This window comes from Coptis chinensis, chromosome 6, assembly GCF_015680905.1.
Source record: "Coptis chinensis isolate HL-2020 chromosome 6, ASM1568090v1, whole genome shotgun sequence".
Lineage (NCBI taxonomy): Eukaryota > Viridiplantae > Streptophyta > Magnoliopsida > Ranunculales > Ranunculaceae > Coptis > Coptis chinensis.
Genome location: NC_141461.1, coordinates 14,046,006 through 14,104,813, shown reverse-complemented (window position 1 = coordinate 14,104,813; position 58,808 = coordinate 14,046,006). Strand labels below are relative to the sequence as shown.

The 58,808-nt window shown below is 39.6% G+C and overlaps 4 protein-coding genes and 1 non-coding gene across 5 annotated transcripts; 3 read left to right on the top strand and 2 right to left on the bottom strand.

Annotated features, from left to right (window-relative positions):
* Positions 1 to 745: 745 nt before the first annotated feature.
* LOC147491608 (uncharacterized) lies at positions 746 to 1,144 on the top strand. The gene has a single exon (XM_086567285.1). It carries the CDS (start codon positions 746 to 748, stop codon positions 1,142 to 1,144), a length of 399 nt encoding a protein of 132 aa, XP_086423411.1.
* A 7,742-nt stretch (positions 1,145 to 8,886) lies between these two features.
* On the top strand, positions 8,887 to 10,181 carry LOC147491607 (uncharacterized). The gene has a single exon (XM_086566424.1). The coding sequence runs from the start codon at positions 9,046 to 9,048 to the stop codon at positions 9,970 to 9,972; it is 927 nt and encodes a 308-aa protein (XP_086422550.1). The 5' UTR covers positions 8,887 to 9,045; the 3' UTR covers positions 9,973 to 10,181.
* A 3,738-nt stretch (positions 10,182 to 13,919) lies between these two features.
* LOC147491606 (F-box/kelch-repeat protein At5g42350-like) lies at positions 13,920 to 16,733 on the bottom strand. Its single transcript, XM_086566062.1, has 2 exons — positions 16,342 to 16,733; positions 13,920 to 16,024 (listed from the first exon to the last, which is right to left on the bottom strand). The coding sequence occupies exon 2, from the start codon at positions 15,963 to 15,965 to the stop codon at positions 14,178 to 14,180; it is 1,788 nt and encodes a 595-aa protein (XP_086422188.1). The 5' UTR covers positions 15,966 to 16,024; positions 16,342 to 16,733; the 3' UTR covers positions 13,920 to 14,177.
* Positions 16,734 to 17,954: 1,221 nt separating this feature from the next.
* Positions 17,955 to 18,109, top strand: LOC147491605 (U4 spliceosomal RNA). Its single transcript, XR_015200587.1, has one exon. It is a non-coding gene; the product is annotated as a U4 spliceosomal RNA (small nuclear RNA).
* A 14,545-nt stretch (positions 18,110 to 32,654) lies between these two features.
* On the bottom strand, positions 32,655 to 33,734 carry LOC147491604 (uncharacterized). The gene has a single exon (XM_086567284.1). It carries the CDS (start codon positions 33,732 to 33,734, stop codon positions 32,655 to 32,657), a length of 1,080 nt encoding a protein of 359 aa, XP_086423410.1.
* Between the last annotated feature and the right edge of the window lie 25,074 nt (positions 33,735 to 58,808).

Below are 58,808 nucleotides of genomic sequence, written 5' to 3'. Positions count from 1 at the left end.
TTGCAGGCAATGATTAAGAGTGTAATTGGAATGTGATTAAATCACAGATGTACGTAGTAGAGAAAAACGTGCCACTGTCTCGATCTCCTCTCCTCATTCCCTCAAGCTTTAATGGAGATGAAAACCTAAGGCCAATCACAACAACATATACCTCTGGTTATATCAGTTTCTTATGAGATTTGAGTGCTGTAGCTAGGTTAAAATAATGGATCAAACAGCTAATAAAGACATCCAATTCCTAAGGCCAATAGAAATTGTCAAAGAATCTATCAATGTCCTAAAATCATATCCCAAAACATTCATCCTCCTAACATTAGCCCTCATTCTCCCCCTATCTCTTGCTATCCTTGTCCACTATATTTACTTCGAGCCACTCCTTAACCTCATACCAATTACAAGCCAACCTCACCAATGGCTCGAATTCATCATCATCCAGTTTTTCTACATTGCCATTCTCTTCATCTTCTCCCTCCTCTCCACCGCCGCGGTCGTCTTCACTTTTGCATCTATCTACACTTCCAAACCTGTCTCTTTCATCTCTACCCTCTCCACCATTCCTCGCATTTTCAAACGCCTCTTCATCACTTTCCTATTTGCCTCCCTCCTCATGATCGTATACAATGCTGTGTTCCTATTTTGTTTGATTGCTTTCATTTCGTCTCTCGATGCAAATGACTCGACGGTCTTATACATATCATTTTTCGACCTTTTCTTTCTCTTTGAAATCCATGTATATGTCACAGCAATGTGGCATCTTGCTAGTGTTGTTTCGGTTCTTGAACCAGTTTATGGATGGGCTGCAATGAAGAGAAGTAAGGAATTATTGGAAGGGAATATAAGACTAGCTACTGCACTTGTGATTGTCTACTTAGTGATATGTGCAGCGATTGGGGGTGTTTTCAGGTCACTGGTCATTCCTGGTGAGATAGATTATGGGCTTGTGTTTAGGAGTTTGATGGGTGGATTCTTGGTTGTTGTTTTAGTGATTCTTAACTTCATTGGCTTGTCCGCGCAGTGTATTATTTACTACGTCTGTAAAAGCTATCACCGTGAAGAAATTGACAAGGGTGCTCTGCATGACCAGCTTGACTGTTATCTTGGAGCCTATGTCCCTCTTCAGAGCAGCGTCGAGATGGGAATGTGAATAAGTGAACTCATCAATTCCTATTTTTTGGTTAGTTAGACATTTGCAGCTGGTGGCAATTTTCTTACATCTGTTTGTTGGTTACTTTAGTAGTTAGTATTTTGTTGAAATCCTTCAGGGTGTAATATTTTGTTGCTTCGATTTCAAGTCGAGCATGCGTATGAGATCGCCTTTAAATTGGTGGATGTGAGCTCTATACTGAATCTGCACCTAGTATATTGCTTAACAGATTAGTGCCATGGTAGATATGACGTTTAGTCGTTTACTAACTAACACATTTTGGTTGCCTTGCCTCTTTGGATGATGTCCAACGTTCAAGCTAGGTTCAAGAGTTAGCTTAGTTTCTATGGAATTTTTTTGCAAATGCGTCTGATTTGTCATTGATATCGGTGTCACATACGAAGACTTGGTGGGAAGAAGATGTTGATATGGAGCTATCCTCTGCATGGGCGCATGGCGTACTTGAAAATTTCAATAGAATGTTATTGTAAATATAAAGTGGAAAATGTACACCAAAGTACTGAGATAAACTGATGGATGTAATGTTTCGCCACCAAAAATTTTGTTGAATTTAGTGAATTACGCCCAAATTGATGGAATTCTTTTTCTGTAGCAAAATCTTTTAGCCATAATTGACATTTATAATCTGCGAAGTATTGGAGTTATCCCTCACATGAGGAGAGAAGAGAAAATCGGTTCGGCTTTGTGGGAAAAACATAAGCCGCCCCTCCACAACCTATTAAAGCGCCCCTCAAAGCGCTGGACATCGACTCGGGCAAGAGAGCCATACGCCTTCCACGCCAAATTTGAAGGCGCCACATTGCTCAAGCGGACATCGACATCGTCAAAGTAAGTATTCGAAGCCAGCATCATGCCTAATTTTGGCAGGATTCTATTTTTGCTGAACCACAAGTTTGGCATTATAGGTTGGGGTTTTTGGCAAAACCTAACACATGTGAGACAATACAGAAGTAAGAGAAAACCCAATCTTGAAAGCTATCAAGATTGAGAGATAACCTTTACAGAGATACAAGCCTGTAAAGAGAGAGGAGTGATCTAGTAAGGTGAGAGACTGCAAGGAGTGATTGTAATCTTCATTCCCACTTTATAAAAGGATTAGCTTTTGTGGAAGTAGACACCATTGGCCGAACCACGGTATATCTTTGTGTTGTTGTTTGCTTTTACTGCTTTACATTATTATCTGTTGTTAATAGTTGTTTAGTGAGTTAGGCATGTTAGTTTGGTTATAGGGAATATTGATATTGTTGTCTAGAGTTGAATTGTGTTCAAATACAAGTTATCTGTGTAGTGGGGAATCGATTGGTATCGGTGATTAACCCCTACAAGTGGTATCGGAGCCAAGTTAGATTAGCCTAGGATGTTATCCAAATCTTGGTCGGAAGGTGTTTGACAAAACTCCTGAGAGAAGATTTGAGTTTAAATAACTTGTAGAGATGGACAATTCCGTGAACACTCGCATGACGAGTCTGAATAGGAAGAACTACACCATTTGGAAAGCCAAGATAGAAGACTTGCTTTACTGCAAGGACTTGGCAGAACCCATTGAGAATGGAGGAGAAAAACCGGAATCGGTTGTTGTGGCTGAGTGGAGCAAGCTTGACAGAAAAGCAATTAGGTGCATTCGACAGTGGATTGACGACAGTGTCTTTCACCATGTATCCCAAGAGACTACAACTTTTGGCTTGTGGAAGAAACTCGTAGACCTCTATGAGAGGAAGTCGGGCGGAAACAAAGTGCTGGTAGTTAAGAAGTTTGCCAACACGAAGTACTAAGAAGGTTCTTCAATGTCTGAGCATCTTAACGAAGTACAGAATACCATTAATCAGATGCATTTGATGAAGATTAATTTGGGAGATGAAGTTAAGGCTTTGTTTCTATTAGGCTCTCTACCCAAAAGTTGGGATATGTTAACATCCTCTCTACACGGAGCAGCCAAGGATGGAATCGTTTCCATGGAGATGGCTACCGCATCTTTGTTGAATGAGGAGACTAGAAGGAGTTCAAAACGCAGCTCCTCTCACTCAGAGATCCTTGTCACAGAGAAACGGAGGAGAGGTAGAAGTAGAAAACCATCTCGTTCTAGAGGTGATGACAGAAGTAAATCTAGGGGTGAAGTTAGAACTCCTAAGGTAGAAAGACAATGTTACTATTGTGCCACCAAGGGTCACTTCAGATATGAGTGCATAACACTGAAGAGGGATGAGAAGAATAACTGTGTACATGAAGATATGGTGCAGAGGAACGGAAACACAGGCAGAGATACTAGCGCACTAGTCGACAACCTAGTGGAAATTATGTAAGATTGGGTGTGTGCTGTCTTAGTACCTCAGGCCATGATATAGAGTGGGTGATAGATACAGGAGCATCCTATCACGTCACATCACACAGGGGATTCTTCACTACCTATAGCTGTGGTGAATATGGTGAAGTGAAGATGGGTAACAATAGAGTCTCAAAGATTATAAGCATTGATGATGTTCATGTAGAAACCAATGTCGGCTACACCTTGACACTCAAGGATGTAAGACATGTCCCTGACATTTGGCTAAGCCTAATTTCAGCTAGGAAATTAGATGACGATGACTTTGTAAACTCGTTTGGTAACAGGGTATGGAAACTAAGTAGATGTTCTATTGTAGCAGCCAGAGGGAAGAAAACTTGTTCTCTTTACAAAACACAAGCTAGTTTGTGTAAAAGCAGAAGTGAATGCGGCAGAAGAAAAAGCTTCCTCCGAACTATGGCACAAGAGACTGTCTCATATGGGCGTAAAAGGGATAGAAGTTCTTGCTAAGCAAAAGGCCTTGCCAGACATCAAAGGTACACATTTAAATACATGTACTCACTGTTTAGTAGGAAAGCAACACAGGGTGTCTTTCCAAAGATTCTGTCTCACAGAAAGGACAATGTCCTTGAACTAGTACACACAGACTTATGTGGTCCTATAAAAGTGAAGTCCCACGGGGGAGCTTTATACTTCGTGACCTTCATTGATGATGCGTCAAGAAAGGTATGGGCATATAGTCTGAAGACCAAGGATGAAGTACTTGGCGTGTTTGAGAAATTCCATAGCATGGTGGAAAGAGAGACAGGGAAGTTGTTGAAGTGTATTTGCTCAGATGATCTATGATCCGATTAACAAGAAGGTAATCCGAAGTCGAGATATTGTGTTCTTGGAAAACCAAACCATAGCAGACTTTGAGGAGGGTGAGAAGCTATAGGCTTTCACTAATGATCTTGTTGATTCATAACCAGAAGTTCCTATTATAGAATGTGCAGAAGGCATTGAGAATGTAGAGAACCATGAGTTTGAAGCTCATGATGAGAATCCTATTGCTCATGATGGGATAGAACCTATTGGTATAAAATATGCAGATGAAGTGTATGAACCACAACCAGAGCAAGCAGAAGTGCATCCTCCTGAGGCACTAGCAGATGGGGCAAGGAGGTCAGACAAAAAGAGACTAGTTTCAACTAGGTATCCACCACATACGTATGTTTTACTATCTGATGGTGGAGAACCTATGTACTATCAAGAGATACTTGAAGGTACAAACAAAGAGAAGTGGTTGAAGGCCATGTATGACGAGATGGATTCTTTGCATAAGAATCACATTTATGAGTTAGTTAAGAAGTCGGAAGGACGAAAAATTCTCAAAAATAAGTGGATCTACAAGGTCAAGCATGAGGAGAACAATCCACACCCAAGACACAAAACTCGCCTTGTTGTGAAGGGATTTGGTCAAAGAAAAGGGATTAACTTTGATGAGATTTTCTCTCCTGTAGTGAAAATGACTTCTATCCGGGTGGTATTGGGTATGACCACAAGTATGAACCTGGAGGTTGAGCAGCTAAATGTTAAGACAACTTTTCTTCATGAAGACCTTGAAGAAGATGTCTACATGGACCAGCCAGAGGGGTTTGAGGTCAAAGGCAAGGAGCACCTAGTGTGCAAGCTGATAAAGAGCTTGTATGGGTTGAAGCAAGCATCGAGACAGTGGTACATAACATTTGATTCATTTATGGCGAAGCAAGGATACAAGAAGTCTGCTTCTGATCATTGTGTATTTGTTAAGAAATTTTCAGACGGGGATTTCATAGTGCTCTTGTTGTATGTGGATGATATGTTGATAGTTGGCCCAAACATCAACAAGATATACAAGTTGAAGAAAGACTTGAGTAAGTCCTTTGAGATGAAAGATTTAGGTCAAGCAAAGCAGATACTTGGGATCACGGATTACTCGTGATAGAAAGAGTGGGAAATTGTGGCTTTCTCAAAAAAGCTATATTAAGAAACATGGATAAAGCGAAGCTAGTCAGTTGTTCGCTTGGTGGCTAGTTCCATATGACCAAAGAGATGCGTCCATAGGGTGAGCATGAGCAGAGTCAGATGGAAAAGATTCCTTTGCATCCGCAGTGGGCAGCTTGATGTATGCAATGATGTGTACAAGACCGGATATTGCTTTCGCCGTGGGCGTTGTAAGCCGCTTTATGTCAAATCCGGGGAAGGAGCATTGGGAAGGTGTTAAATAGATATTGAGATATCTCAAGGGCACTTCTAAATCATGTTTGTGCTTTGGTGGAAGTAAGCCCTTACTTGAAGGCTACACTGATGCAGACATGGCAGGTGATGTTGACTCGATGAAGCCCACCTCCAGTTATTTGGTTACTTTTGCAGGGGGAGCAGTTTCTTGGCAATCTATGTTGCAAAAGTGTGTTGCTCTCTCCACTACAGAAGCCGAGTATATTGCAGCCACTGAGTGTTACAAAGAGATGTTATAGATGAAGAGGTTCTTCGACGAACTAGGGCTAAAGCAGAAACAGTTTGTAGTTCTATGTGACAGTCAGAGCACCATCCATTTGAGCAAGAATCCGAGTTTTCATTCTAGATCCAAGCACATACATGTGCGTTATCATTGGATTAGAGAAGTACTCGAAGACAAGCATTTGTGTATCGAGAAGATTCATACCAACAAGAACGGGTCGGATATGATGACCAAAGTCTTACCGAAAAGTAAGTTTCATATTTGCTGTGTTACCATCGAATGGTAACAAACTCCTCCTGTTGATTTGAAAATTGCATGGAGGTATCCCCCCTCACTGTTTGGGAGTGGGAGATTGTTGGAGTTATCCCTCACATGAGGACAGGAGAGAAATCAATTCAGCTTGTGTGGAAAAGACAGAGCACACCCGCGCCCTCCACAACCCATTACGGCGGCCCCGAGCTCAAGCTGCGGACATCGTCCAAAGGCAAAGAGCCCGCGCTGTTGTAGCATTAATTCGAAGCCAGCGCCCATGCCTAATTTTGGCAGGATTCTATTTTTGCGGAACCGCGAGTTTTGCATTATAGGTTGGGGTTTTTGGCAAAACCTAATACATGTAAGACAACACAGAAGTAAGAGAAAACCCAATCTTGAAAGTTATTAAGATTGAGAGATAACCTTTACAGAGATACAAACCTGTAAAGAGAGAAGAGTGATCTAGTAAGGTGAGAGACTGCAAGGAGTGATTGTAATCTTCCTTCCCATTTTATAAAAGGATTAGCTCTTGTGAAAGTAGACACCATTGGCAAAACCACGGTATATCTTTGTGTTGTAGTTTCTTTTTACTGTTTTACATTATTATCTGTTGTTAATTGTTGTTTAGCGAGTTGGGCATGTTAGTTTGGTTGTAGGGAATATTGAGATTGTTGTTTGGAATTGAATTATGTTCAAATACAAATTATCTGTGTAGTGGAGAATCGATTAATATCGGTGATTAACCCCAACACGAAGTTGCTAAAACACATTTGCACGTGCATTTCGTAGCCTGCTAGGGAATACATAGATGCGTGTTGTATTCTTGTTGTTGCTTAGACTGCAGAGGGCAGCTTGAGAAAGATTGGCTACTAAAGAGTTCTTGTATGCAGAACACGAAGTAGGTGTTGCCAACAGATTGATTATAATTTCAACCCATTGGTCGTTGTCTCTAGCATGGACCAAAATATCGACGATATATCCGATATATCACCGATATATATCGGTATTTTGGTACACCGATATCGATATTTCCGACATATATCCACCGAATATAGTATCCTTTTTTCCGATATATATCGGAATTTCCGATATAAAAGTTTATATCGCCGATATAATCGATATATCTGATATTTACGATATATATCGTTTGACTTTTTGACCATTTTTTAATATAAATCCGATATTTCCAATATATTTCCGATTTATCCGATATTTCCTATATTTTAAATAGTTTGGACTGATCACAAAAAAATGGATATATCCGATATATCCAATATATATCGGTTTTTGGGTACACCAATATATTCATCGATATCGATATTTTGAACCTTGGTCTCTAGTTCGCTTACAGATTATACCGATCATAAAAACTAAAAGTTAGCTTACAATTTTGATGCATTAAATTCTGCTTTTTGTAGTGTGTTCCACAGTTCCACCCACTGAAATGACACAATGCACTATATGACGTGAAAAGGTTTGAGAGTGTAAAACTGACTACTACATGATATACTAGGCAAATTAGGATTGTGATGTGAAGCATCTATGTCTTTTTCATGACAACTTTTCATTTCTTGCGAAAGAAGCGAACACCAAATTTGGTGTTTGGAATATAGGTTGAACTCTCTTTCCTTTCCTCTGTGTTTTGTATTGCTTACTTCCTCATTGGTCGTCCCTTTCTTAGGAAATAGAAACAGACGCAGACCATGATTCCTGATGAAGCCTTTTGCGATAGACCGAGAACAGAAACAAGGGATTGTTTGGTTTCCATTGTCAACTGTTCCAATTGAAAATAATGACTATGGATTTGAACCACAGCGTACAATTCCCTAGAACTCGTATATGCCTTTGGCCACACATCAAGTCACAATCTCTTGGAACTTGAGTAATAAGTCTCACAAATGAAATGAAGAACGCTGCTAATATAAGTATTACTAGTGTGAGCACTTCCCAATATTTCTTATAGTTTGATTACATTCATAATTACTGTTGCATTTTTATTCATTAAACCACCTTCTGATCAAGTATAACATACCATTTACATTGTCATTAACAATTTACCTTGACCTTAAATCAAGAACAAAAGTATAGACTCTACAGCCTATGGGACTCCTTATCTAGACATCTAATCCTACTTGAAAAACGATTAGAGGATATTGCTTGGAATTCGTGGTGTGAATAGCACATGTACACATTGAGCAGTTGTGGGAAAATGCTGCACCTTACCATTAGCAATTTGATTTTGACTTCATCAGATAAATGCCATATATAATTATCTTTACTACTTATAGATTATGAAAGGCATAAGCAGAAGTGAATGTTGTAGTGGAACATACAAATATGGGATATTTAGAAAGCGCTAAGTAGTTGTACTTCTGTATTCTTATATTTAATCAAATCTAAATTTTGGAATTCTTAGACTCTAAGCTTATAAGAAAATGAAATATTCCTTGTTGTACATGTAGAAAAAATGAACAGAGTAGGTTTATCTGAGAGAATGAAATTTGTTTTCTGCACATTTCTCAAAATTGAAAGAGATAAGATATCTTCACCTCTTGATATCGAGTTGCTGACATGACACCCCACAGAAACAACATTTTTTGTCTTGAAATTGAAATATATATATCAAATATATAATATTGGAATCACATGGACAAAAGTTGCTGTTTCTAGTGAGGTGGCATGTATGCAACTCGCATACATTGAGTTGCTTAAATACCATTACAGCAACTTGCGTTAGCTTGAGTTGCTTATAGCCTATTGGCATTCATTTGAAGGTATAAATTTTGAGACATATATGCAAGCTATACCTCTTTATTTCAGTGTTTGTTTATCTTTCGAGGTTTCAGTTTGAGTACCTTTAGAGTCATGGATCGAACTGCTGAAGAGCCCAGAGATATCCTCAGAGAATCAATCAATATCCTAAAACAATCACCCAAAATCTTCATTCTCATTACATTAACCTTCATAGTCCCCTTATCTATTGCCATCCTTGTTCACTCTCTTTACTTTGAGTCTCTCCTGAACCTTGTACCAATCAGACACCAGCCACACCAATGGGCAAAATTTTATATCATCCAGTTCTTCTACATCGTCATCCTCTTCATCTTCTCCCTCCTCTCCACTGCCGCAGTAGTCTTCACTTTTGCGTCTAGCTACACCTCCAAACCTGTCTCCTTCACCTCCACCTTAACCGCCATTCCTCGTGTCTTCAAACGCCTCTTCATAACTTTCCTCTACGCCTCCCTCCTGATGATCATATACAATGCGGTCTTCCTCGGTTGTTTGATTGGTTTCATCATGTCCATCAACGCAGATGACTCAACGTTCTTATACATATCCTTTGTCGACCTCTTCTTTCTTTTTAATGTTCATATCCATGTCACTGCAATATGGCACCTTGCTAGTGTTGTTTCTGTTCTTGAATCAGTTTATGGGTTGGCTGCCATGAAGAGAAGTAAGAAATTGTTGGTCGGAAACACAGAACCGGCTACTGCGCTTGTGTTTCTTTACATGATTATATGTGCGGTGATTGTAAGCATCTTCAGGTCAGTTGTCATGCACGGGTCGACTCATAGATTTCTTTTTAGGATTTTGGCGGGCGGATTCTTGATTGTTGTTTTAGTGGTTTTCAACTTCATTGGCTTGTTGACGCAGTGTATCGTTTACTACATCTGTAAAAGCTATCACCGTGAAAAGATCGACAAGGGTGCTCTGCATGAGCACCTTGGCAGTTATCTCGGAGAGTATGTCCTCCTTCAAAGCAGCATCGAAATGGGGAATGTGAACATCTGAATTCATCCCTAATGAACACTCTCTTATAGATTTTATATTAGTGTAAGTGGTTGCTGTACCGCTTTATTGTATTAGATTCTAGTATGTGTGATGTACTTCTTGTAGTATCAGACTATCAGGTATGACTGTATGAGTATGTGATTCGATAAGCGTGCTCTGTTTTCACAAGGTTTTCAGCTTTGGATCATCAATGTTTTGGAGTGGTAACAATGCAAATGCAATTGCTTTTACGGTCGTTTAAATTACCATATAATTAGAAGGGTTTTTTAGAGTTTGGTTCGATATTAGGAAATACTACCACATTTCAAATTAATTAGGAAATAGTACCACTTTTTTTTTTTTGACTGTCAGTTGACCGAATTGACTAAGAAAAATCCGTTAGTATTTTCAATATGGCAATATTACCCCTCAGCGTACCTCTCACATGTTTTAGGTAATTAGGTTTTGGTACCACTTTTTAAGTTGTCAGAGTCACCACGTGTTACATTTTTAGTGGCCCGAGCGATCTAATCTAAACTTTGCCGTTAATATTTTATTTCGTTGATTCAGATGAAAGTGGTGAAGTGACGAGGGAAACTCCAAATCATATCCCAAAATTTCAAAATGAAATCTTTTAGTGTCAAAATTTCAAAATCATTTTTGTGTAAAACTCAATTGGAGTGGCCAATTTCTCCTGGCGCACCACATCGACACGTCATCATCTTCTCCAACTTGTGTAGTGTTGTCTGGTCCGTACAAAATGCACAAATCTCAACCCTCTATTACAAAATCTTGCCAAATTTGCTTGTCACATTCATTAACACCATCTCAACAATCCCTTTTCTCCTTGTCACCATCCTCAAAACCAAAGTGGTCTGGTAAAGCTTGCACATTCATAAATACACTTGACAAATCTTTTAGTTAGGGCGATTCAAAACAAAGATTTATATCCTACATGGTTTCTGCAGTTCGTTCTAAAATAAACCAAATTGAAAACCCACCACCCCGTTCGAGAACTCATTTCCAATAATCATGTTATAACAACGAAAAAGTTATTTGAAGTTTCAAACTGGTTTCAAACTTCTAGTTTCATGGCCACAACAAAACAAACCAACAGTTCTATTCAAATTTTGATATTGGTCAATTCAATCCATTACTCTTATTCATGTTATTGTTGAGAAACAACAACAAAACAAACCAATTTTAGTAAAATGTTATTCATATCCTAGATTTTGATATTGGTCAAAAGGATAGTTATTAAGCTAATCCATTTTCAACAATAATACTTATTCATGTTATTGTTGAGAAACAACAGTCTAGAAGTATACCCATTTTTATTAAAATCACTTTTGTTGTTCTTAATTAGAATTCTTCTATTAAACAAGTGAGTTTGTACTATGGCGGTGTTTAACTCACTTGACTAGAATCACTAGACTATGAATCGGGATGGATCGGAACGAGTATAAGATTGAAGATTGAAAAGAGAAGAAGATGACATGGCAGGAACAAGTAAACCCAACTTTTATACTAGTCAATGATTTTTTTTTTTAAACTATTGGATTGAATGTTTGATTTTGACACGTGTTTTTGTGTTTTTCAACAGTATTATGTCTACTCACATGAAAATCACGTTGAGAGTATTGTGGACATTATGAAAATCTGAACAGATTGAAATAGTTTGACTTCGGTCAATTGACGGTGGCCGACAGAAGTGGTACTATTTCCTAATTTTTTTGAAATTTGGTACTATTTAAATTGGGCTAGAGAGTCTCATTTAAAAAAAAAACAACTCAAAAGCCCTATTCATAATTTTTTTGGGTTTTAATACCCCTACATTGTTTTTATCCGCCATAAGTGTTTTTTTATAGAAAATCTTTAGAATCTAAACTTTTGACTCGAGACCAAAAAAGCCACTTGTTATTTTTAATATAAATTATTCTCTTTTTCACCCTTCCAAGATAACTACTTGTTGATAAGATAACTACCAGAATAAAATTGAATAAGATAACTACTCTTAGATAAGATAACTACTAGAACAAAAAGAATAGATTTTGGGTTTGAATAGAATTTAACAAAAAGTACGTGTATTGCTCCAAAAGTTAAATTTGACACTACCTGTTTTCATCCGAATGTGGACGTTATAAACTTATACATTTTAAAATGCAGATGCACCATGTTATAAACTTATATATTTTAAAATGCAGATGCACTACGTTATAAACTTATATATTTTAAAATGCAGATGCACCACGTTATAAACTTATACATTTTAAAATGCATACATACCACGCATTTTAAAATGCAGATACAAAATGCATTTGATTATTTATTTTGTGGGTTTGATTAACTACTATTAAATGAAACGGGTTGATTTAGGGTTTAATGTTTATAAATTTAGGATATATGGATTAGGGTTTAGGGTTTAGTGTCTTAAGGTTTAGGCTTTAGGTTTAGGGTTTAGTGTCTTAAGGTTTAGGGTTTAGGCTTAGGGTCTAGTTTATAATGATTTTGGGTTTAGTGTCTAGTGGTTTGGAGTTTAGACTTAACGACTAGTGTCAAATGCCTCCACAAAATATTGGAGGCATAATATTTTTAGTTTTTTCATTACCGAAAAGCTAGTGTGTGCAGGGTGTACTCAGCGTATAGCATCTGGGCCACTCATATAGGCACAAGATCTTGGTGTATTAAAGAAAAAGAAATCTTGTCCAAGGACTCATTCATTCCCCTCATACACTCTGATGCACCCTAGATGTCATCTTTTCATTATATGCATTTTTAAATGTGAAGGCAGGTAGTTATAAGTGAATTTTTTGTGTGAAATTCAATTTTTTGTTTTGTATCCCACTATGTTACTGGGTAGATAGTCGGTTATGTTTGTTTTCAAGTACTCTGATGCACCCTAGATGTCATCTTTTCATTATATGCATTTTCATTATAAGTGAATTTTTTGTGTGAAATTCAATTTTTTGTTTTGTATCCCACTATGTTACTGGGTAGATAGTTGGTTATGTTTGTTTTCAAGTGAGGATATTTTCGTCTATTCCTGGTAAAGTTGGATAACAGGTGGTTAGTTTCATATTCTGGTCAAATTGGGGTATTAAATTCTAAACAAATTTAAGAGGAGTCTTAGGACTACTAAATATTTATAACTAACTCCTCTAGACTAATTTTCTGTTTCCTAATATCGCTCTAAAAAGTAGTACCAAATTCTAAAAAACCCTAATTAGAAATCACGTATCCATTCCAATCTCTCCACCATCAAATTGTATCACCTCTAGTTTTCTACGCCACATCTCTGTTAACCTGGATTTCGTGTGTTATTGCAACCTAGAGTGAGAATTCAGTACTTCCATACTTAAAATTGGTAATTACAACACTATCTGCGTTTTAGTGACTAGTTACCACTTAGCACTTAGAATCCTTAAAATGTTTGCAATGAGGCATTAAAAAATATATACCCTTTCACATGGTGTTTGAATTGTTCTAACTTGTATTACTATAACTGCAAAGTCAGAGAGACATGAAAGCACCAATTTAAAGTTGAGCCTACAAAATTTGGAGTGATACTAGTAAGAATTTCGGTTTCTCCTTTTTCACCTTATTTTCTTCTTCCCTCGAGTGTTTTTTTCCTAGCACCTGCATACTTGCGAGTACAGTTTCTTTCCTAGACCTGCACCTGCAGACGATGTATTCTCACTCGAGGATAATTCAGAAGTCTACTACAAAGAGTCGTCTTTACCAAGCAATTTGGACTAAAACGGTTTAACAAAACCTTGTTCCTCCTAGTAGACTGTCTACTTGTGAATATAGTAAATAGAATTTCAAATTCAAGAAATTCTGTAATCTGGATCTTGCATCATCTGCTTCTGTGTCAAGTCTTAAAATGCTAAAACTTATAAGTTCAAACTATTGCAAAAGGATGCAGAAATAAACTACAATAAAAATTACTAATATAACAACAAAGTCAGTTAATTATAATAAGAAACTCCATTCAAAACACAGAATATTTTTCTTACATTGTTGATGGTTACAATGTACAGGGGAAGACAAATAGACAAGTAACAACGGCCTCCCTTTGTTCAAATTTGTATGTTAAATATCCAACCTAGAAGTTGACAAGATGCAAACTTCACATCAAAATTAAAAACATTATACAAAACAGTTATAAGAATCTGGTTGATGCAACTCAAAAACCTTCAGCACAAGTCCCACAATAACAGTTACTTTCACAAATGTAACACTGCCATTGACTTGGTGACGCATGACGAAGCATCCAGTTCATGTGCCATGTGCTTCCTTGAGATACGGCTCCACTGTAATCTTAAATCTGTTACCTCGCAGACAGTCAAGAAGTCCAACACCTGACCAAATATCTTGAACATCTCCACACCATACACTTTTCCTCTATCTTCCACAAAAACAGCATTCCAATCCATCGGTGCATCTGGATGTTTCGAGACCTCTTTCCATTTAAGCTTTGCGAGGTCCAACTCGTACAGTTTCCTCACTGCTTTCTTTCTCAAATCTGAAAGATCATCCTGCTCGCACCATGAGACAGAGAGCATGAGCAACCGACAACAGCACGATATGAGTTTTGGATAATACTCATGAAGACGTGGAGGAGATTGACTGGTTTGGATTCCAAACCATGTGCATCTTTCTAAATCATAAGCTGCAAGCTTGTCAGACTCGGAACAGACATAAAATAATCCCTTGCAAGCAGCTCCAGAACAAACAATCCCAAAATCTCCTGGCAACCTTCCAATATCTATCCATTTGTTTGTTACTGGATCATAGATTTCCCCAGAATCCAAAGGCTCATCCCAGGATCCTAGCCCACCTACAACAATCAAAGCAAATCTCCGAACGCCTTTTGGATTTGATAAAGTACATTCTGATTTCAAAAACTTATATGGATTTCTTGCGTGTTCTATTGACACCTCACTCTGAGCATCCTCAAGTTGACGCCTTACTGAGAGCCTGTGAGGATCCTCGTAAACATCAGATATACCACCAACTCTTGTCCTGGTAAAGCGATGGTCATGTCTGTCTTTCTGACTTCGAAAAATTGCAGAATTAGAATTGATCTCGAGCACTCCAAGAATCGATGAAGATCTTGCCGACTTCATTGGTGCAACTTTACGCCAGGATCTAGCTACGGGGCTAAACACTAATACCCCTTTGTGTGTTTTAAAAGATCTCTTGTCAACCCTCCCAAAGTTCATCAAGCTAGAACAGCCTCCAACAACATAAACATCTTCCCCAACAGTAGCAACAGAGAACTGAAACCTCCCCCTCAAAATATCACAGTTGATCTTATGCCATTGATCAAGAGATGTGTCCAATGCGTGAATATGTCCAGAACAGTAACCATCTTTTATAACACCAAACAGGAACAACCATGGCGTCTGATATTCTCGCCTCATTCTCACAAACCTACCTGTGGATGTCAAGCATCTCCATTTCTTGCAGACAAGACGGGCAGTCATGAGAGTGGTCATAGGAAGCCTTACTAAGCACAATTCTAGAATTTCATCTGGAAGAAAAAATTCCATTATATTATTTGGAGTTGGTTCTTCAGCTGCCTTATCCTTTCTGCTATTCTTCTTCCATATCCTCTCTGCAGCTCCATATGAGAAGCAATCAACCCTAATGTCCTCGCTCCCACAAATTGGTTGATATCTCTTACCTTCTTCCCCAGCATTTGACTTCCTTCTCCCGCTTCCATCTTCAAACTCCTCAGTTGTGTCCACACCCACTTTACACCCACCAGCCCTCCCGTAAAATCCAAGGCATTTAGTAGAAACTCTCCCCTCAATCTTCTCTTCTCCCTCACCTTCCTTGAAGCTCTTCTTTTTAAATTTTTGGCTAACACTTCTAACCAGACACCTCGACACATTCAAATCCTCAAATTCTCTTTGAAGTGATGATTCACCAACAACCATTTTGCTATCCTTTTTTCTTCGAAAGTCATTGCAGAGTGGAGATCTCTTGGAACTATGTACACTAGACATCTCCAAAAACCTCTAAACACTTACTCCTATTACATTTATCTCATTTCTGTTTATAAATTCTGCGAAAACAAGCAAAATAAACAAACATTTAAAACTAATATACTCGACATCCATAAACCCTTAATCTCGTGTTGTAACAGACTTCACTCATACATCAAATCAAGCTTATCAATAAAAAAAACACAATCAGACTAATCTTAAATAAAATTCTAGATCATCAATTCTTACAACTAATTATGATTCCATAGTCAAAATCAACAACTTCACATCTAATCCAATAACTAAATCACATAATTTAAATCCATTAGTCATAAAGAAACGATATTTAAATAAAAACCAATCCAAATAACCAACAAAAAAGAATGAAAAATATTACCTTCCATAGAAATGAGGCAAACTGAATGACCCAAAGGCCATTTTATGAATCAAAGATTGGATATTTTTAAGAAATGAAGAGTTATTGGATTTAAGGTAAGAAATGAGTATGGGTCTTATGTTGGGAGTGTTGGGAAGTAGCTTTAAAGTGCAAAAACATAAAAGTAAAAAAAGAAGCTGCCCCTTTCATTTTCTCTTTGATTTCTTTCTCAGTGCCTTCGTGGCCACGTGCTCTGGTTTTTTTTTTTTTTTCTTCTCTCGTGTAAGTATTTTGTGCTCCAGATGTTATGTAACAAAGTTGGTTTGTAGAATGGACAAATGGTCATCATTTTAAAAATTGATTGTGAATCTGTGATTGCGCTTTGATTGGTTCACATTTTCGTTCGTTAGGATAATTACATCAATCAAACAGACATTTGGCTTAACTGAATGAGCAAACTAAGAGCCGACAATCTTTTTCTTGTTGTTGGCCCATGAACCTGATCACAACCACATAATTAGTTTTCAATGCTACATGTTTATTAATTTTTTTTATTGTTAATATAGGAATGAAAATTGATATCAAATCAGCACCACAAAAATCTTGAGAAATAAGTTGTGCTTGGGATGCCAGGAAATATTTTCGGTGGATTTTAACTAGAACAGGATATGAATAAAGGAGACTTGGTATGTGTTTCCGCCAGCAAATTTTACAGAAAAAGGATGTACATTCAGATGAGTTCTTTTTGCAGTTTTTAAAATGATAACTTGCATCACTTTTGGTAATTGGTAGGAATGTAGGAATTTTGGTGCAAGTGTTGGAATTTGGAAACACTTTCAAGTCCTCTACTCTTACAGTCTTACCCTATAGTTGAAAATCCACCCAGATCGAAGTTTACATAGCTTCATATATAAATACTACACATGCATCCTTCCTGATGAGTGAACCGTGGAGCTTTGCCACTATGTTGAACCCCATTCAGGACGCAGAGACATATATTCATATATTAAATGGTTAACCAATATTACTCCCTACTCGATGATCAAATTAGGATTTCTCCCTATTAGATGGGAAATTAGGGTTTCTTTCCTAAATACACTAAAAAAAAGTAAAATTGGGTTGATTGAATTTTTTTTGTGTGTATTTAGAGGAGAGACTTTAATTTCCCATCTAGTGGGGAAATCCTAATTAGCTCATCTAATAGGGGAATAACACTAGTTTACCCTACATTAAAATTCATCCTGAATAACTTCCCAGATGCATATTACACTCGATCAATTATTGTTTAGGTTTGCAGATCGACAAACCTGCGCACTATACGTGTGTGTACAACAATTAACATGGCTTCTCTACTTCATCTTAAAATTTTGACTATCCTACTGATTTGCTTGTAGAGTTGTTGGTAATGCTAATGCTTAACCTGGTCAACCAATCCTAAGTAAATCTTGTATCTTTGTTTAAGATGTTCTATTTCACTAGGGATTGGGACTTAAACAAAGACCAAGTTCATCTAGTAGTTCGTTGTTCAGACCAAGCATACTGTACATAGAACAAATAGTCCCACATAGGGGACCAAATAAGGAAGCAAGAGTAAAACTGGCTATAAAATGAGAGCTTAGATGATATTAGAGATTATCTTTGCGCTTGGGGCAATGACGCAGCTAGTGAGGTGTAACCGAGGCGCGTCAATTGCTGGTTGAAAACTATTTCCAAACCCCCTCTTCGGCTTGGGTTCAACCTTAGCCGTTGAGAATTTCTGGAAAGGCTCCCTCTAAACAAGGGTAAAGCCTTACAAACCTTATATTTTCAAATGTTTATAGGCACGTTGTGGCAATCTGCAGCACAAGGCTCCTGGGAAAGAAAAATAAATTTCAGGATGAACATTATTTTAGCCTGGACATGGTTTAAGCACGATCGTTTATTAGACCGAAATATTATTTTAGCCTGAGACAGTGAGCAATTCTAGTTATGACAAGGTTTATACATTTTTGAGTAATAACGAGACCGAATATTTTTATAGAAATGAAAAGTGTCAATTCTAGTTATGACAAGGTTTATACTTTTTTTTGAGTAATAACGAGACAAGCACATGAACTCCGTATTACATGAACTCCAAATAAATTCCTCTATCAAAATTGGATTTATAAAATGAATTGGGAATTCCAAATAAACTCTACCACCAAAAATGGATCAAAATTGGATTTATAAAATGAATTGGGAATTCCAAATAAACTCTACCACCAAAAATGGATTTATAAGATGAATTGGGAGCTGGTTTTTGGTGAAGACAGTCTTTTCATAAATGGAGAATCTCCCTACAAAAAACAGCCCAAATGAAATGTTTAATTTTGTTAGAAGTTGTTTTGAAATTTGAAAAATTTGGACCGCTGGATAATTTTATAACATTGTAATGCAACATTCTCCTGCCTGAGCAGGGTGATGTGCTCGTTCATGGTACCTAGTTGACTTGCTAAGTTATGGATTTGAGCTTCGAGGCTTGTCATGCTTCGTGGGCTTGAAGATTTTTGTTTAGGTAAAGTGGTTTATCAAGAAATCGATACCACGATGGGCACCAATGTAAAGGAGTGTTTTAGTTTAGACTTTATAAGAGGAGATGGGAATATTATATTGAAAAGACTGAGTTCGTTTTGAGCAAACTGCCTACGTATCTATCTCTCACTTCTGGGGGGAGAGTAGAATCAAGTCTGGCGTAGTTCATGTAGGGGGTATTTATAGTTGCTGAACATGAGGATCCACATAACACGTGTTCTGACAAGCACAGATGTAGGGTTTAGATTGAGAATGAGTGTATGAATGGTGTTAGTTGGAATTTTGTAATGATAGGGAGTGGTTACAGTGGTTCATATTTTGCAGTAATGGAATGTGTAAGTATGGCTTTGGTAATTATTGCATCTAGAAGAAGGATGATGTCATTAGATGAAACGTTCTGCGTGAGGATGTGCGAGCTGAGCCTGTTTGGAGCGATCTCGTAGATCGGGTGCTTAAGATGATGATGTAAGTCGCTCTGGAGCCAGCTCGGAGAACGAGGACGTGAGGTCGGTATGGTATTTCCGTTATGTCGGACACGTGCCTGCTATTCCTAAATGAGAATATCACTCTCTCACACAGCTCCCTCTCAGTAGGTCGTGTTGAACATTGAAGCGATCTGCTGAGAGAAAACGGTGGCACGTGTTGAGTATGAGAGAGGAAGCGAACTGACGTGAATGGAAACACCAACTGTGCTACTAAGGTTAGTTCGTGTTGTATGACGAACTAATGTGAGAATATCTACCGTGCTGAAGAGATCGTTCTGTGTTGTATAACGAACTGGTGTTGATTGTAGTATGCACGTGATTGGCACATGGGAGAATATGAGCAGTTGAGGGGAAAATGCGCTGCCGCTTTTTTCAGGATTTTGAAAAGACAGGTCTTCGGTAGTCGTGTGGGCTAGGGTTTAGGGTGTAATCATGACTTGCATCGGGAACTGAAGGGTCGATCACATAAAACCAAACCTAAAAATCTAAAGAGTCATTTTCTGCTTCATTCCCAGAAAACACTACGTTTAGGGCATCTCAGGTTAGTTTTCTTCCATTGTTGCTCTTCCATTTCTCTGTTTTGTTCTTGCTTTTTTGTTGAATTGTTAGGTCGTCCATTATATTTAGCATTGTGGTAGTTGTGAGTTATGAGAGGAAGATGTCTGATTCTGACGACACGCGATCTGATGAGATTCACAAGGTTTCTCTGGGTTATGATGATGTTGAGGAAGAGAGAGAAGAATTAGTTGGGTTTGAGAGTGAGAAGGAGGAAGTTAGACCTGATATTGTTGTGGCTGTAGAAAGTAGTTTTAACAGTGGGGTAGCATTGACCTCTAGTGGTTTACCACCTAGAATAGTAGATAGACGAGCTAAGAAAGCTTTTGCCGATCTGAGGAAAGCGTACGGTATAAAAGTGAGTGGCCTGGAGATCCAAGAACTGGGAGAGGACGCCGAAGTTTTTAGTGACACGTTCGTGCCCACGAACTATGGGGTAGTTATCTGCGAGGGGCAACTGAGGGCGGGGATGATGGTACCACTCTCCAAGCTGGTGTGTGAGTTTCTGAACTTTTGTAAGAAAGCACCCTGCCAGTTCGTTGGCAATACCTGGAGGCTGTTCAGGGTATTTAACCTGCTGAACGGGAGTGGTGAATATCGCATTGGGGTTGCAGATATTATCAAGCACTTCTCTGTGAAGCAATCTCAGGCTAATAACTTTAGCTTGCAAACCCGGACGACCAAGTCCAGCGTGCTGGACGGTGTGAGTAACGAGCCTTGGGAGAGGAGGTCGTTGCTGATGATTGAGAATTATTGTGCTAGGGGGTTCGGTGTGAACACTAGGGTTTGCAATTTTTCTGGGTGGATGTTGGTGTTTTGTGTTGATGTCTTGAGTGTTGATTTGGTATATGATATGTGTCTATTTTTTTTTGCAGAGGTCTCGGTTAAAAGGCAAACTGAGCGTGGGTGATAGAGAGGTTTTCTTGGCTAACTCAAGCTGAGAAACAGGAGATACTGCTGGTGGTGCTGGGGCCTTTGGAACTGGAGGTGGGAAGGGCCATGAGAGTGCACCCTATGACTTGGAGGACATCTCTTTTGTTCTGCATGAGCAGAGTCGCTTGTTGAAGAGGAAGGTTGACAAGCCTGATTTGAAGACTACCAAGGTCGTGAGAGCATCTGAAATCGTACTTGGGGGTAGCTCGGGATCTGGCGGTGGTGGGCGAACTAGTGGGAAGGCAACTCGTAGCTCGAGGTCTAGGGCTGAGGTCGACTTTAGTGTTATGGGCCATGGGAACACTGAGGTCGTGCCGACCAGAGTTGCTGGGGACACTTCTGGTAAGGTGAAGGGAAAGGCTGCTGCTAGGGAGACTGGCAAGGGTCATTCTGGAAGTGAGAGGAATAAACTGGAGTGCAACTTGGTGTATGTATATGAGGTTACTGGTAAGAAACGTCTTGTTAAGAAGTCGGATTGTAGCTACAAGTCTTCACCCGTAACGGCGTGTTTACTGGAGGGGATGACACTAGATAGTGACAAGAAAGATTTAGACTCGAAGGAGCTGGAAGAGAACCTGAGGGACATGGATAAGGCATATTGTTTGGTAAGTGCTTATCTTGTTGTGGTTGGTTTTCTTTTGCTTTGCTTTGTATTGTTGTGCTAAATTGTGTACTGATGGTATGTCGTGAGCTCACTGGTGCAGCTCATTGCTGGTTATCAGAAGTTGAAAACAACAGCTCAGATTGCTGAGATGGAGAAGTCTGAGGTCGAGTCCTTGAAGGATGAGTTGTCGACTCTTCGAGAGGTGCAGTAATCTGAGAAGAAGGAATTGGACGCTGTGAAAGCACAGCTCACTTCCGTGACTCTGGAGAAGATGGTGGTTGTCAATGAAGTGGACGACCTGAAAAGAAAGCTGACCACGGAGAACGACTTCGCTGAGAAGTACAAAAGGGTTACGTTGCAAGCTAAGGAGGCATATGATGACATGCGCCTTGATCTAGATGAGTTGGAGAAAAAATACGAAGAGCTGCAAGAGGAGCATGAACGTGGGGCTTTGGGTGGTCAAGGGAAGGACTCGCTCAGAGATGCTAGTAATGTTCTCGAAGTAGTGCCTTTCTCTACTTGTGTTGTCTCTACTGATCTGCCTCAGGTCGGGGGCTAACTGGAAATGATCATGGCTGACTCGGCTGTGGCGACCTCCATAGAACCTGTCTCCTCTCAAGCGTTGGATTCACTCATAAGTGAAAGTTTTGAACATGTTCTTTAGAAATGCTTGTGTAAGTATCTGCTTTTGTATGGCTATTGGCTTGGAATAATAGAGATGGTTTCCTGGGGTAACCTGGGCAGTTCGCCTTAAGTAGTAGGTTTTTCTGTGTTGTACTTGAACGACCTGGCTTCCCGGATTGTTCTGGGGAGTTCATGGAGTGATGACTGGTGGCTAACCAAGTTTGATTTCCTGAGTAGACTCAGCAGCTCGGTTAGTAAACGAACTAGGGATTGAGTATGGCCGGGCAGTTCGTTCTTTTGCCATTATGAAATGCATGTTTCTTCTTATTGCTTATTTATGTGATGTGTTGAATGTGATTTCCCTTATGTTAATGTGCTTGTTTAGCGTTGTAAGCTTTCCTTGGTAAGAGTCGGTGAGGCTAATTTGCCTGTGATCCTAACTGAGCGTCCTGCTCTTTAATCGGTCCTAGTGTTGTAAGTCCAAATAGTGATATTTATTAAAGCCATGTAACCTGGAAGGTGTTGGGGAGGTCTTGTGCATATAAAGCGTTTCCCATGTCGTACTTGGAAAGGTCTATTGGTAGTGTTTACCCCACCTCCAAAACGCCTTTATTCTCCACTTTTAATTAACAAGGCTAAAGCCCAATTTGCAATATCATAGATCAATGTACAAACCCATTAACTCATGTGTCTAGGGCTGAACCCTAGCCACATGGCTTGCCACTTACGTACATTAATTTATGTCTAAATTCGTTTCATATCAAAGAGATAATCATTAATTAAGAGTCAGGTTCAATTATAATTTCTTGAGCTACAAGAAATCTCTACTCTACAGATATAAATACCAAATTATTTTTCATACAGAACTACGTTCTTGAGACTTGATCCCATCGATAATTTGGGTATGTAGACAACCGAAAGGTACAGTCTCATCATTCACTCGATCACCATCGCTTTTTCACTACTTTTCTACGTTCTTCATCTCTTTCGTCACCACTTAATGTTTTGATCATTGATCATATTTGGTCGAAACATAATTAGCGCCGTCTGCTTTATCAAAAGAATTGGTCGAAACCTATACTTCATTTTTATTTTTCATCAAAAGAATTTTTAGCTCTATGGTATTACATTCACACAATCCCATAATCATTGGTTAGGGAAAATTCAATGGTTCCTTATTAGTTTTCACTTATACAACTCGTACAAATCTTTGTAATTTATCTTTTCCCGTTCTAGTTCATCTCTCGTTTCTGTCAAAGTCTTTGTCAATTGTCAATTTTCTTACGACCGCTTGATTAAATCTTCACTTTCTTCTTCGAAATCTGCATTCGCTTCGCTTAGCGATTTCGGTTAAATTTTTTCCGACAGTTTCATTATTTTTTCTACGGCATTGAGCCGATTTTTTTGAGCGAATCTTTCCAAGCGAATTGAAACTTTCCGACAGCTTCATTATTTTTTCTAAGTCATTGAGTCGATCTTTCTCGATAAAACTTCTATCAGTTTCTTTAATTTTTCTACGACATTAATTGACACCTTTCTGCACAAAACTTTTCTCCGTCGACTCTTTGTGAATATATTTTGCTCGTAAAATCGTCGTTTCTCTGTTCGGCAAAAATTCGCATTACGTTAAATTTCTGAGCGGATTGAAAATTATCTTCACCTTATTTATTTTTTCCAAGGCATTGAGATCATGCGGAGCGAAACTTTTCTTCGCAGCCTTCTCGATTATCTTTCGCCCGTATAATGCAGCCGTTTCTACCTGCGGCACAAAGTACAAAACAAAAAACAAAAAAAAACTTGATTTCCAGTTTCTACATGTTAAGTGGGCTTTCCTTTAGTGTTGGGCTTTGTGTGGCAGGCTTTACTTTAGGGTCTATTTTCTTTTTCAAACTATATGAGTTGGAATTAAAACTCTGTATTTGGATCAGGGAGTTGGCTCAAAGACAACTCATTGTCATCACCAACCTTAAGTTTGTACCAACAGTAATGGAAAACAAACACTTTTCCGTTGGCAACCTCACTGCCACCCATGAACGCCTACCACTAGATGATGCAAACACGAATCCAACCGTACATATATAATCTAGAGTCTAGTACAACCCTACCCACCAGATTTCAGCACAATCCAAAGATAGATTACAAATTTCCATGGATTTAAAGTCGAGAAAAATCGAATTTTTAACGGGTTATCGGCAACGAATCAAAGCGTATTGATCAAAATCCGTCATCCACCTTATGAATATGATTCTTGGATAATGAACTTGCAACCATATTAAACCTTTTTACCGAACAGATTCGGTGATTCGATAAAAACGAAAAATATTTTGCAAACCGCGTAAATAAAAAAAATATATATATAAAAAATAAAACTCGTTTTTTACTCGATTTTACATGAAGTAATAAAATTAAATTGTCTGTTCTCTTCATAATTAACATGTAGGCGACTTCATAATACTAACTTTTTCCTCTTCGTTGTCTGTGCATAAACGTCTTCACCAATTCGAAACTTGATTTCCAATTCCTCATGGCATGCTGCCTTGCCACGCCATATCACTCACCCTTGTATATCTTTCTCTACTTAGTTTTTTTTTTTTTTTTCCGTATACTGTTTTGTATATGGAGCTTAGCCAGCACGTACTGGTTGAACTCTTATTTAATCCAAATTCTTATCTAATCCGAATTCTTATCTAATCCAAATTCTTATCTAATCCAATTCTTATCTAATCCGAAGTTGGCATCCAGTTTTAGTCGCTCAAGTTTTCACCTTCGAATCCAATTCGTATTTAACTTCCTTTTCTTCCTATTATTATTAAACTGCCCCTACATTTAATTTTAACTATCTAATCCTAATATAAATCTTCCACTGACATGAATAGTCAAAATCAATTTTATTATTATTACGTAAGTATTTTGGTACAGTTTTTGCCATCAATTTCTTTTGCAATTTTTTCTGTGCCACCCATTTCAGTTCTCACTTCAGCCATCTTTCATTTAACTACATTGCATCCCATATAAGTTAGTTTGACATTATTTCGTTCCCAATAATTCACAAATTTTTCCCAACAGTCTATTTTCCTATCGTTTATATTTACACAACACTTTGTTATACATTCCGCTCACTCTTTTCTTATTCCATTTTCTCCTTGATTTTTCTTCTCTTCTTTGCCATATGAACTTTGTTCGCATGCCAAAGAGGGGGCGGTATTTCGACCCCCACCTACATGGCAAACGTCCATTGGTAGGAGTCTCCACTTTATTCGTTTAATCAACAAGGCTAAAACCCAATTTGCAATATCATAGATCAATGTACATGCCCATTAACTCATATGTCTAGGGCTGAACCCTAGCCACATGGCTTGCCACTTATGTACATTAATTTATGTCTAAATTCATTTCATATCAAAGAGATAATCATCAATTAAGAATTAGGTTCAATTACAATTTCTTGAGTTACAAGAAATCTCTACTCTACAGATATAAATACCAAACTATTTTTCATACAAAACTACGTTCTTGAGACTTGATCCCATCGATAATTTGGGTACGTAAGCAACCGAAAGGTACAGTCTCATCATTCACTCAATCACCATCGCTTTTTCACTACTTTTCTACGTTCTTCATCTTTTTCGTCACACTTAATGTTTTGATCATATTTGGTCAAAACACGTGACACGTGTGGGAATATAAACAGTTGGAGATTCAAACATGATAATCGCCAGGTGGTGCGCCGTTTGGTGTTTCGATGCGTTTAGACCATGTCTTGGGAAGGGACACAGTGGAACGTAAAATGAATTTTTGTGAGAAGTTCGAAAGTGTCAATTCTGCATTCTCTTCAAGCTACTAGTCCAAGGTTCTTGTGCAATTCCTTGATCGTTCCAGGTTGGTGTCTTTCATTGTTTGTGCTTTCTTTCTTGTTAAGTTGCTAAACATTGAGTTGTCTTTAGAATACCCGATGGCCAGGCGACGTGGAGATGTGCATGATGATGGAGGGGCGAGGGAAGCCTCTCCTCTTGTGATGGATGATATTGCATTTGTGCCTCGTCGCCAGTGTGATCGTGATAAACGGAAGGCGGTTGCTTCTGGCTCAAAGAGTAGCAAACGGTCCAAAGTTGAATGTCACTTCATGGCTGGTTTGTGCGAGCGAACTGGAGGTATAGTGTTCAGGTCTGCTAGTTATATGGGTAGAACCGACCTGAACACGGAGGACCGTGGTGTGCTGGGCAAAGGAAAAGGTATTGCTGGTGAGAACACTGCGACTAAGTCTTTAGGGAAGCGTGCTAGTGACCTGGGGAGCGAGTTCTTCTATACTGGGAAGACAGGGAAGAAACGTATGGTGAAACGTTCTGACTGTAACTTCTACTCGGCACCCATAGCAACCTGTCTTCTAGAAGGGATTGTGTTGGACGGTGATAAAGAAGAGCTTGGAGATGAAGATTTGGGGATGACTCTGGGGACCATGGATATGGCGTGTTGTTTGGTAAGCTCTTTATCTGGTCTGGTTTCTTGTTGTTTTGTTGGCTAATATAACATTCATGTTCTATCTGTAGTTCCTTGCTGGATATGATAAGTTGAAGCATACCATCCAACGGGCTGACAATGGCGACAGTGATGTGAGTAAAGACAAGGACGAGCTAGTGAGCATGCAGGCTGCATGGGAGACTGATAAAGGAAAACTGAAGGACGCTTTAGATGAGAGGTCGGTGCTGGTCAGCTCGATAATAGATTTGCGGGAGAAGCTAGCTGTAGTGACAGAGTACGTTAAGCACTATCAGTCCGTTGCACGAAAGGCACAGGGCGTATATGACCGGGTATGCGAAGAATATGCCATGTTAGAGGAGACGTACTTGCAGTTGAAAGAGGAGTGTGATCGCGGGGCTCAGGGTACACGTGTTCTTGTCGTACCAAGAGATGTGAGTAACGCTCCTTTAACCAGTGCCACTCCTGCTGATGATAAACACATTCTTGCTGATGCTTGACTATGGCTGCCGGATATCTTCATCTTTGGTGTAAGTTATGAAGTACTTTGAATATTATGTCTGTTTTATGTATTTGTAAGAGATTGTATAACAATAAAACTGGTGTCCTAGGCTTGCCTGGGTGGTTCGCCTTTCATTATTGTTACCAAGATACAGAACGAACTGGTTTCCACGTGAGTGGCAGTTCAATAGTTTCAAAAAACTTGTAATCAGACCGATCTGGATTTCTGGGTAGACCCAATAGATCGGTGTATTTATGAACTGGTTTTCTGAGTTTGTTCAGGCAGTTTGAATTGTAGATGTTTTGGAATGCACTTATTTTGCTTGTGTCCCAGTGCTTGTATATATTGTTTTGTCATTTTGTCATTACAGCCTAAGGTTGGAGGTCTACAACAAATACAAAATGTAGGGGCTAAGAAGCTTGGGAGCTCGAGTGAGTGTGTTATCTTAAGAAAGTGTTATGCTCGCGAGGAGCATTCTCGCTGAGTTGATCTTAGAGTTGTAAGTCATCAACTAATAAGAACTGTAGAGGCTAAGAGGCCTATGAGCTCGTGTGAGCGTATTAGCTTAAAAAAGCGTGTTACTCGCGGAGAGCATTCTCGCTGAGTTGATCCTAGAGTTGTAGGTCATCAACTAGTAAGAACTGTAGAGGCTAAGAAGCCTATTAGCTTGAGTGAGCGTATTAGCTTAAGAAAGCGTGTTGCTCTTGGAGAGCGTTCTCACTGAATTGATCCTAGAGTTGTAGGTCATCAACTAGTAAGAACTGTAGAGGCTAAAGGCCTATAAGCTCGAGTGAGCGTATTAGCTTAAGAAAGCATGTTGCTCGCGGAGAGCGTTCTCGTTGAGTTGATCCTAGAGTTGTAGGTCATCAACTAGTAAGAACTGTAGAGGCTAAGAAGCCTATGAGCTAGAGTGAGCGTATTAGCTTAAGAAAGTGTGTTGCTCGCGAAGAGCATTCTTGCTGAGTTGATTCTAAAGTTGTAGATCATCAACTAGTAAGGACTGTAAAGGCTAAAAAGCCTATGAGCTCGAGTGAGCGTATTAGCTTAAGAAAGCATGTGTTTGGGGATTGTAATTAGCAGCTTTGATACGGAAGATTCGTTTATACATGGTAACAGCAATAATAGTACAAAACGCAATAGAAAAAAAGAACTTTATTGATAAAACCTCTTTAAAGAGTAAATGTTCCAAGGACGTGGTAATGCTTGACCGTCCTGTGTTTTGATCCAATAAGCCCCATTCCCAACTACCCGTTCCACTATGTAGGGGCCTTCCCATGTTGGTGCCAGCTTGGAGTCATCCTTAGTCTTTTTTAGGACTAAGTCACCAGGCTGAAAAGATCGAGGATTGACCCGCTTATTGTATGAATCCTTTAGAGTCTGATGATAAGATGCTACTCTGATGGTTGCAAGGTCACGACGTTCTTCGAGTAAGTCGATCTCTCGAGCTAGAACGGAGTCATTTTTTCCAGATTCAATGAGCTTTGACCGAGTCGTGGTGACTGTTAGTTCGGTAGGAATGACAGCCTCTGTGCCATAGCATAGTGAGAACGGTGACTCGCCTGTGCTAGAACGAGTTGTAGTTCGGTGACCACATAAAATGTTCTCTAACTGATTTGGCCATTGGCTCTTGGTTTTTTTTTCAATCTTTTTCTTCAAATTTTCCAATATTGCTTTGTTGCTAGCTTCTGTTTGGCCATTGCTTTGGGTGTACTGGGGAGTGGAGAATGCATGAACAATCTTCCACTTTGCTAGAAACTCCTTGACTATTTTTCCCTTGAACTAGGAACCGTTGTCCATCACCAGTGTGTGGGGCCAGGCCAAATCTGGTGATGATGTGTGTCCAGATGAAGTTTCTGACGTGTGACTCTTTGACTTGAGCTAAGGGGACCGCTTCGATCCACTTAGTGAAGTAATCAATGGCAGCCAGGGAAAATCAAAATCCGGTGCTTTTCTATGGGATGAATGGTCCCATGATATCTAATCCCCACATGTGAAATGGCCAAGGGCTGGCGATATTGATTAACTTGCGAGCTGGCTGGATGATATTGTGGCCAAATGTTTGGCATTTGATGCATTTTAGTATGTACTTCTTGGCATCGATCTGCATTCGTGGCCCGAAATAACCTTGGGAGATCGCTTTGTGAGCCAAAGAGCGACCTCCAACATAATTCCCACATTCTCCCTCATAGATTTCTGCAAAAATCAGCTGACCCTGTTCTGGGCTTATGCATCTCAAGTGAGGTCCGCCTGCAGATTTTCTGAATAGTTTGTTGTTTACCAAGCAATAGCGACGTGCTTGATATTGAACTTGTCTGGCTTTGGTACGGTTTTCTGGGGTTATATTGTGCTGGATGTACTCAATGAGGGGTTGCATCCAGGTCTGACTCATCTAACTGTCAGAGAGTGGGCACAAGTCACTGATTGCCAGGACGTGCTCATCTTGATAAGAAGGTCGGTTCATTACTTCAATGAGTAATTGTCTAGGGGCGCAATTCGGTGTTTGAGTAGCCAGGTAAGCTAAACTGTCTGTGAGGCAATTCTCGTCACGCAAGAAATGGTGTATTGTGGCTGTCTTAAAAGAAGGAAGTAACTGATAAACAACTTGAAGGTATTTAGAAAGGTTACCTTCATGGGTAGTATACTCTTTAGCAATATAGGGAACAACCAGTTGCGAGTCACTAAAGATTTTTAGCTCTTGGACTTCGAGCTGTAGTGCCATTCTAAGTCCCATAATTAGAGCTTCGTACTCCGCCTCATTGTTAGAGGTCGCAAAATCAATGCGAACTGCTTTCTCAACCATAGTGCCATCTGGAGACACTAGGACGACTCGATTCCGCTTCCTCCGGGATTGCTAGAACCATCCACAAAGAGCGACCAGGATGACTTGTCTGGCTGCTTGGTGGATGTGAAATATGTTTCTGGTTTCCAGTTCAGGTCGTCAATAGGAAAATCTGCTAAGAAGTCAGCAACGACCTGTCCTTTCTGAGAAATTCGCGGGACGAACTCGATGTGATGTTCCCCGAGCTCCTCTACCCATATAGCCATGCGAGTTGTCTTGTTGTCTCTAAGAAGGTTTGTCTTCAGTGGGAGGTTGATGAGTACTTTGATTGGATGTGCCTAAAAATAAGGCCTGAACTTCCTTGCAGATTATAGCAATGTGAGTACTGCTCTTTCAATGTAAGAGTAGTTTTTTTCAGTTGATGTTAACGTCTTGCTTGTAAAGTAAACCGGTTTTTCTGACCCTTGGTCCTCCTTGAAGAGAATGGAACTGATAGCAAAGTCAGAGATCACAAGGTAGAGCCCCAATGTTTCACCATTTGTTAGTTTTGCCAGGACAGGTGGTGTTGTTAGGTACTCTTTTAGTGTAGAGAATGCTTGCTGGCATTGGTCGCTCCATGAGAATTGTTCCCCTTTTTTGAGGAGCTACATGAAAGGTCGGCATTTGTCTAACGCCCTTGATATGAATCAGTTGAGAGCTGCCACCATTCTTGATAGTTTATGTATTTGTTTCTTTGTCTTTGGATCGGGCATTTCCAAGAACGCTCGGATATGATCTGGATTGGCCTCTATTCCTCGTTGTGATACCTGATACCAAAGAAATTTCCTAGAGGATGCTCCAAAAAGGCATTTTTTTGGATTCAACTTCATCTGAGTCCGGCGTAATCTGGAGAATGCCTGCTCGAGGTGATCTAGGTGATCCACCATTTTTTTGCTCTTGACCACCATGTCGTCAATGTAAACTTCCATTATGTCACCTAACATGTCTTGGAACATGTCATAGACGAGCCGCTGATAGGTCGTTCCAGCGTTTTTGAGGCCCAACGGGAGGACGTTGTTGCAGTAGATCCCTTGCTCTGTGATGAATGAGGTTTTCTCTTGGTTTTCTTCTATGAGTGGGATTTGGTTGTATCCACTATATGCATCCATAAATGATAGGAGCTCATGGCCGTAGGTTTGGTCCACGAGTCGGTCGATTCTTGGCAAGAGGAAACCATCATTAGGTGTTTATTGGTTGAGATTGGTGAAGTCTACGCAAAGACAAACTATACCGTTCTTTTTTGGGACTGCTACTATGTTAGCGATCCACTCTGGGTAGTCCACCTTTTTTATGAAGCCTACTTTTTTGAGTTTATCGACCTCATCATTAATTATTTTTTGAAATCTTAAAGATAGCTTCCTAGGTCGCTGACGGACTGGCCTAGCATTAGGATTAACATTTAACTTATGACATGTAATATTAGGATCTATACCAGGTACATCAATGTACAACCAAGCAAAAACGTCTTTATTCAATGATAAAAAGTTTACAAGTTGAGCTTTGAGAGTAGGGACAAAGTTAGCCCCTACATAGACAAATTTGGGATCGTCTTCAGTTCCAAGGTTCACTCGCTCCTTTTCTTTAGTTTGAACTGCTGCTTTAGAATCTGAAGCGACCTTAGTGGAGTTGGTCACGGGTGATGCTTTGTCAATCTACGGCATGGAGGTCTTGGCAACAAGAGTTGGTGTTACCTCTGTGGTTATGACAATAGGGGCTGATGCAACCTCTGTGGTCATGACAATAGGGGCTGGTGTGACCTCTGGGATCTTGACTGGTGGATTAACAGGGGCTGGGGCGACCTCTGGGGTCATGACTGGTGGTTTGACTATTTTGATAAAGCCCCCAGCATTCTCCTTTGGCGTTTTAGGTTTGACCTTAGTGATTAAGTCTTTGGGCATCGTGGTGTGGGTGAGCTCGCGCTTGGTTCGGATGGAAGCCCCAACGGGTTTGCTCGCTGAAAGGATCTGATTACAGTGGTAAGCCTCGAGCTGGTTGCTGCGAAGCTCCATCATACTTTGGGGCCGGGAAAGCGGAGTATCTGATGGAGTGTTGATGGTATTGCCTGCATTTGATAGATCCAGCGACGTCTTAAAATGGCATTGTAGGACGAGTGGACATCCAGAACGTTGAAACGCATGTTGATGCTGACTTTGTCCTCCCTTGATCCAACGGAGACGGGGAGTATGATGTCACCAATTGGGTCGGCTCGAGAGCCATTGAATCCATAGAGAGGAGCTATTGGATCTATGAAGACCGATCTGGGCATGTTCATCTCTTTGATAGTCTGATAGAACAAGATGTCACATGAACTACCTGGGTTAACCAAGACGCGCTTGACTGTTCAGTCGCTGATTTTGACATGGACAACTAGGGCATCATTATGGGGGAGGCAAACCTTGTTGAGGTCACCTCTCGGAGTTATGTCGCTGAATGCGACTGAAAATTGGTGTGGGGCATATGTATGCCGAGGAGAAAGCCCGATAGATTTCACGGAGAGCGCTATCGTCTCCTCTTTTCTCTAGTGGATGTAACATAATCATCCTAGAATGTGATCATGTTGATCATCCTGTCGTTATCTCTATCAGATGAGTGTTGACAACGGTCATGACGGGAACGGTCGCTGGGGCATCCTCTGCTACGGGAATAGGCTTGACTATTGTGGCGAGCTGGAGATCTACTATGCTCTCTGCGAGCCATGATCTTATGGCTCAAGTCGCCATTAACGATATTAATATAATGCTTAATATGACCCAACTCGACTAGGTCTTGGAGGTAGTGCTTGAGCCCCTAGCACTCATTGGTATCATGAAATTTGGCTCTATGGAAGGCACAGTAGGGCTTGCCTGGACGATTTTCTGGTTGCTGCACTTCAGGTCGGTAATAGGAAGCTCCCTTGATCTTCTCCAGTATGTAACTGGGAGATCGGGTGAGTACAGCGAGCTCACGACTGTCGGGTGTTCTGTTTCCAAACTTCTGTCCTTGATGTCTGGGACGCTTTTTGGAAGGTGGGTCGTCCTCAGAAATTGCTACCACTTGTTGTTCTTCTGTTAGGCCTTCGCATTTCAGGCCTTCTTGCAACTTAATATACTTGTCAACTCGAGCATGCAGGTCGGATAAAGTTTTTGGACGCTCTTTTAAGAGCGATCTGGAGAGCGTTGTGTTGCGTACACGACAAGCATTGGTGAATGCCAATATAGCGAATGATTCTTTGAGACTGCTCTCCATGCATAACAGTTCGGTTTTGAACCGACCTAAGAAGGCACGGATGGTTTCATCTTTGCCTAGTGAGAGCTGGAAAAGTGAATCTAGGTCTGCTTTTTTACGCCTGTTATGAATGTACTGCCTAGCGAATAGATCGGTGAGATTCTCAAAGTTCTTTATCGAGTCTGGCTCGAGTGAAAAGAACCAATCGAGAGCGCCATCATTAAGGCTGGCAGAAAACAAACGACAATGGAGATGGTCGACCTCCTGGGCATTATAGAGCGCGAGACTCTGGATGTATCGAGCCACGTGTTGACCGGGGAATGTGCTGCCATCATACATTGCAAAACATGGTTGGATGAAATCTGGAGGAGAAGGTTTACTGAGTACCTCAGCAGTGAAAAGGGACTCGTAGTTCGTCTTTAACATTTTTTGAACGATCTCAGTGGTGTCCTTCTTGACTGCACTCTGATCAATTCTTTGCAACAGCTCGTTGATCTGTTGGTTAACTTCATGAATACCGTTCTCTGCTATTGCGCCAGTTGGATTTTGCGCATACACTTGTGTTCGTAGTGCAACATTCTCTTGCCTGAGCAGGGTAATGTGCTCGTTCATGGTGCCTAGTTGACTTGTTAAGCTCTGGGTTTGAGCTTCAAGGCTTGCCATGCTTCGTGGGCTTGAAGATCTTTGTTTAGGTAAAATGGTTTCTCAAGAAATCGAGACCACAGACGGCACCAATGTAAATGAGTGTTTTAGTTTAGACTTTACAAGAGGAGATGAGAATATTAGATTGAAAAGACCGAGTTCGTTCTGAGCGAACTGCATACGTATCTATCTCTCACTTCTGGGAGGAGAGTAGAATCAAGTCTGGCATAGTTCGTGTAGGGGGTATTTATAGTTGCTGAATATGAGGATCCACATAACACGTGTTCTGACAAGCACAGATATAGGGTTGAGATTGAGAATGAGTGTATGAATGGTGTTGGTTGAAATTCTGTAATGATGGAGAATGGTTACAGTAGTTCATATTTTGCAATAATGGAATGTGTAAGTATGACTTTGGTAATGATTGCATTTAAAATAAGGATGATGTCATTAGATGGAACGTTCTATGTGAGAATGTGCGAGCTGAGCCTGTTTGGAGCGATCTCGTAGATCGGGTGCTTAAGCTGATGATATAAGTCGCCTGCTAGAGCCAGTTCGAAAAACGAGGGCGTGAGGTCGGTATGGTATTTCCGTTATGTTGGACATGTGCCTGATATTCCTAAATGAGAATATCACTCTCTCACAGCTACGTAAGCCCTCAGAATGTGATCTAAGGCTAATGCTTAGTTCATATTTTCTACTGTAACGTCTGTTTACCATATCCTGTTCTGACTCCTCTGTGGTTAAATTTCAGACCGAATTAGAAAAGAAGCTTAATGCGTGCGTAGATCTTTTTTACTTTGTGTGTTTGACTGTTTGTGCAATTGTGTATGATAACAATCGTCTGCGTGGTGACTGCCTGACTGGTGAGACATCTCTTGCGTAATTAAGTACGCCTTAATGCATTGTAACTTGCTCGTTTTCTAGCCAACTAAGCCAAAAAGGGCTGGTCTGTGCTTGCTAAATGGAGAGAATGGCCCAAACGCGTAGTGCCATACTACCATACGAGGTCTTAAGATGTTGGGAAAACGGAAGCCGACAATTATTTCACATATGACCTCGATCTATCATTATTCCTGTTCTTATTTATACTATAATTACTATTTTTTTTATTGGTAAGTTTGTTTTTAAACGCGATCAGTAACTCATTGATGAGACGGGATTCGAATTCTAAACCTGGTATTATCATCTAAATATTTTACCAATTTTACTAGTTGGCACCTGCAAATAATTACTATTTTGATATCCGTATAACCAATGGGCGTTTATGAATCAAACGATCCAATCAATGTTATGCAGCAACATATAGATGAGCTTGTGAAACGCAACAGTCTTTTGAAATACACTTATCTGTTTGTTAACTGTAACCAGGTGACTGTATCTATTGTTCACTTGATAATCTACAGGTACGTTCACTGCTCTAGTGCTTATATTAACCTTATGTCCTCCTCACAGATATTAATTAAAAACACCAAACAGCAGTCTCCATTCCTTGTTCACTTTGTCAACTCTGTGGATTTATGGGACCATGTATATGCATGTTTATCCGCTAATAAGCTGCGACTCAAATTATTAGTTTTGTTCCTTGGTCAGAGCACACACTAGGTTTACCTGGATTACTTCTTATAAAAATGAAAATAGTGATGCTAATAAATGCGAATCCTTTGCAAGTGGCCTTGCAGACTCTTCGGAATCCTCTTAGATGGTGGAAGAACATTGAACCAAGTCAGGAACTAACCATGTTCCAATGGGATTGGCTAACCCATGCAACTATGCAAGAAATTAATTGGTTGGGGCGTTGCAAACTTGCAATTGACCAGGTTAAGCTAATAAGTTGTAACCTCGTCAGGTTTAGTAACTATGTATCGTGGCACTAAGGAGAAAATGGTCTGGATGCTTAGAACCTTATGGTGTATGAAGGGTGATCTCGGATGCCCCACCACTCTAGCATTTCACTTTACAGGTGCCGACTAGCAAAGTTGGTAAAACCTTTGAGTGATGATACCAAAATTTTGGGGCTCAAACCCCGCCAGTATCAAAAAGTTACTGATCTCATTTAAAACAGGCTTACCAATAAATAAATAATAATAAAAAAACTCCATTAATGTTATGACTGGGAGATCCCTTGTTTAACTTATTGAGATTTGATTAGTGCTGTATGTATTTCTTTGCACAGAAATACATTAATACAATGTTGTAAATAGTTCTCTCTTTGTATGTATTTATTTGCACATAAATACATTAACACGATGTTGTAAATAGTCTTTCCCCCCTCCTCCATTTTTTTTTTTTTTTTTTTTTTTTTTTTTTTTTTTTTTAATAATGATAATGAGTTTTACAAATAATTAAGACAAACGTACAATAAGCTATGCCGCAAATTCTTTCGGAATGACAAATCTTATTTTTCTAAATGCAAACTCGTTAGAACCAGCTCTTATTATGTTGTTGTATATAACTTTCTATAACCTTTTAATAAGCTCAACAAACTGTTGTGTCGAAAGTGTCGAAATGGAATGGAATGAAATAATGTTGGTTAGTTAGGTATTTTTTTTTTTTTTTCTCAAAAATTAACTTACCAAGAAAAAAAAAATCTTAAACTACTTTAAAAATCGCAGCCCCCATCTACAGTCCTGTAATAGTAAAATATATTATTTTATGTAACTCTTCAACCATTTTTGTTGACGAAATAGCCCTTACTATATTTATTAAATTACAAAAATTCAAATAAATTTGATTTAATAATAAGAGCAAATATGTCATTTAAATTCAACATATTTTTCCCAAAACACATGGGTCCCAACATGTGGCCCACATGTACTTTTTAACAAATATAAAATAAATTTACTTTTGAGCTAATTAGTAGAATTGCCCCTATATTTTTGTTTATTTACAAATTAGCTATGCAAAAAACACGTGCAAACGCATGTGTATCATACTACTAATAATAATATTAGTATGATATATACACATTGTTTTTTTTTTTGCACGCAAGTAGGGATATTTTATTTATCTAATAAAGAATGTTACATCGAGAGTAGATAGCTTACATCCAAAGGTAACAAAAAGGAAAAATTCTTCCTAGTTTAGTTAAACCGGTAGTAAGTCCTGTAGTGACTTTCTAGGCTAGAGACAAAGCTGGGTTTGCCGGAGCTCCACCACTCCTCACCTTGGTTTAGAGTTGCTCCCATCTTGGCAATAGCATCGGTAGCCAAAATTTGCTTCTCGGTAGGTGTGGGACAGTCTCCAGCTAGAGAGTTTATGGGTTGCTCGAAGCCATCTTGCTTTGAGCACCCAAGGAGCGTTGTCCCTACTAAGAGCTATGATAGCAGCTAGTGAATAACTTTCTATCCATAAATGATTCCAACCTTTTTCCATCAAGTAGTTCCGCTTTGCCATAACAATGGCATAGCACTCCGCTACAAAGTTGGTGGTAATCCCAAGCAAGCCCATAGGCCTTGGTTCTCGATAACTGGGCCGAGTGGTCTCTCAGATGACCCCCGCTTCCACCATTACCGTGGATTTCCAGAAAGATCCATCTGATTTGCTTTGACTTCACCAAATTTCCTTCAAAGTGAGTTCCACTCGACTTCTTGTATACATCTATCACGCGTGCTCTGCGCCTTGATGTTAAAAGAGTGAAGCACTTCCAAGTCTTCGCAGAGTTAAACATATACCCGTAGTTATTCTCGCCTCGGGCTTGAGCACCTTTCGTTACCGTTTTTGATGTAGTCTCCGCTCAAGCTCTTGTCCTCAAAAATTCTATTCCTCGCCTTCCAAATCTGGGGATGAGTTATGCCGCAAAGAGCGCTCCAAAGCTCTTTTTTCGATAGGGCTTAGCAACTTGGGGCAGCTAGGACACCTTCCAAACTAAGGATCGACGAACTTGTGAGCTTCAAACAGCCATGACCAAAGCTCTTTAGTAACTTCACATTCCCAAAGAATATGGGCTACCGATTCCTCCTCTTTTTTACAGAGTCTGCATCTAGAGACCATGTGGACGCCTTGCTTTCTTACCCTCGCTATCATCGGTCGATCGCCTCGTGGAATGAGCTTCCAGACGGTACTAGCAGTTCTAGGATGCACAAATTTATTCCATACCCATTTGTGCCAAGCCACCACTTGTCCTTTACTTCTGATTGATTCGAAGCGGCTTTTTATCAGAATTTACCATTTGTCGATATTTCCGGACTCTAACATCCTCTTCATCTCTAGAAGGTGGTGGCAAGGAGAGAAGGTCTATGCCCGCCGGCCCAAACACTTGTTGCACTTCGGGCCGGAATGTTCCATTCTCCCTCAAGAATGATGCCCGATACTTTCGCTTTGTGGCCTTTCCAGTTGACCCCACGACTTTATCTCAGAGCGCAAAGACTTGATCGTCTTGCCACGCGCCTAATGTCCTTTCCTTGGCCCACTATCCATCCCAAGTTAGGTGATACCCTCAAGTGCCCATCTTATGCCCGGCCAAATAGTTGACTTTTTGAAGTAGGTAAGTAGCTTTCCCCGATGCCATGGTGAACTTTGCACGCGATAAACAAGCTCCACTCTGTGGTTCCCCAAATGAAAACCCAAGCAAGCTTAATGAGAAGTGCTAAGTTCAAATCCTTGAATTTTCTTAAGCCGAGACCCTTCCTCTGGGGCTTGCACACCTTTTCCCATTTAAGGGTGGTACCTTTTCTCACCGTGGGGTTCCCCGACCACACAAAGTTTCTTATAGTTGCTTCACATTCTTTGATACACTTTGAAGGCCACTTGTACACCGACATGTTATACACTGGCAAGCTAGTGAGGATGGATTGGGCAATGACCACCCTTCCTTGAAAAGAGAGCATCTTTCCCTTGACCGTTACCGTTGTCTTTTTGACTTTGTCAACCAAGAATCAGATGGATGCTCTAGTGACCCTCCCTTTGAAGATCGAGGCCCCCAAGTATCTTTCTGGAAGAGTTCCTTCAGTGTACTCAAGCAACTCTGCTACTCTTTCTTTCTTTTCTCTGCTCATAGCTCCTAGGAAAAGCTTGCTTTTGTGCGTGTTATACAATACACATTTGTAAAAATAAAAATAAAAATAACACAAATTTGTGTGGGACCCACATGTGGGTCCACAATATAATTATCAGTTTAAAAAATTTGTTTGAAATCTCGATTAGAAAATATCGAAATCATATGGTAATTTAAAATATAAAACTATCGAAATTTAAGTTAATGATAAAATAGTAGTATGCAAATTTCTATGGGGCAAATCTGGAAAGAAAAAGTTACCAAGAGACACATGAAAAATTATTAAATTACTATTGTAGTACTATAGGTAGAGCTTGTTGCGACTCAATAATGATGTAAATGAGTGAAGTTCAATATAGGAAAGTCTTTAATGCGCGGACGCGTGTCCAATGCGGTCAACATGGTCAAGACACAGTCAACTACAATGGACACAGGCCAAGACATATGTTCAACACGGGTCAACCAAGGTCAAGACGCATAGTCAACCAAAAAAAACAAAAACAAACAACAACGGACTAAAATTGAACCTAGAAATCTGGAATTCTCGATCTAAATAGTTAAGATGAAGAAAAAGAAAACATAACTAAATCAAGAATTCATGTTGCACTTCCTTAATCAGAGGTTTCTTCATCTTAATATGGAGAATTGGAGACAACTTCTCATATTTCTTTATAGTTTTTGCTACACTTCCCTGATCAGATGCATTTCCATCTTAATATAGAGAATCAATAGGTTGTTTAGATGTAGTAATCTAAATAGAGCTTTAGATTCCATTGAGGAGAAACTGTTGTAGAAGAAGGCTCTTACGAAAGTAAACTGTTGTAGAAGAAGATGAGAAACTGGAATTCACATTTCTCTTTTTTCGTAAGTTTACTAAGGAATTTTGTTATCAAGTCAGTTTAGTTTTGAGACTTTGAGTTGTACATTTTGAGGCTCTTTCACTGCTTAGTTTTTTCTTTGTGGAGTTTATTGGTTTTTAAGATTTTAGACATGTGAAATTTTGTTAAAGTTAATTTTGTGGATATTTATTTTTAATACTCATGAATTTATAATACATAAATGAATTAGTTTTATATTATTTAGTTATTAAAATAATACATAATTTAATACATTGATATTATTTTGTTATTAAAATAATACATAATTTAATTTCCGCATCCAAACCGCGTCCGCGTCTTACTTTTTTGAGATATAGTCGAGTCACCGTGTTAGCACCTGCGTCTGTGTCCGCGTCTGTGTCAGTGCAACATTGAGGAGAGTAAAAGAGGAATTCTTATTATGAGTGTGTCTGATAATGGGAGGAGGTTTACTTTTATATAGATGAGGTAACCTGCTCCAAGTAGGGCTGGAAATGGAGCGGGTTCGGGTCGAATTCTCACTCAAAACTCTTTACCATATTTGGATCCATTCGGATTCGGGTCGGATTTCGGATATCCATATCCATTAAAAAACACAAAAAAAATACATTATTTTTATGATTTTCATATATAAATGTAAGATATAAGTTAATTTTTAGACATCAAAATATAAATCTTGTTAAAATGATTCGGGTTTTTGGATATTCGGGTTCGATTCTAATCACAAACATAGAAACTATATCCATTAAAATGGATTCGGATATGGTCGGATTCGAGTCGCATCCCATACTATTTCCAACCCTACCTCCAAGATATAAAGCAGAATAGAAAATGTATGTTATATTAGAGCACCTCTAGGTGGTAGTATAACATGTCTTTTTCTTCATATTTGAAGAAAAAGTTCGAATTTCTCGGAATTCCATCTCTAGGTGGCCTCATTCACGGTCGCATCACCTGCTTGTTCGCAAATTTGGCAATTTGGATGCGGATGCGGACCGACAATAGTAATGTCGCCCGACTTTCTTTTGACTTTGACCACTACTACTGCGTGCCACTACTACTGGTGCGCGCCATTGCCAATGGCGCGTGCTCAACGGAAAAAAAATGAGCAAAAAACGGGCGGATTTCTACCTCCTATATCTACCCTCATCTCCTTCTTTATTTTACATACACTCAACTCAAACATTTTTATCAAACAACTTAACCATTTCACATCAATCCTTAACAAACAACACACACACATTGCCAAAAAATAGATCATAAAGTGTATGAGATGTTTCCCCTTCAATCTTCATCTTCATCTTCATCACCGTCTTCTTCTTCATCTTCTCCAGTGGAAGACTCGGTAGATAGTCTTGATGAAGAATTTGTTAACGTCATTCCCCTTATGAAGCAATATTTGGCTGTACTTGCACAAGCACAAGTACATACTCCGAAGGCACCACATGGTGGTTCAAAGAAGGGTCGAAAAGTGAAACAAAGAAACTATGCTATGACTTTGGAAATCTTGAAGGCCAACTACTTCGTCGATCGTCCTATATTTCCGAAAGAGGATTTCAAATGGCACTTTCGTACGAAAAAATCTTTATTTCTTCACATCTTCAACGATATTCAGACTCATTTTAAGTACTTTTAGCCTAAATTTAACAATGCTAATAAACCTAGTATAGATCCTCTGATCAAGGTGGCTGCAACTTTGCGTATTCTTGGTTATGGTACGGTGGCTGATCAACTTGACGATCAATTATACATTTCCGAGCAAACTGGAAACCAGGCGCGTTGAGGCATTTCTGTGATGCAATTATCAAATTGTACGGTTCAGTCTACTTGCGAAGGCCAAATATTGCAGATACAGAACGCTTGCTTGCACATTCTACCATACGTGGATGGCCGGGTATGTTGGGAAACATTGATTGTATGTATTGGGAATGGCATAATTGTCCAACTGGATGGCAAGGTGCTTACAAAGGGTCGCTTCGAAAACCATCTTATTCTCGGTCATTGCAACCGAAGACACATTGGTGTCACGTACCAATTTCTAAACAATAACAAAGTGAATATTTGAAATATAATTATCTCAAACATCACTAGGTTCACTTGTTTAAAAACCCAGACTATGACGGAGAATACTACACATACAAACCCTAATAGCCATGTCCTAAAAGAAACAACTTAAAATAACATAATCCCATAATTATCCGCAACTTCTTTATTAAGATAACATCCTTCCAAATAATATCAAACAAACTCTCGTATAAAATTCCTCACTACCATGTTCTCATGCCATGAAAAGATAAACTATTTTATTACATTCTTCCAATAAAGAATCAGACCTAAAAGAAAACTAACGAATCCGCCCGTGCACGGATCCCAATCACACGCCACTGTTCCATCGCTTTCCACCTATGTTCCTAAGAACACACCCACGCTAAGCCAAAATAAAGCAAACATGGGTCAAAGAAAATGGAATTTGCTGGTATGAGTAGACTAACCACATATAAACATTTCAAACTTTACTTATCCAACTAACACTTTAAATCTATCATAACCTAATCATTCTCAAATTTTGAAGACAAGTAGTTCCGCATCTCAAACGGCATAGTTTCTTCCCAAGCAAAACTTCCATTTTATTTACCTCCATTTTATTAAACTCATTCTAATAACTCACTTTTTAATATCTAAGTAATTGAATTTCACTTACCGATATCCGGCCAACAGATAAGGGTAGACCGCTGGCCCCTCAAGACAAAATATTATTAAGTCCTACCCTCCCCGCAAAAGAAAAGTTAGAACTTGTATATAAATATGTACATATCCTATATGTATTCAAAAGTAAGCCCAAACACACTTGCATCATCAAATAAATTTCTCTTATCACTTAATCAATTACTTTTCTTATACACCCACCCTTTAGTACCTACTCCACGATTTGCACTCCACACATTTGCCAAATCACACATTCCTGTGTGCCTCTCTCCCACCGAATACCACAATATCATAGCCATCTCTGGGCTTTCATTCACATATTTCACAGCCTCTTTGGGCACAAAAACTCAGGTCATTCATGGCACATTCAATGAATACCTTAGGTCATTCCCGCCACATTCAAGGAATACCTATCATATCACTAACGGGCCATTCATGACACATTCAATGAATGCCCCGGTCATTCCCTCGCCACATTCAAGGAATACCCAATCCTACATTCCCGCATATCTCAAGGAATACAACTCACCCGCAAGGCTTAAATACCTTAGTTCCTCTTTAGGTATACAACTACAATTTGGTCATTCATGGCACATTCAATGAATACCCTTATATAACACTAACGGCCATTTATGGCACATTCAATAAATGCCCACCTACATATGACTTCATCACCATAAACTCAATTCTAAAACTCGAGGCGGAGAGTTCTAAAAGGGTGCGGTAAGTTTTGTTTACGCATTGTTGTATTTTATTGCATAGATTATTTCAGAGAACGTAGGGAAAATCTTGATTCAATTATTTTTTGGTTTACGCTATTAATTTCATGGATGTATAAATGTCATAACGCTGTGTATCTCAAAAGACGTAAAATCACAAAGCAAGAAATACACGCATACAAGTATATTTATAAAGGTCTTAGCAAAAATCAAACACGCATTAGTCCTAGACTTATCCTATTAGACCAATCATAATTTTAGGAAAAGTCAAATTTTCGGGTCAACCCGTCAAAGTCAAAGTCAACTCGGTCAACCCGCCCTAAACTCCAAAACCCAAAAGCCCAAATCCTAAGGCCCATAGTCTAATCTAAAAGTCAAAATTTTAAAATCCAAAACAAAGATATTAAGCCCACAATTTTGGCCCAAGCCCAAAATCGCTTTTGGCTTGCTCATCTCCTTCCTCTCCAATTTCAAAACAACCACCACCGACCACCACACCACCCACCACCACCACCATCCATGGCAAAAAGAAACCCCCATGGGTTTGGTTCAGTGGAGAAAACCCTATCTACCCATATCAACAATACTTGATTCTCGAGTATCGCAAAAATCGACCGACGCCATTAAAGCTCTCCGAAGCTTCCATTGTATAGCTTTCCACCACCGAGCCATCTCCACTCAACACACAACCCTCAACACCTTACCCCACATCCTCCATGTTCAATTCCAACCAACAAAACATTCACACAAAAAAAACGGAAACCGCCAGGATATGGTTCGAACGCCATTATGGTCGCTTTCCAAGGCTTCCCCCATCTCACCCAATCAACCCAAACACCAAACAATAACATTCACAAGTTAACAATTATCATTACCACAAATCAATAAAACGACACTTCGTAAAAAAAAAAAAAAGAACGGTTTTGTTCAAATTGATGGCGACGCCATTGATGCTATGTTCCGAGAGTTTCGGGCCGATTCAATTTAGAGTCCAGTTATTAACCAATTCCCTATGCTAACATATAACCAAATTCCATAGCTAAACAAGAGGAGAGAAAGCTAGAATAACGGCAGTAAAAACGAAAACCGAATAAAACACAAAGATCAAAACACAAGATGAACACGTACTTTTTTTCTAACAGATAACGAAATTTATAAAACATAAAGTATCTACTCACCGTTATAACCAACAAATTCAAATCGAAAACCTCCAAAGACCAAGTCGACAACGATCTTTCTTGTTCAAACCCCTTTTTTTTCTCTCAAGAAAACTCTCACCTTTTTTTTTTTTTTTCTAAAAACTCTACGGAGAAACCCTTTATTTTCTAGTTTTTTCAAACCTCTCCAAAACCGGGTTTTAAACCTATCTACTTACTTACTGGCTTTTTTTCCCAAAACTACCGGATATCCTATTTCTGTTTTCTATTTACATTATTATTATTATTATTACTATTAATATTATTATAGGAAATGCAAATAAAAGACGGGTGTTATAATATACACACCTTTAAAAGGATCTCGGCCCCGAGATTCAAGGTAGAGTGTCGAGAAGAGCTCGTGGTGCATCCGCCTTTATCTTATCTTCAAGTTTCCGTGTCACGCCATTTTCCCTTTCACTCCAATCGCACTTTTACCAAGTTTACAATCCTCCTCCTAAGGTGTTTCACATCTCTATCTACTATCATGATAGGCCTCACCGTAAAAGTTACATCATCGCTCAACTCTAGCTCACTGGCCGGACAACCTCGAGGATCTTTCACACATTTCCGTGAGCATGACATCGCGGAATACATCATGAATCATCGCTAAGTTAGCGGCAAAGCAAGACGGTACGCCAAACTACCAACGGAGGCTACTATCTCATATGGTCCAATATATCGTGGACTCAACTTTCCTTTCATGCCAAACCTCATAACTCCTCTCATAGGGGAAACCTTCAAAAACACAAAATCGCCTACGTAAAAAACTCTCCCGCTTTCCTCTTCAAATCTGCATAACTTTTCTCCTACTGCTGTGGCCGCCTTAATCCTTTCTCTAATGACTTTAATCTGCTCAGATGTCTCTCTCACTATCTCAGGCCCAAGCAATACTCGGTCTCCCACATCTGCCCAACAAGCAGGTGATCGACATGGACGCCCATACAAAGCCTCAAAGGGTGCCATACCGATGCTCGACTGGAAACTGTTATTATATGCAAACTCCACCAAAGGTAAATGCTCCTCCCATCCTCCACCAAAATCCATTACACAAGACCGTAACATATCTTCTAATATCTGATTCACCCTCTCTGTCTGTCCATCTGTCTGAGGATGATAAGCAGTACTCATCGCCAAACTAGTGCCCATAGCACGCTGAAAACTCTTCCAAAACTCGGAAGTGAACAAAGGATCTCGATCTGAAACAATACTCACTGGAATCCCATGTAACCTGACCACTTCTCGAATGTACAAGGAAACTAACTTATCTGTATTTCTACGCACGTCAATAGGGATGAAATGAGCAGATTTCGTTAGACGATCAACAATAACCCAAATAGATTCATTACCTCTCCGAGACTTAGGCAAACCATCAATGAAATCCATAGAAATATGCTCCCATTTCCACATCGGTATCTCTAATGGCTGCAATAATCCGTATAGGCCTCTCGATGCTCTCGCTTTAACCTCACCGACAAGTTAAACATCGAGAAATATATTCTCCGACATCTCTTTTCATTCCTTCCCACCAAAAGGTCCTCTTCAAGTCTTGGTACATCTTCGCTCCTCCGATGAATTGTAAACCGAGAACGATGAGCTTCATATAATATTTCCTTCTTTAACTCTCGATCATCCGGTACACATAATCTCTCATGAAATCTCAATCCTCCATCGTAATCCACGCCTAATCGACGGACAATCATCTAAAATATCAATGACCTCATCATCCAACCGACTCAAAAGAAATCGGGTCCCTCGTGGTTGCATGGCAATCACTTTATCGAAAATCACCGCCTAACCTCCAAACCGCATATATATACCCTATCTCAGATTCCGTGTAGTCCGACATCATAAGCGGCTATAGTCTCTAAACTCTTCCACTCTTGCACCATAAGAGTGGTCAAAACACCAGGCAATCGACTAAGTGCATCCGCGAACTACATTGCCCTTTGCCGGGTGATATCAATCTCAAGTCATAACTACTTATGAACTCCATCCATCTCTCATTGCCTCATATTCAACTCCTTCGTGAATATAGATACTTCAAACTCTTGTGATCTATGTAAAGCTCGAACTTCTCACCATATAAATAATGTCTCCACACCTTCAAAGCAAAACCACCGCCGCTTAACTCCGTGATCATGAGTAGATAACGCCTCGTGTATCTTCAACTGTCGTGGAAGCATACGACACCACCTTCTCGGGGTCTTGCATTAACACACAACCCAAACCAGGTTCCACTAGCATCCGTAAAAACCACTAACTTTCCGCCTCTAGTCGGAATTACTAAAATTGAGTCAGAGTCAACCTCTCGCTTCAATTCTAGGAAAGCTTTCACAATCATTAGTCCACATAAACTTCACATCTTTCCTAGTTAACTTGGTGAGCGAGCTGCAATAAGTGAGAACTTCTCAATAAATCTCCGATAATATCCAAATTAACCCCAAGAAACTTCTAATCTCTGTGAATGTTGGTTGGTTGTTTCCATTCTTTCAATCAAGCAAAGAACCTTCTCGTGGTCTATAGCAATCCCTTCACTAGATACCACATGTCCCAAGAAACTAATTTCTTCTTCCCAAAATGGCACTTGCTAAACTTAGCATACAACTTATGTTCTCTCAACGCCTCGCATTACTATCTTCAAATGCATCTTATGTTCTTCCGTGTTTTGTTAATACACTAAAATGTCATCAATGAAAACAATCACAAATTTATCCAAAAAGGGCCTCAATATACGATTCATCGGTCCATAAAGAATGCAGTGCATTCACAACCCAAAAGGCATCACAAAAAACTCATACAACCCATACCGAAGTCCTAAATGCACCAAAGGAATACTCTTCTCTTCAACTCCCATCCGATAATAACCAAATTTTTAAATCAAACTTCAAAAATATCTTAGCCCCTTTCAACCGATCCAACAAGTCATCAATCCTAGGAAGCGGATACTTATTTTTATAGTCACCGGTTTAAATCCCCAAGTCAATACACATCCTCAAAGTACCATCCTTCTTGAAACAAAAATCGCAGGCGCACCCATGGTGAGTTGCTCGGTCGATGAACCCGGTCATACACACCTTAAAAGATTCAAACCCATATACTCAAAAAGATATGGTTAAGCCAAAACAAAATCACTAAACATTAAACTCTTTACCCCTTCTTGAGTAATTCCTCGACTTGCACTTTCATTTCGGCCCAAAAGCTTAGGTGCCAACCTCAGAACCGACTTTGAAACCGTGCGTCCCCCTGTAACAAGTCTATACTTTAAACTCCACCTCCCTCTTGGGTGGCAACCCCGAATCTCCCCGAAAACATCTTCAAGTCTCTCACTACTTCCACATCGCTGATATCCCTCGTGGGTATCTCTATAGAGCACGTGAAGCTAGACATCACCGAAGTCCTCCTTACTAACACAGTGTGAATCAACCTCGCATGCCGTGTGTATTCACTATAACCTCCCTCCTCGCGACAATCCAAGGTAACATGATAACGGTCAACCACCCATACCAAGTATGAAATGGAAACCCTCAAACCCCAAAACGATCAAGTCTACCATAAAGACACGCTCTAAGAAACATAACTTAAAACCTTTGCACTCGCCATACAAGGTAATAGAACCTCCTAACGGTGTCTCAACACGTAGGGCTTAGGTAAAAGGGTAGTTTTAAAACTTTCTTTCAACATACCGACGAGATATAAAGGAATGTGAAGCACCCGAATCAAACAAAACTCAATGTAAACCGAGATGAACTAAAGGTACCTTCAACATTCCTGTGTCCCGCATAGTCAGATAGGCTCTAGCACAAGTGGATCGGTGCGGTGCTCGCTCGCGATTTCCCGATTGGTAGGGCAATAACGAGATAAATGCCCCACTCGCTTACACTCCCAAAAAGCCCTTTCAACAGAACTATGGCTCGAAGCATTGTGCCGGTGCAGTAAAAGTAATGATGCTGGGTCGATACGGAAGAAGCGGGAGCTCGACCATGAAACCGGGACCCCGCCTCGCCGCATCGATTCCCCTCGAGGTCTATAGCCTCGGTCGCCTGGCCTATAACCACCCTCGCCGATGAAATCCTCCCCCGGGGTCGGAATACACCCTATCGATGAAATCCTCCCCAAACCCCCGGATGGTGGTCTCTCAAACGGACCCTCTCGAGGTACATCATAAGGCCTAAACCGATTCGGGTCACCGCCGCTCTCAAAAGGCCTAGACCAACAACTGGTATCTCACCAAACTTCCTCTTCCCCTCGACTCTCTTAGGGCTGCATTCTGCTCCTCATATCTCAAGGCCAAGTCCAACACACGATCAAAAGTGTCCCCATCAAAAGGAATCAACTTGCCGGACAAGTGACTCTCTAACCCACGTATGAACTTTTGGTTTTTCTTCTTGTCAGTATCCACAAGATAGGGAGCAAACCTCGATAACTCATTAAACTTGGTCACATACCCAGTTACCGACTTCCCGCCTTGAAGTCAACTCAGAGAACTGTTGAGCCAACCGCTTTTTGCATCGCCTCGAATGAACTTACTCTCAAATCTAACCTTGAAGTCTTCCCAAGTCAAAGTTCTAGTGTCCAGACTAGGGGTGAGAGCTCGCCACCAAAACCTAGCAGCGTCATCAAGTTGGTGAGCTGCCAACTCCTGCTTCTGAATCTCAGTAAGCTGCATACGCTCAAATACATTTTCACAACTTTGAATCCAAGACTCTGCTGCAATCGCATTCCCAACACCAAGAAATCACCCTTCACCAAGAGTACCAAACTCCTTATCAAGCTTTAGCAAAAGGATCTCCCCGAATCGATGGTTATTCTCGCATAGCCGCGCAACAACCGATTCAACTGCATTCTCGACATCTCAGACTGAGTGTTCACTGCAGGTCCAAGGGTATTACCATTTCGTGTCTCAACCATGATCTACAGTTCAAACAAAACTCCCATTAATATTCACATATATCCAAAACTCTCAACACTATAACCCACATTCCACATCCGAGGATCACTTAGACTTTCCAACACTAAGCTAACCTAGGCTCGATATTAAAATGTCACAAAATCCAATTTCTAAACAATAACAAAGTGAATATTTGAAATATAATTATCTCAAACATCACTAGGTTCACTTGTTTAAAAACCCAGACTATGACGGAGAATACTACACATACAAACCCTAATAGCCATGTCCTAAAAGAAACAACTTAAAATAACATAATCCCAATAATTATCCGCGAACTTCTTTATTAAGATAACATCCTTCCAAATAAAATATCAAACAAACTCTCGTAAATAAAATTCCTCACTACCATGTTCTCATGCCATGAAAAAGATAAACTATTTTATTACATTCTTCCAATAAAGAATCAGACCTAAAAGAAAACTAACGAACCGCCTCCAGCACGGATCCCAATCACACACGCCTTCCATCGCCTTTCCACCTATGTTCCCAAGAACACACCCACGCTACCAAAATAAAGCAAACATGGGTCAAGAAATGGAATTTGCTGGTATGAGTAGACTAACCACATATAAACATTTCAAACTTTACTTATCCAACTAACACTTTAAATCATCATAACCTAATCATTCTCAACTTGAAGACAAGTAGTTCCGTCATCTCAAACGCATAGTTTCTTCCCAAGCAAAACTTCCATTTTATTTACCTCCATTTTATTAAACTCATTCTAATAACTCCCTTTTAATATCTAAGTAATTGAATTTCACTTACCGATATCCGCCACAGATAAGGGTAGGACCAAGGGCCCCTACACAAAATATTATTAAGTCCTACCCTCCCCGCAAAAGAAAGTTAGAACTTGTATATAACATATGTACATATCCTATATGTATTCAAAAGTAAGCCCAAACACACTTGCATCATCAAATAAATTTCTCTTATCACTTAATCAATTACTTTTCTTATACACCCACCCTTTAGTACCTACTCCACGATTTGCACTCCACACATTTGCCAAATCACACATTCCCTGTGTGCCTCTCTCCCAATCGAATACCACAATATCATAGCCATCTCCTGGGCTTTCATTCACATATTTCACAAAATTTTGGGCACAAAACTCGTGTCATTCATGGCACATTCAATGAATACCTTAGGTCATTCCCGCCACATTCAAGGAATACCTATCATATCACTAATCGGGTCATTCATGGCACATTCAATGAATGCCCCCGGTCATTCCTCGCCACATTCAAGGAATACCCAATCCTACATTCCCGCATATTCAAGGAATACAACTCACCTCCGCAAGGCTAAATACCTTAGTTCCTCTTTAGGGCAAATAACTACAATTTGGTCATTCATGGCACATTCAATGAATACCCTTATATAACACTAACGGGCCATTTATGGCACATTCAATAAATGCCCACCTACATATGACTTCATCACCATAAACTCAATTCTAAAACTTGAGGGAGAGTTCTAAAAGGGTGCGGTAAGTTTTGTTTACGATTATTGTATTTTATTGCATAGATTATTTCGTGAGAACGTAGGAAAAATCTTGATTCAATTATTTTTGGTTTACGCTGCTATTAATTTCATGGATGTATAAATGTCATAACGCGTTGTGTATCTCAAAAAGATTTAAAAATCACAAAGCAAGAAATACACGCATACAAGTATATTTATAAAGGTCTTAGCAAAAAATCAAACACGCAATAGTCCTAGACTTATCCTATTAGACCGAAATCATAATTTTAGGAAAAAGTCAAATTTTCGGGTCAACTGGTCAAAGTCAACTCGTCAACCCGCCTAAACTCCAAAACCCAAAAGCCCAAATCCTAAGGCCCATAGTCTAATCTAAAAGTCAAAATTTTAAAATCCAAAACAAAAGATATTAAGCCCAATGATTTTGGCCCAAGCCCAAAATCGCTTTTTGGCTACTGCTCATCTCCTTCCTCTCCAATTTCAAACAACCACCACCGACCACCACACACCCACCCACCGCCATCCATGGCAAAAGAAACCCCAAGGGTTTGGTTCAGGGAGAAAACCTTATCTACCCATATCAACAATACTTGATTCTCAAGACCGCAAAAATCGACCGACGCCATTAAAGCTCTCCCGAAGCTTCCACAGTATAGCTCTCGCACCACTCGAGCCATCTCCACTCAACACACAACCCTCAACACCTTACCCCACATCCTCCATGTTCAATTCCAACCAACAAAACATTCACTCAACAAAAAAAGGAAACCGCTTGTGATATGGTTCAACGCCATTATGGTCAAGCTTTCCAAGGCTTCCCATCTCACCCAATCAACCCAAACACCAAACAATAACATTCACAAGCTAACAATTATCATTACCACAAATCAATAAAACCACACTTCAAAAAAAAAAAAGAACGGTTTTGTTCAAATTGATGGCGACGCCATTGATGCTATGTTCCGAGAGTTTCGCCGATTCAATTTAGAGTCCAAGTTATTAACCAATTCCCCTATGCTAACATATAACCAAATTCCATAGCTAAACAAGAGGAGAGAAAGCTAGAATAACGGGCAGAAAAACGAAAACCGTGAATAAAACACAAAGATCAAAACACAAGATGAACACGACCTTTTTTCTAACGGATAACGAGAAATTTATAAAACATAAAGTATCTACTCACCGTTATAACCGAAACAAAATTTCCCAAATCGAAAACCTCCAAAGACCAAGTCGACAACGATCTTTCTTGTTCAAACCCCTTTTTTTTTCTCTCAAGAAAACTCTCACCTTTTTTTTTTTTTTTCCTAAAAACTCTACGGAGAAACCCTTATTTTCTAGTTTTTTCAAACCTCTCCTAAAACCGGGTTTTAAACCTATCTACTTACTTACGGGGGCTTTTTTCCCAAAACTACTCGGATATCCTATTTCTGTTTTCTATTTACATTATTATTATTATTATTACTATTAATATTATTATAGGAAATGCAAATAAAAGACGGGGTGTTATATGTGGATATGACATTCTTTCTTTGGGATGCCAGGGTCACACAATGACATCAACGTGTTGGACAACTTGCCAGTATTTGAGCACGTGATCAATGGTACTTCTCCACCTGTTTATTTTAATGTAAATCAGCATAGCTATAATATGGGTTATTATTTAGCTGATGGTATCTATCCTGACTATGTGACATTTATACAAACAATTTCAAACCCTAATGCTCTAAAGACGAAGTGGTTCGCAACGATGCAAGAAGCTGCAAGAAAAGATATTGAAAGAGTTTTTGGGGTTTTGCAAGCTAAATTTGGGATTTTGACAAAACCTTGCAAATTATGGCATGTGGAGACAATGGGTACTGTTATGAGCACATGTATCATATTGCACAATATGATAATCGGAGCTAAGAATAAAAATTATGAAATGAGGAGGTACATTCCCCGATCCGTATGGCAACAACAGATCCCACCTACTCTGAACACTACATTGAGGGGACTCTACGAAGTTCAATCAAAGACTATGCATGATAGACTTAAAAGTGACCTTGTCAAGCATCTATGGAGCATTAGGGGTGACCGACATTGATTGTTGTAATTTAATTTCATAGACACATTTTTATTTTTAATCATCAATAAACAATGTTAATCAATTTCAATTTTATTATATATATATATATATATATATATATATATATATATATATTAATTTAAACTAATATATATTTATATAAAATTAAAGTTTATTCATATTCAAAAAAAGTTATATAGTCATAGAAAATAAAATAATTAACATTAACCACTCACATTACAACACTCTAACCACTCTTAACCTTTTCCATTACAACGCACCTAACTACTCACATTTTCCACACATTAAACACTTCAATAGATCAAGACCTTTTCCTTCAAGGTTCGCAAACTTTTTCAGCTCTCTAACACCATCACAACCATTTGGGCATGATACCTGTGGATAGGGGCAATACCTATACCAATGATCATCCTAGCTCGTCACAACACGTGCATATCAACAAACTGTCTCCATATGTATATTCTGTATAGACCCCCACTTTGTGGCTCATTAAGCCCACGAATCCAACCCAAACTAGGCCTAGTCCAACAGTTAAGCCCACGTGCTTAACCCTAGCCCATCCAATTACTGGTCTATTGATGAATATGTCCAGGTTCATTATTGTAGAAAATAAGGATAAAAGTTCAAAGAGATAACAATTCTTTTGACAAACAAACGTACAGTCCTCTTAGGACTCAATCTCTACCAATTTGTAAAAAACGTTCTCTCTCACAAGGAACTACGTTGAAACTTGATCCCTAGAGAGTAGATCTTGGGTACGTAGGCAGCCATTATCTTGTTTCAGTTTCATCTCCCCCAACATCAATTTCCTATGTTTATTAGTGAATTCTTTATTATTTGCTCTTGTTGTGTTGAAGCAGGTTACTGCCGAAACATTATTGGCGTCGTCTGTAGGTTTTTTAGAATCCATTATCACGTGAAGCAATCAAGATGGTAAGCACAAGAAGCAGACTGAACTATCAACATATTCTTCATGTCAATAGGAATCGCAACCCTCGAAATTCAACTCGGCCAATGCAAGAACCGTTGAACAATTGAGTTGCTCCTAGTGGTAGGATTAATTTTCAACATCCAACTGCAGCACTGCCGCCACCGCCTCCGCCGCCACCACCACCCCTAACAGTCTTGCAATAAGAAAACCAAGTAGGTAATCCTCTACTTGGTCCTCCGTCCGTCTATGTTGATCCTTCAGTTGACATGGATATGGATGTGGACATTACTCTCACACCAACTAACGGAACAAATGATGGTAACAGCCAATACACCCCTAATACAGTTGAGCGTGAGTTATGACGAGTCAACATTTTGAATAGGAACTTGAGAAGGAAGCTCGCAAAGAGACAAAGGCCGGTAGACGATGTTGTCAATTCAACTACATCAAGGCAACCACGCAGGGATGCAGGCCATTCCAATGTATGGGACCGTCTTGAAGATCTACTTCTAGTTCTCAGCAACGTGCTACTTCTCAAGCACAATCAACAATGCACGCTCTAAGAGTAATGACCCTATTACCCAAACTTATGGGGAGATTCGGATTAGCAGGGATAACTACTACCCTAGACATGTCTCATTGCAGACAAGAGCAACAAAACATGGAGGATCGGTATAATTATATCGACCATCCTGCCAAAGGTGACTACCGCCCTGCACAGCCGTGGGTTACAGAATAGAGAAAGACAATCACCGGTCGGAGCTAATTGTGAGTACCGCCAAAGATCTCTAACTCCAATAAGAGACAATGGAAGGTATCCTTCTCCACATGGGCACGACCGAGGGCGTCTAGCTGTTCAAGCAAATACTTTAACTCTAACGGAACAACAATTGAAATAGTTGATTGCAATAGAACTTAACGATAGAGAGTCAAGGGATGTCAGAATTTAAATTTTGATGGTCAAGGAAGGGTACTTGATAAGTTATGAAAAAATGTCATCCCAGATAGGTTTGACCTGACAGGGAAGACCGACATCCCAGACAGGTCCGACCTGACAGGGAATGCCGACCTCGCTGATTTGAGAAAAATCGTCATCCCATACAGGTCCGACCTAACAAAATAAAAATAGCATCACAGAAAAAACTATAAAGAAGACCATCATCCTAGACCGGACGTACCTGACAAGGAAGGTCGACCTCACAGATTTGAGGAAAATCGTCATCCCAGACAGGTCCGACCTAACAAAAAATAATAGCATCACAGAAAAACCTATAAAGAAGACCATCATCCTAGATCGGACGGACCTGACAGGGAAGGCCAATCTCGCAAATTTGAGAAAAATCACCATCCTAGACAGGCCCGACCAGACAGGGAAAGAAGGTGTCATGGAAGAAAGGGGCCTAAATCGGACCGACCTGACAGGGAAAGCCGACCTTGCAGATTTAAGAAAAATTGTCATCCCGCATGTCCCACCGCATTGGAAAGAAAGGCGCACCGCGGAAGAAAATATAAGGAAAACCAATATCCCAAACGAGACTGACCTGACAGGGAAGGCCGACCTCGTTTACCTGAGGAAAATCGGCATCCTAGACAGGTCTGATCCGATAGGGAAGGAAGGTGTCACAGAAGCAACTAGAGGGAAGACCATGATCCCAGACAAGCTACCGGCCTAGATAGGCTGATTACATGCAAAGAAAAAGACAATCTCCAGTCGGTCCCAAACATGTGTACCACCTAAAGTCTCAAACTCTTGTAAGAGATAATGGCAAGTGTCATCCTCCACATAGGCTCGACCAAGGGCGTCTGTCTGTTTAAATCTTCTGGATGAAATGGATTTCACCCCGCTTAACACGAAGTCCCTTTGATGTAACTTCCACAAATAATGGTCACGGGCATGAAGAGTTTTGTCGTTTCTCAAGGGGAATTAGGTAAAGGAGTTACTTGTAATTTTGCAGGCTTATAGTACAACGCCGAAGTATTCAACTACGTTACCACCTTTCAACCTTAAATATGGTGTTGAATCAGTTTCATCCACAGAGCTGATTTCCAATACATCTCGATGGTTGCTATTGAAACAAACTCAAACAACATTTTTACCATACCGTTACAAAGTTCTTTTACATTTTTACATTACTTTATTCTTCTGTATTCCTCCTTTCAACAATATTGTCATTCATTAGCATTAATTCCGAAGAGGTCATTCATATTATGCCTTCTTCGGTCCAAGTATGTAGCATTCATGCCTGCTTGAAAAAAATCCGAGTCAATAAGATGGTTGTTCTTACTCGGTACGGTTATTGGAATACTCTCAAATTTTAATATCCGTGTGAATTCCACTACTAAGGACAACGACGTTGTGTTTTAGTTTGGTCGAAGTGCAAAATTGACAACCTTGCACCTGCGGAAAATTCCAAACCTTGCCTCACGTTTAGTACATGTGTTGTTACACTTGAATAGCTAAGGTCATTAAGGACCATCGTGGCCCCTTTGCCTTAGTTTTTTCAATGACAACAATGGGGGCAAGACTTACACTTTCTTACATTGATTTTATATTGGGGGCGTCTGATAAGAGCCCAAAACTGTAGTTTTAACCCCTTAATAATCATAATTGTCGGACCAATTATGTGAATAATAAGTAAGAGTTAACACCGATTACGCGCTTTTATGCATTTCAGGGCTTTAAAGTCCATTATGTGCGAAAATGTACCACTTTAGCGAGATACAGGAGCAAAAGTCGCCAGAAACTTCCGAAAAGCCGATCTTTGGACTCGACCTCGAATTGGGCATACCTTATGTCAAAACGACCGGCTCGAAAGAGCTTTGTAATGGTCCAAGCCTTGACCCAATCAGAGGAGCAGAAGTGGACGAAAAGTCTGTGGAAGTCAACTGCAGCTGAAGAGGCCTTTTGGGATCGAAAGAATTGGGTTTTGGGCCCCATTCTCCTGCCCAAACCCCGGCTCCAAGCCCATGCACGAATTTTGGATCTGAATGTATAAGAACAAAAGCTTAAGTCTTTGTTAATGGTAGATTAATTAGTAGAGAATTAGGGTTCATAGCTTAGAATAGAAAGTAGCCATTAAAATAGCTTCTAGATCTAGATTTAATTGTTTTTCTTTAATTAGTTTCAAATCCCTTATTAGATTAAACCTTTGAATCTTGTTCTTCATTTGATTAGATCAATAAAGTAGTATTCTTTATCCATTTCGATTTTTGTCAATTCCAATTCTAGATCTAATTTCAATTTATGTCCTTAGTTCAATTTAGTCATTAAATTAGATTTCATTATTGCTTAATTAAATAAATTTCAATGCTTTATATTATGTTTAGTTTTAATATAAATGGAAATGATTATGAATGATTCAAGGCTAAACCTCCATTAGAGGGGTTGTGAAGCCTTGATGAAAGCTTGATTCGATTGTCGTGAGTCGTCGTGATTTTCTATTCCACTCTAGAAATGATTAGTTCACCATGAGAATGGGTTTAATTGTTCACATGCTAGTTATGAATTGGTAGAAATGCCATGTATAATTAGGGATTAGGAATAACCAATTGTTCTCATGGCGATTCAATTCAGTTACGATTAATTTATTCGTTAGTGGATTAAGTTGAGTTAAGGTGGAATCAATCCCCTCTAACTCCTTATCATAGAATCAACGTAGCATTCCCTTAGTATTCGATTCGGCAGCCTAATTAGTTGCATCTTGTGGGTAGTTGCATCGTAGTATAATTCCCTTCGAAAAACTCATAGACTTAAAAACGACTAGTTAGATTAGAAAACATCCATGCTAGAGTACTAGGAGTGGAACGAACTCTATCTACTCACCTATATCTCAATTGGTTGAGAGTAGAATAAAATCTTTGATAAACAAGAGAGCATCAAGTAAAAAGTTTAGTTTACTTACGTTGTGGATTCATCGTTCATTTCGTAGGTAGACTATTCATTTTTCGTTTATCAAATGGCCCCATTTATATCTTAGTTGCACTTTAGCATTGTTTTCATAATAGAATTAGTAATTTTTAAGTCCCATTTCACCCACCCACCCTTGTTTGATTCATACTTTTGTGGTTGCCGCTTTTCAGTTTTGGAAAAATTCCAGAAAAACGACTGAAGGCCTTCAAAGAGCTTCAAAGAGAAGCGACCAGCTATCTTATGGACTTCGTTTACACCGAAATATACCTTAGATAGATGGCTACCCTTCTCCTCTCTCAATTTCCGTGATTTCCACAGTTTGATTTGAACTTCGAAGTTGTCAAGTTTTTCGTGTTCCATTCTCTTATAAACACCGAACACGCTGCATTCCAAGACGCTATTCATAAAAGCGAAGCAAGGGCGCAATCGGTATTCCTTTCTTCCACACCTCGCGATCTCTGTTAGAGGTTTATACTAGTATATCGAGAATTGTTTGGAGTGTTGCATGTGTAGTTAAGCTCGACTTAGTCTTGCATGAGATTAAAGTGCAGTGGTCGCATAAAACACCGAACGTAAATACACAACAACATCAACAATCAAGTCTATCTAGTATACCACACACTACACCTCTAACTACTATCACACACACCATACGATATAATGGGGAAGAAAGAGAGACTCCTCTCTCGACTTCTACAAAGCCTTGAGCGATAGCCCCAAATCTTGCATCGTTCTAGCAAAACCCAAATGGGATTTGAGAATCCCTCAAATATTTTTAATTTGTTACCCGCTTTTCATGGTTTAGACCATGAAAAACCTTACCAAAGATACGCGTAGGATTGAACAAGTCCTAACAACATTCCACCATCCTACGGTTGGTTGGTTAACAAATTAAATTAAGGGTATTTCCCTTCACCTTAGCCGATAAAGGCGTCTTGGTTAACGCCCAAAGCCTAATTACGTGGACTCGTGGGCTAAACTTGTTCAAATTGTTTATGGAACATTTTACCCACCCCTAAAGACGGATGAGATGCTTTCCAAGATTCATTTCTTTTCGACAAAATCCTCATGAATCATTTTCAGAGGCTTGGAACCGCTTCACCGATCTCTTTATAGAGTGTCCACATCATAACTTAGCGAAAGACACGTTAGTTAAATTGCCTTTTCAAAGGACTTCAACATCACCATAAAGAAGTCCTTGACATAATGAATGGGGGTAGTTTCTTAAACAAAGGAGCCTCGGAGGCTT

Bases quoted from the DNA above. Each gene is read 5' to 3' on its own strand.
- LOC147491604 (XM_086567284.1), bottom strand. From the start codon at position 33,734: ATGGCAAGCCTTGAAGCTCAAACCCAGAGCTTAACAAGTCAACTAGGC.
- LOC147491607 (XM_086566424.1), top strand. From the start codon at position 9,046: ATGGATCGAACTGCTGAAGAGCCCAGAGATATCCTCAGAGAATCAATC.
- LOC147491606 (XM_086566062.1), bottom strand. From the start codon at position 15,965: ATGTCTAGTGTACATAGTTCCAAGAGATCTCCACTCTGCAATGACTTT.
- LOC147491608 (XM_086567285.1), top strand. From the start codon at position 746: ATGTGGCATCTTGCTAGTGTTGTTTCGGTTCTTGAACCAGTTTATGGA.